Genomic DNA, 70,646 nt, shown 5'->3' with positions numbered 1-70,646 from the left:
TTGGTGAAGAATGGATTTATCTGACGGTTGGAGAGGCCGTAGGCGCGTGCAACTTCATGCTCCACACTTGTAAACAAAATCACGCCGGGGCCGCATTCGGTGCGCAAGACTGTAACGTATGATCTACACAATAGGGATCGATAATTCGCCGTAGAGGGTGCAAACTGCAACCACAAATGCAAATGGGGCCACTTAGTGCTGTACCCAAATTGAGTTTGATTGAAAAGAAGAATGTGAGGAAGAGGAACAGGGCTCCCACCATTTCCTTTGAAAGGAAAAGCTTGAAGAAACCAGTCCCAGTCTAGTACTATGTTGTATTATGTGCCAAATTCGAATCCAAGATCTGATTGCAGCTTTTTTCTGACTTGTATTCTCGTCTTTTCTTGATGGGATCTTAGTGGATTCCATAACCCTGTGAAATGTCTCCGTCCAAGATCTATGCTTTAGTACTAGCCACAATTTCCTCCTTTTTTCTATGTTCAATTTTGCTCTTATGGTCCCAGCAAAATGAAAGAACTGGGAACACCAACTTGTTAAATGATGACTTGGGTACAACCGCGGAAGTCATTCTTCTCCCGCAAATAGTGGGGGAATAACCTTTTTCCTGGATATATGATGTATCATTTTCCGACGAGACATGATTCCTTAAAGAGATGGCATCAATCGCAAATGACGCGCCCAACAGATCTCAATTGTCCAACGTCATAGGATTCGTCATGCACAGAGAATTGGCTCCTACCAATCGAGGATTGTCGCTCACATAGCTGAGCATTGCCATGGTTCTCATTCACTGGGAGGACAGGGAGAGTGGGGATATAGTGCAGAAGGAAGAATAGAGCAGAAAACTGGCCAACTAATGAAAGCAAACTCAACAAAAACGAAGCTAACCAAAAGCAAGTGATTGAGACATCTACTAAGATAAGAGTCGAATCTACCCTGGGAAGAAAGTTTATCATAACCTCAGACAGCGGCTCTGTTTTACTTCTCTTCCCCGCTATGAACATGGGAATTATGAGAATTAGGCAAAGTACCTGAGAGTCCATGCAAGAATTTTCTGAGTCACCCCTTGTTCACATGTTCCTCTGGTAGAGAAACAACATGACAATTGAATCTCAAAGCAGCAACTTCAGATGGAAAAAAGGAACCTCTGCATATTCTTATCCTTTAACCTTCCAATCTATATGCCAATGTCATCAGATACATTACGAATAAGTGCATAGCATTGATCAAATCCTATGAATAGGTGAATTATGTGGAAAAATTATGTTACAGATCAATATATTACGAAGATAACCGCCTCAAAAGTTGATTTCCCCGTAAGCAGAAAACCATAGAACTAATAAAAGAAGCAAGACTGTCAACAATAGTACATGTGACATTAATGCTCTTTAGACGACTCGGAAAAGTGAAATTCCTTGCAAAGTCAGCAGAAAAAGAACAATCTAGTACTTGAGATATTCTTCCTCGCGGTCATGAACAACTCCAGAAACCAACTTCCAACATCATATGTATTGTCATAAATACATGGCAAACTTACAAAAACCAAGTAATAACTGGAGTATCAAAAACCAAATGAGAACCCTAGATTTAAAAAGGTTTTTAGCTTTTCTACAAAAATTGTGGAAATTAGCAGCTTCAAGGTGACCTCAAGACCACTTGCAGCTATGAAGAAAGTCCTCACACTGCCCATCACCATCGTAAGCGAGCTTAAAATCAAAGGGCTTAACATGAAAAGCAATCATGAGAGTGACAATGAAATGCAGCCTCAGAAAAAATCAAGCAAAACCCACAAGACAACAGAAGGAGGTGCATGGGCTTAGCACAGTATCACAGGCATTCACCAAATCCGAAACTGGGTCACATCATATCAAGGCTCACTGTTCATGGCTCATTCTTCCAATCAGCCGATGTGTTCCTTAGATAAAGCCCAAGCAGCTACACTTGGCACTACTTCTCAGAACTGGATTGTTTCCCTCTGAACAGACGTGGAATAAGTTCATGTGCACTGATGTCCAATTCCACAGGATCCCTGCAAGATTTCATGTAAATTGAGGCTTGAGAGATAAAGACACGATTTCTATACACGGGATCCAGAAACATAAGAAGAAGAGGTCTATTCTACCCAATTTGGTTTGCAATGTACCACTTGAGCTTCATAAAACAAGCCTTTCGAGAAAAGCAACAAGTAATTAATATGCAAAAATGTTTTAGTAGAAAATTGAATGGGTGGTCATTATTCAAGTAACAATATAAAGAGCAAGTCATGGTCCAAGAAAAGGGGAAAAAAGGTTGACTTCGGAGAAGCAGGTGAAAGTGCTACAAGATTAAATACTTAAGCTTTGAAAAGAGGCATACTTCACCACAAGTAATCTGAAGAAAGTGAAAGCACGGAAAGGCTTCAACAACTTCTCAAGCAAAAAGATCAACAATCCAACCATACCACATAATGGTATCACACTGACACAAATCATTCCACTTCAAGTATGATAAGCCCTGTTTGTCCGGACTCATCAAAAGTCAAAAAAACTTTTTTACTTTCCCGCTAAAATATTTTATATTATTCAAGCAGGAGATACTATATTTCATTTTCCACAACTTCAAATCATGAAAAAATCATGTGAATTTACGTGTCAATAATAATATGTAGGGGTAATCCGTTTCAAAGTGGGTTAGTTCCGAGACCAGAACTTGGAATCCACCCCATAGGTTGTAAAACAGTTATACTTGGAACCAAACCAGCCAGTCTCGGGAATCGGGTTTTTTTGTAAAAATCGCACACCTGATATCATATATCATTTTTTTTAGCCTATGACTAGCAAAGTCTAGTTAGTTAAGTGGCTTTGTGCGCCTACTTCAAGCTGGAGGTTGTGGATTCTGTTCTCCCTAGTTGCATCTAACCATTATTTTTTTTTCAAATAAGGTGTATAAGATCGATTCTTAACCAATTCGACCATGGAATTGGCCTACTTGGTCAATTCCCGAGTCGGACTAGCAATTCTGACATAAGATCTGGGAACTGAACCGGCGAAAGACCGGTACTAGGGTTCGGAACCAGACTGGAACCGATGAGGAAAGGCAAGTTTAGTCCGGTTCCCGAGTTGAACCGGCCCGATTGCTCACCCCTAATTATACTTTACTATGCGCAGACTAATGAGCAATCTGAGACAGAATGCTATCTCATAGAAAATGGCCTTCTTCTCGGTCTCAAAAGGGTCTGTCTTTTAGTCTCCACACACCAATAATATATACCATAAGGCATTTAGGCCTCGAAACTATATAATCCATAGGATTTGCAATGTGGCAAGTAGAGAGCATACTAGCGGAACCCAACTTATCTTATCGGACTATCAATAATATTTTAACTCCCAAATGCCATAAGGCCTCGAGGAGAAAGAAAAGTGTTTAGAAGATCATTGAAGAGTGTATATAGACTGAATATTCGGCCAACTCTTACTCCTCAACTCCTCGCATAAGTTGGCTAGGCTAGGGGTAACACAGACTTTTACATAAAACCATATAGGCATTTGCAAACTACTCTTCTAGGATAATAATACAAATTTTTATAGACGGAAGGACAATAAGAAAAACACTTTGGCCAAAAGTAGTGGCAAGTAACATAGTACAATAATACAACAATAATGGATAAATTGCTTTATTTACGCAGATACTTTTTGAAGGGAAGATTCAGGTTTGCATCATCTAAGGTGAATTTTGGATTTACAAAGCTAATACTTAGTCCCAGATGGAGATTTAGATCTATCTATCGGGTGCATGAGCTGGGTCACGAAAGCCATATGCTAGGTTTGGGATCTGGTTGCCACATATTTGACATGTTGGCTTTTAATCTTGGATTGAAACTTGGTTGTGACCAATTATCCAAACTCATAAGTTTGAGGTTAAATTCTCCATAATCTCTAAGGTCCTAGAAAAAAATCCATAAGTTCTGGTAAATTCCTTCTGTATTCTTTCAGAGCTTGGTAGATGGTATCTCTGATCGTCTCAAATGCTTTGGAATAATCCCATGAAACATCCTCTTGGTAAGCATAGGACCATATGGATTATGGGAAGCTATCATTCATTTCGCAGAAAATTCTCTGGATTTTTCAATATTCGACTGGAAGATCTGCACTACAGAGATATGTATACCATTGCGGTGGAATGTGCACAATTATTTTGTTGCGTGGTGACAAAATTATATGGGTGACCACAAAATCTTCTGTCAAAGTTATGAAACATCCATGGCCATGCTGAAAAGAATGATTATATGGATTTCGGGATCTAGATTAAGATTAAGCTCTTTGAGATATAGCTTCTTCCAATAACTCAAGGAATGAAATCACTCGAGGACTTCTGCAAAATGAGTGAAATCATGTTATTAATATCCTTTGTTGATGAAACTATTGATGATCCGTGAACTCTTACGGTGGGAAACTCTATGACTACATAATGGTTGTGGTCCAATACCAATAAATCCATTTTAGCACTTCAGGAAAATTTAATAGATCAATGAGAACGCATGAATGAAATTACTAGAAGTCTCTTTTGAGGAAATTCAAATGCTTTGTGCCTAACCAGTTCTTCCCATACCAGCATTTCCAGTGGATTGTCCTCCCTTTTGGTCTCAAGACTGCACCATCATTGTTCCAAAAAGCCATGCGTAGAATTCTCCAAACAATCATGTCCAATGCACCGGTGCATTGATGACATCCTTCTATTCCATCCTGAAGAAGAGTCTCACTACAAGCTCCTCCAACAATTTGCTGACTTAGCCAAATGATACGGAATCATGCTCTCCCAAAAGAAAATGGTGACCACCCAAGAAGAGATCAAGTTCCTAGAAATGCACTTGAAAGATGGTGCATACTATCCAAGATATCACATTCTAAAAGGATTCCTTAAAGTTCCTAATGAAATCCTTTTACGAGCAGATTTAGTAGTTCCTTGGCATTGTAAACTACCTCAAAAGACTTTGTCCCCAAAATCTCTAAGCTTATGCACTCGTTGCAAAAGCTTCCAAAGAAAGATCCTCCTCCTTGGAAAGAGCAATCAAGACACCGAAGGAAAGATTGTAGCACCTGCCAGCCATTACAAATCCCCTCCAAAGGAAAACGAATTCTCCAAAAAAAAATGCCAGTGACAAGTATTATTGAGTAGTTGTACCCTTTGAAATTAATGGCAAGAGAAGAATATGTCTAACACAAAAGTAGGAGATTCTCCCAAGCAAATATCCATTATCATTCCCCATTTGAAGAAATTAGGGTTGTTAAGTATGAAATTAAGAAGTTTGAGCTCCATCTTATTGGGCATTATTTCCTTTGCAAAAATGGACATGTCCTTCCCACAAATGATGAAATCAAGCAGAAGACAGTTCCACATCCACAGTTGCTTCGATGGACAGAATGGTTTTCAAAGTACTCCTTCAAAGCCAAAAACATTAAAAGGAAAAGGAATGTGCTTCGAGATCTCCTTTCCAGGCCAAAAGAAACTCCTCCATTGTACATGTCCACATCCAAAGAAGCACATCAAAGAGCAGGAGGCTCATCCTCTTATCCTCTAAATCTCAAAGAAGATATTCCCCCTGGAAATCCTCCAGCTTGTTACCACAGGAAGATTCTTCAGTTGGTGTAAAGATCTCATGCGGGAATATCAACTTGACATTTTCAGATAATATGGAAGATTAAACCTACGACCGTGTGAAATGCATCTGGAATAACCATTCATTCATGTGTTCTCATTTGATCTGGTGAATTTCCCTAAAGAATGGCATTACGGGAATTTCTTCGATAATCACATTGTAGCCACTGAGTTTCCCACTGCAAGAGTTCGCACAATCATCGATGATTCCATCCACGAAGAATATCAACAACATGATCTCAGTCATTTTATAGAAGTTCTTGAGTGGTTTAATTCCTTGAGTTATTGAAAGAAGCTATTTCTCAGAGAGTTTGATCTCAATCCGGATTCTAAAATTCAAACGAACATTATTTTCAATAGACCATAAATTTTTATACCTTTGGAAAAGATTCTATGTTCACCTATACAACTTTGGCACCCCACAGCAAATTAATTGTGCATATTCCACTGCAAACGCATACACATCCGTTGAATGTGGTGTTGTAGATCTTAAAGTCGAATATAGAGAAATCCAGAGAATTCTTTGCAAAAAGAATCGCACCATCCCATAGTCCATATGACCCTGAGCTTATGAAGAAAAAGTTCCATAGGATTATTACCAAACATATAAGACGACCGGAAAGGTCATCAACAAGCTTTAGAAGAATCCGGAGGGAATCTATGAAAACTAATGGATTTTTCCCAAAGGCCAAAGGTTTATGGAGATTCTAACCTCAAGCTTATAAATTTGGACAACTAGCCACAACCAATTCTCAACCCAAGATCATAAGCCAACGAGTAAGACAGGTAGCAACTACATCCCAGACCACGCATATGACCTTTGGGACCCAACTACAGCACTCAACACATAGACCTCAAGCTCCATCTAGGACCAAGCACTAGCTTAGTAAATCTATATTCCAATTAGATGATGCAAACTCAAATCTTGACCCATATCACAAGCCCGTAAAAAAGTATCAATTTTAATAAAGCAGTTTGTCCACTAGGATGGTATTATTGCACTGCATGTTACGCCGACCACTACTTTTGGCCGAAGTACTTTTATTATTGTCCCTACATCTGTAAAAGTTTGTATTGTTGTTCTATGAGAACATCTTGCAAATGCCTATGTGGTTGTATGTAAGAGTATAATACCCCTAGCCATTCCTAAATCAAGCCAACTTCTGCGAGAAGTTGAGGAATAAGAGTTGGCTAAAGTATTCGGTCTATATACACTTTCAATTTCTTCCTCCCTTGAGACTTGATGACATTAACGGCTAGAATTATCTTGTTAGTCTGATAAGGTGAGTTTGGTTCCGCTAGTATCCTCTCCACTTGTCCCATTGTGAATCCTATGGATTAGAAAGATTATGAGGCATGAGTGCCTTATGGTATAGATTAATGGCGTTGAAGACTAAAAGGCAATCCCTTTTAAGGCCAAGAGAAGGGCAGTTTGTTATAGGATAGCACACTTGTCTAAGATTGCTCATTAGTCCTTACCATAATACCCTCATAATATCAAAGCCAAGTTCATCAATATTAGATTAAGATAATAATTCTATGCCTGATGATACATCAATGCCGAGAGGAAAGTAGTTGGAGCATCTAACGAAATAGGTGCGGAAATACTAGTTTCCAAATATTCAGCCACAGAGATAAATATGACACAATTGCATAATACCACCTAAAAAATGTATAAGAGATAGCTGCAAGCCAGGACTTGTTCGTTTCAACTTAAATAAAAGCAAAAACTTCATGTTTTTCCATTAAGATTTAAAATATTATTCAAACTTCAGTAAAAAAATTATACGTAACTCTACGAATTGCCATTTGCATTTTGTGAAAATTTCAAGTGTTTCAGATTTAAGAAAAAAATCAAAGTACATGAGCTGTAAGATTTGAATTGTGCAAAAAGTAACAAGTGAAAGTCGATCCAGGACCCTTAGCTCATTCAAAGGTCAAGTTTACTTGAAGAATAAGAAGTAATTTGTTTTACCAAGAGATTTTGTTGAAACCTAGATAGTAGAGGGAAAGTACACTATATAACTGTCGAAGAAAATATTAGGGAAGACACTCTTCCCAAAATGGTACCTTTTTTTTTTGCTTGGCCACCTAAAATATTACCTAACTACAGTCTAAAATACCTAGATTTGATTTCTTTTTTGAAGAGAATATTAATATAGAACAGCTTCTCTAGTTATCTAATTGAAATTTCTAAGTCATCTAAAGTGTCCAACAGCCTTCTTATCCAGGTTTTTCTGTGACAATATCTTGGATTAAACCATACAATACAATCCAATTATTGGTTGAAGAGATTTTCAAGGGGATGTTTCAAGAAGCCACTGGATAATTCATTAAATATTGCGGAAGCAGTGCCATCACTAGAGGAGAAAGAGATTCCAGTATTAGTCATTACCTTATTTAAGACTGCTAATAGAACTGCAAGAATATAATATTGTGGAGGCCAAAAAAATAAAAGAGCTTGATTTCCAAATTCTGAAACACGGGAAACATAGGGAAAAGAACATGCATAGCATTCCGTGACTCCCGAAGTTCACAAAAAACAAACTCAGACGAATCACCAAACCAGTTTGCAGGAGGGTACAATTCTACCAAAAAGGTTTGAGATACACCAGTATACACTCTCACATAATTAGGGATCCCACATGGATGGGGTACACATTAAAGGTGAGAGAAAGGGAACACACACTGGGTGTACATAGTAAGTTCCTTCTACCAAAGCCCAATCGCAAAAACAAATAAAACCTACCATAAACTAAAGATTAAGGATTTTTGAAAGTACGTTGATAATAATATATCAAGCAGAAACGGTACTAGCTGAAAAAAATTCTATACATCTGACATTCTAGCTGAGTGGAAAGAACGCTCCAGTACTCTCTTTTGGCTTTTATCTCTTTGTTTACTTAAAGGGTACAGATGAGAAACAGAAATACTCAGTTTATACTAATAGAAGTATGAATGCAAGAGACCAAAGTGAGGTAGGAGAAGAAGAAACCTGCACAATATCTTTCCTCTTTCGGTAGAACTAGGGATAAACCATAATTTCCGACTGGATGGACATTCAAATTGGACAAAGAACCCATCATTTTGCCCATGTTTCCACTTCCTTGAACCTTGGCCTTTCCAGACCTGTCAGAATATCATTTGACCAACCAGATGAAATTAGAACCATCACTATACCATTGAATGTGTATTTTCAGGAATGTCGACATATGTATATAAGGCGAAAACACCCAACTTGTGAAATGGTTGGAATAGACTACGTGACAACTTATAAATGCCAGATCTAGTCTTAAAGTGAATTTCTTCCAGTAGAAAACTTCCATGCCAGCCAAATCTACAAACATTTGAATGTCGATAACAAGTTCTCATGAAAGCAAAGTATGTAATTGCAGAGTACAAAAGCAAAGTACTTAAGAGGATTAAATAAGCATGCTCTGAAAAATGTGATTATCATTCTAAAAGATTTCAGCTGAAGAACCAAAGCAACTCTCATTTTATGATATCGCAAAAGTTTTTGCCAACTCCAAATGTCGGGATGCTGTTGCCAACTCTATTTTTCTGGTTAACAGCATTGCTATTTGAAAAGTAATTAGGTGTCTGAAAAGAGTTCACATTCCATGCAAATGCATTTCATTATGTACAACGTCCTATTCTATTCTACTCTTCCATACATATTCAAGATTCCTTGTTCTCAATTTTCTTCTACCAAGAGAGACAGATTTGCAGCTGAAAGGAAAAAAAAAAGGAGAATAAATTTGAGTTTCATAGATTGACAAAACTGAGAATAGATAAATAAACAAGCCATCTTCCAGTTGGGTAAACTAATCCATTGTTTTGGTGCATGCCAATGAAACTAAATGTTTCCAGAAACTGAGTATGTATAAGCACAATTCAGAAAGCATATCCAACATTTCATACACCAAAATCAATGCATTAACATTGCAGAAATTAATAGTACCTGAGGGTAAGAAATAATGCTTTTGGGAGCAACTAAGCAAGCTGCTTTGGAGAACGAATCCTCAGAATATTGTCTAAGAAATGGAAAACAACTGCTGTGGGTATGAGGTGATTCAAATGCCTGGCACATTGCAAAAAATTACAGAAAGAAGTCAAACCACAATATGATATCATATCATCATTGGAGTCTAATTCCACAAATGTAGAATGGTGAAGAAACTCAATGTGTATTGTCTCATTAGACATTCAAACAAAAGGTAAAATTTCAAAATTGCCAGGATAGTTACGAAAAGAAACTACGGTGTTAACTTTGTTATATAACTCGCAGAGAAAATATTGAAATAGATCCCAATACCTTATCAATATTAACAACAGGAGCATATTTCTCAGTGTCTGTCTTTTCTTTATCGAGGAGGAAATAAACTCTAGGGTCAACCTTAGAAGTGTCATGCCATGATTTAACTGCTGTTTCCAATGTCTCAACGACAAATGACAGTACATCTTCCCATCCTTCTTTCTGGCCATACTTCCCAGACTGCATAAAAGAGAGATATTCAAATTTATCGTCAAAAGTTTCGAAGGAACTCTGTCCAAGTTCTTAGACCTCATCAGGTGTCTGAAGAACCAGGATACTAAAAATCTTGATAGACTAATACAGGAAACTAAAGGACATCTAAATTTAAATAGCACGTGTAAGAACAGGATAGCAAATAAGACTTATAAACATGTACCCTAGAAAGACAGCCAGTGAAGAATAAGGCCTACCAGTTCGGACTTTAGTGGTTCTAAGTGCTTCGCCATCTGAACATTGGATCTCAAATTCTCAACCTCCCGATCCCGCTTCTTATCTCTGACCAACTGGTTCAACCTCTTAATCTTCTTTGTTACTTCCGAACTTTGTGGATTATATTGCATGGCAGTCTCGAAGGCAGCTAAGGCCTATACATGAAGGCAACAAACTTGTTGAAGCACGAAAGACCTGGTCTAAGGCAAAAAAATAATAAAAGAGGAAAAGGAAATGATGGGTGTTCTCATGTAATACCTCATCATATCGTTCCATTGACTCCAATACACATCCTTTTCTGAAATAGCCCTGGACAAGCATCAGCTTTCCCTGAATAAGAAGAGAAAAGAAACATCCAGCCGCATAGACACAAGAAGCACGTACAATGTACCTTCTCCCACTGGGGATTCAACGTGATTGTTGTCTCAGCATCAGCTAGTGCTTTACCGAGCTTGACCAAATGCAGGAAGGCAGCAGCTCGGTTGCTGGAAAAACAATACTAAAGTTAGAAACTATACTTGTATGCCAATCTGAACAATGGAATCTGCTCAGCCCCAGATGTCTTACAGAAAATTACAACAAGGACTTGAAGATGCCAAGTAAACTACGCGCTATCTAACAAAAGAAGTGTGTTGCCAATTCTAATACAAACGATGAGGGGAAAAAAATTGCAGATTTTACTATGAAACTATTCGCTGGTGCTATTCCACATCTTTTCGCTTCAATGTTGTTACCAGACATGTCAAAGTACCACGACTGATGAATTGAGTGAAGATGACAGTGGCCACTGACTCAACCAACATTTCTAGGCAAGCAACCAGATAACAATTTATGTGGATTCCCACTAATCCTGTTCCTGGTTTTGCCTTCACCCTATTAGGCAACTCTTTGGAATACTCCATATTTAAGTCAACGTTCCTTTTTCCTTCTTAGCAAAGAAATAGAAGCCACATAAATTTCACTAAGTTGAGCATCGCTATTTCTATCACAGACAGGCTTATTATAGATTAATCTACAATATGTAGCTTTTTGATATATGTATTAATATATGTAATGTACATAGAATCCCAATTCTATTTCTTTGCTTCATCTATTTAATTTGTCTTGATTCCAATCAATCTAAAACAATCGAAAGGCAATTCTTAATCATACGCTTCGAATTCCTAAATTTCTAATTATTTTCAATACGAATCCCTGTATCCATCGAAAGAATCAAATCCATGAAGCTTTGAGAGAATGATTTGGAGTTCTTGCAAAGTGGAACCATGCAGTACCAGACATGAGATAGATCTTCCAAAGAACAAGGCTTTTTTCGAATAAGCCAATTCATTTGGGACCCCGCAGATCCATTCTTTTTCCTAGTCAAAGATCAGCCCTGATTACACAACATTATACCTCAAAGGACACTACTTGTTGACACTCCAAGTCTTTTCACCGCAATGGTCAACAAGTAAAACTACAAGGTGCACAGAGATTTCTTAAGATATAGGTACACTAACCACCAAAATCAACAATTCAGGATCATATTCTTCAAAGTTCTCCACACACACCAAACACTAGAATACATTATCACTTTCAAGATTACATATTCCCAAAAGTTACCACCAGGCATCAACTATGGTTGGAAATAATACAATTGTAAAAGTTACCACCAACTATATAACAAGTCAAGCTTACCCATTGGCAGCAAACGTTCAGCTCAAATTTCCCCTACACTTTCTTAAAAACTATATAGGTTAGTTATCATCACCCAAGATATTATCCAACCCCTAGCCTCAAATTTAGTCTTTAGAAATAGGCTAAATTGGTAAAGAAAAGACTCCCAAAACCCACCCTTTTTTCCCACATTCACCAAACATTCTTCAGAAAGAAGCAAAGCCACACTAGTACATTGAGTCAGCGACTGAACCACTTGACCAAAAGAACAAAAGCACCCGACAAACCCCAGGTCTCAATCGTCACCAAAAACCACTTTACCAAACTGCACTGGCAAAAAAACAGCACTAAAAAGACAACTCTTGATCAAACAGAGCGAAGAGACCTGTACAGAGCGGGGTTCTGAGGATCTTGCTTGATGGCCTGAGTGTAGAGCGCAGCTGCCTTGAGGTAGTTCCCCGCTTTGAAGAACTCGTTGCCCTTGTCTTTCAGGGACGTCTCCGTTGCTCCCGCAGATCCGGCTTCCGATTCCGCCATCTTCTGTGTTGTCGGCCAAAAATGAAACGAAATTCGAATAAAGCAACGATTTTTCTCGCGATATCCGCGGGTTCTGCCCGATGGGTGAAAAGGGCTCTCGAAGCGACCCTCGTTTCAGGCTTCTCTTCGCCGGTCGGATTGAGACGAGCGCAAAGGCGAAGGCGGGCGCTTCACTTGCTTAGGAGCGCCGGAGCGAGGAAGAAAGAGGGTTTTACTCTATCACTTCCTCGTCTATTTCAATAGAGTTGTGTTTTTTTCGAAATCATTAAAATCCTCGAACTTGTAATAAAGTAGAATTAATTGCTGATGCAAATAACTACGTATCTATTATAGTTCCGTCCATTTTGAGGGATGAACAAATTCCACATGGCTTTTCTTGAATAATAATAAGGGTGCGCATGAATACCATTCTGTGCCCGGAAACTATTTCTGAACAGAAATGATGTTTTTTATTCTGTGCCCGAAAATAATTTCTGAGTATTTGAAGGAATTTGATAAACTGTCCAAAATTTCAATTCCTAGAGTAAAAAAGAACAGAAATGCGTTTGATAACTACATAAAATTTCTGTTCCCAAATAATATTTTAATAATATTTTGAATTGTTTAATTTTTTTTTTCTTTCTACCCATTTTCTTCTTTGGCCATGGCTGGTCGCCGGCAGCCGGCCACCGGCCACAGCCTAAGGCCGGCGGAGGCGAGGGTCGCCTTCGCCGGCGAGGGCGAGGCGGCCTTGCCCAGAGACGGCGAGGCTCGGCCTCGCCCAGATCTTCGTCGTGGGTCGCGACAGTGAGGCTCGGCCTCGCCAGATCTAGGCGAGACCGAGCCTCGCCGTCTGGCGAGGCCGACCTCGCCGTCGCGGGCCGACGGCGAGGCTCGGCCTCGCCCGGCGGCGAGGGTCCAGCCTCGCCCTCGCCGGTGAGGGCCACCTCGCCTCCGCCGGCGGCCGCGAGGGCGACCCTCGCCTCCGCCGGCGCCCGGCGAGGGCCGTGACGCCATCGCCGGCCCTGGGCTGTGGCCGATCGCCGGCGGCCGGCCCAGCCCAGGGAAGAACAACACAAAAATAAGAAAAGAAAAAAAAGAAAAAGAAGAAAAAAAACTGATTCTCAAAATTGTGCCAGAAACAATAAGCAACTTTTTTTACTTCTTGTTTCTCTTCCAAATCAAAGCTTTCTCGGCACAATTTTTTGCAAAAATGTGCCCGGAACAAAAAGTTTACCAAACGCATTTCTGTTCCCAAACTATTTCTGGGAACAAAAGAACAGAAATTTTCACTGTTTGACACGTTGCCAAACGGGCCCTAAGTCTCATTGTAAGCCACTGACATCGCATAATGCTCATAATAAGGTTATGTCTAGTCCTAAATCCTAAAAAAAATTTAAGCCCTTTCTTAACTTAGATGAAGGGTTTAAATTAATCCTCTTTTTAATAGGCATTGCCGCCACCCCTTTCTTTGTCGGGGTTCTCAATGAGGGCCTAGAGGGAATAGGCTAAGGCATCCTTATTCCTTACCCTTGCCTAGATTTGGACGAGCGCAACCGACCTTAATGGTTGCGCCACAGCATCCCACCATCAAGCCTCTTGAACTCAAGGCCGCTATACATAGGGCCCATTTGATTCAACTTTGAAAATGTATCTTCGGAGAATGTAAATACCTTTAGGTTAAAGTCCATTGGGGAAATGCAAATGACGTTTAATAAAAAATTCTTTGTGTAGCTACTTTGGCCAAAGCAGTGTTTGGCTAATTTTTATTTTGCAAAAGGCTTTGGGACCCTTTTTTATTATAAAAAAAAAAAGTTACCCTTCGCCAGAACTGGGGAAGGGCTACAGCCACCGGCAAACCAAATCTGACTATTGACACCTAAATTTAACTAATCATTTAGGAAAATTGCATAGAAAATTAGGGATCGATCCCGACCCCTAAATAAAAAATATTAGTTAAATTGCATACAGATATTAGGAGCATTTCATTAATAGTTAATTAGGCCCATATAGTTTGCATATCTATCGGATCGACGGCGAATAGTTTGAGCGAATGGTTCCGAGCTCAATGGAATTAATTGGATCAAGCCCGTGTGAATTGAAGATTCAGCCAAACCCTTTATTCCCTAAAGTGGTTAAGATTAACATGTGCGTTGCGCATGTGACAAATCGGATTATGGGATATTGAGACAATATCGTGAAAATCTTTTGGTCACTTGGTTATTTGAAAAAACGAATATAGAAAAAGAGCAAAGTTGATTTGGGTAGATTAACTCAACATGGGCAGAGGAACAAAGGAAGAAAAATAAGAAAGTAAATCGTTTTATCCTTGGCCATATTATTCACGGGAAGATTGCGAAGCCACGCTTAAAAAGGGGTGAGAAGGAAAGAAAATTGATTTTTGCACATGCGAAATTAAAGAAAGGGAAAGAAAATAACAAAAGAGGGAAAGAAGCAAAGGGAATTTGGTCAGCATGGGGGCATATATTTTGAATAATATATTGGACACTATCATGGAGGCCTTCACGTCTTTCGGTGGCGTGGACAGAAAGAAAATTGATCACGTGCAGGGAAGAACATAAGTTTGGCCATATTCTCTAGTCTTAAAAAAGGCAAGTGCAATATATGCTAGGATCAGGAAAGAAAGAAGTCAGAGCACAATATATCTCAAATATCACTAAGAGGTTCTCTTTCTCTGAAAAGCCTCGGCCCTCTCACCTATAAAAAGGACTTCCTACGGACAAGAATGGGGGCTTTTCTTTTAGAGAGTTTGACATACGAGAAAAACACATAGAGAAATTGAGAGAAGAGAGAGAGGGCTCACCTGAGTCCTTCGTGGCCGAACTCCTCTCCCTCACGGCCAGACCTATGGCCAAGCCTTCGAGACTCGCTGCTGCCCCAGTCTGTCGAGCCTGCTGTCTCGACGAGCTCCTTCATTGTGCCGCGGCATCAGCCGCTGTTCTGCGTTGAGCTACTGATCCGACGACGTCCGGCCATTGTTGCGCTGAACGGACAATTGCTCCAACTCACTCCTCCAATCTTAGCACCAGACTAGCGAACCAAGGGTCCAGTGGCTGTCCAGCAGGTTCTAGCGAATCTTCAAGCAATTTGAGCGAGCATCTTCGCCTTGACGACCATCCACCGAGCCATTGCGATTAGCTGCTGTCGGTCCAGCCGTGGAACTTGTCTTCTATTGCATGGTGAGTTGCTTGTGAATTCTTGAGAAAGAAACAAAAAGTCCTAACTGTTGGTGGGGATTATTTGGTCAAACTAAAAGACCAAGAGATCTCCTTTGGTGAGCCGCCACAATCACTGTCCGATCACCAAGACCACGTCGCGAGGCTTCTTGCACCGCGACACTCGCTTGCACCGAGACGCCGCCCGCTGCTTGGCCGAATCACACTGCGAGCCACCATCTGCCGATCCCAAGACATTCAAACTTGGAAAGCAAATATTCGAATTAGGTAAAAAGCTCATATAATTTGACTTTCTAGTATATTATTTCATTGTTTAAAATATTACAATCTTGTGTGAATCTTTGAGCGATGCTGCCGTATCCATGAAATTCCCGAGTAAATTTTAAATTAGGAATTATTTCCTGATTTTATAACGTGCATATGATTGACAGTCCGATTTCATGACCGAAATATGACTCGCGATCGCATGAAAAATCGTCAATCCGATCTCCCGCCCGAGATATGATTCGCGATTGTGCGGAAGATTGATCAATCCGATCCTCGTGCCCGAGCTATGATTTGTCAATTTATTATTTTTAAATTTAAATGGATATGGATAATATTTCTTGTGATTGGGTGTCGTGTTCATTGCTATTATTTTTTTTTTTGAACTTCTTTCCATAAAAAAAAATACAAAAAGATTAGGTAAAATTTGAGTAGATAATATATTGCTTGTTTAGGATAAATTTTGATTATTTTCTTACAATAGATTAGGTTCTTTTCTTATATTTTATTATTACATGTTTAAATTAGGTTAGTTATTTATTCCGAATTTAAATTAAAAAATATAAAAAATACCACGTGCATGTCATATAGATTAATTGCATCATGCTCGCATGTCGTCTTGCCACGTCATTCATACCTTGCCATGTGTCATTGCTCGCGTGTCATTAGAAATCGTACGTGTAGGTTCATTTGCGTGCCATATTAGAATTTGGACATTTACATAAATCGTACGTTTCATGTCATACTAGACGTAGAATGCATTGCATAAAGTTTAGTTTTTGTTAAATCAGAGAAAACCCTAAAAAATGTGAGTGAAATTGCGTGTTAATTAGAAATCATATTAGGGTTGTTGATATGATTTTTCTAACTAACATTACATATGCTTTTGTTGCTCTAAGGTAAGTATTTTCTATCCATCCTTGCAATTTATTTATTGCTTTGCATTATTGAGTGTTATATTATTGATTACGCACCCGCATGATCACCTCACATGTTAGGAGTAATTTAAAATCAATCCAAGCTGCCTGCAAACAATTTTTTAAATAAAAGAGAAAGGTACCGAAAGGGCGCTAGAGTAATCTAGCGTAATCAAGTCCCCGAATCCATAATCTCTGATTTGTAGGAGTAAAGTAATTCTCCTGATACTTTACTTGGATTTCTAATCGACCAACCAAAAATAGATTAGTGGCGACTCCCGATTGAAATGAATTACATGTTAAGAACTTAAACCTTAAGTCGCGAATTGATAAGGGTTAGGGAGAGCTCGAGTTAAGCTTAGACTTAATAATCCATTAGCCGAACCCCTAGGTGGTGCACCTGAGGGTAGGTCGCGACAGCTTGGCAACTCCGCTGGGAACTTGAGTTAAAACTCTTAATGGACTTAGGCCAAATTTTCTCTTTTTGAAAAAAAATAATATATTTTTGTTTAGCAGCGACGATTTCAGGTACGTCCCTAATGTTTAAGGTGTTAAATGTTTTTGCAGAATGGGAGTTATAAGGGGTGGAGTGTTTGTTAACCATTTTCTTGTAGGGTAGTGTTGAGATTGGATGTTTTAATTTTGATATAGAAGCGATGTTTGTTTATAAACTGTTGTGCATGCCTATGCATTTTCACTACACTCTAGCACACACAACCTGTCGCCGGACCTGGGCCGCATAGGATCACCTAAAATGGAATTGAGATGGATACCACTCTGACCATCCGCCCGCGGTACGAGTTGCCCATCTCAATCCCGAAATTTCTTTCTAGATGTCAAAGAGATTACCACCCCGGTCCGCATGCTCGCGACATGGGTCAGCTGTTTGATGATGCCGGAGTCACGAGGACCCGACTTAGTCTGCATGCCCGTGGCTAGTCCGATCATCCTCGTGGCTCCACTTTGTTAAGCCTTCTAGAGTAGAAATCGAGCCACATAGCATGCGTATGTCTATGTGATTGCCACCCGGTTATTGGTAAAGTAAGTCCTTTGAACTTTTTCTCCGCAATTTATTTACTTTATCGTATTGTCTTATCGGTCCACGACACTAGGTTGATCGCAAGTCTTTGTCAATATACAATGGGAAATTCCAACATTCGACTTATTCTTCCTCCCAAGAAGGAACTTAACGTGTGGTGGGACAAGCTAGACCAAGCTAGCCGTGAGTTCGTGGAGTCAAAAATTGGCCGACTCCTCCCTCTGTTGTGTATCAACATCCATGGCGGCCTCATCCAAGCACTTGCCCAATGTTGGTGTCCAGAGACAACTACTTTCATCTTTGGTAAGCCTGAGCTCACTCCGACCTTGGAAGAATATAGCATTGCCATTGGAAACCTTTAGAATTGGAATTAATTAGTCCGCCTATCGGAATAGATCCGGTCTCGATTTTATCTGATTTTCTGAGAATCAAGGAAGAAAAGATAAGAAAAGTTTTGAAAGGTCACCGCAATACTTGCCCGTTTTCATTTCTTGATGAATGTTTTCAAAATTGCACCTCATTTCAAATGAGAAAGATTTTCCTAGTAGCCTTCTTTGGATTTATACTTTTTCCTCACTGTAAGAATGCTATCAATCCTTTGATTGCTAAGTTAGTGGGACAAGTGTGCAGGGGAATGAACTTTGTTAATGCCCTTCTGGCAGAAACTTTTCTTTCCCTTTCTCAATTTAAAGAAAATGGTGACAAAATTTTCCATGCTTCTCCTGAGTTTTTGCAAATTTGGTTCTTATCTCACTTAAAAGGGTTTGGTGGTTTAATGATCATACGTGAAGTTAACAACTCTGATCACCCTATCATGAGATTTGAGAATAAACAAAAACATGCACTGGATTATCATTATTCCAATTGGCTGGCTTTCTTTAAAAATTCAAAGTCCAATTATTTCCTATGGGATGCTAAATGGTTCCAAGTTCGTGAGGTCAGACTCACATGTGGATGTGTTGGCCCAATCCCTTTACTGGGATTCACTGGGGCAATGGAATATTACCCGACTAGGATAACTCGCCGGTATCAAGTGGTGCAAGAGCTTCCCGACGAAGACCTTGACCATGAGGATAGCATTTCTTTAATCAAGTCGTTGTGGGACATGTGCCATCCACAAATGCTCATATGGCCCAAAAAAGAATTAGAGGGTAAAGAAAGAAAGTATTATGCTACAACTGCATACATTTGACAACACAAGATTCCAGATAACTTACTCCCGAAGATACCAAAGGTGCCTGAGAAGATCACCAACTGTGCTGAGAAAAGATGTCTCAAGAGAAAAGCTGAAAAGTTACAAGAGTAAGTTACACACTTAGTCAAGGAGAATAAGCGATTATGTTTGGAAATCACATCCCAATTGTATATTGATCAATCCAAATGAAATGGCTCGTGTCTTTTAAGATATTTTTCTTTCTAGATTCGTTGTTTAGGAAGTTGGGTCATTATTTTAGCATATTTGTTTAGGGGATTTCAAGTCGTTGCTTTCATAGTTTTTGTTCAAGAATTCCTTATGAACAAAGTTTTTTTTTATAAATCAAAGCGGGTAGACCTGTGTCATGGACTGGCGTGTTATTTGTTCTTAATACTTATATATGCTCATTTGCTTGCGAATTAGGTGATTACGGAGTGATCACGCTCGCCTATTCGTACGAGGTCAAGGACAAGAATGGCCGATCAAATTGAATTGCGTGATCGCGTCGCTGGTATTGAGGATCAAATGAAGCAATTTCTCACCGCAATGCAACAAATGTCCTCCAACATCAAAGCCCTTCGATCGACTCCTATTTCTACACCTCTCGAGACACCGGATCCAAAGCAGAAAGGTGGAAAGAATGCCGATAGTGAGGAGGATGATGATCTTCCTGATTTAGTAGATGACCCTGTCCAGATCATCGTCAACAAAGATAAACCTGATGGCGCGACAAGTGCAGAGCATGACAAACGGGTCAATAAGCTTGAAGAAAGAGTGAAACAGCCTGAAGGCTCACATGATTCGCCCTCAATCGACTTGTCTCTTTACACCTAGATCAAAATTCCGAAAAAATTCAAGATGCCGGATTTTGACAAGTGCAATGGCACCTCTTGCCCAAAAGGTCACCTGTAGCTGTATCACGTGCAGATGACTCCGTATGTTGGTAATGAACTCCTGATGATCCGTACATTTCAAGCAAGTTTAACAGGTCCTGCCTTGAACTAGTATCTCGTGAAGAAAATAAATAGCCTCAAAACCTGAAAGGAAGTTAGTAAAGTATTTCTAAAGCATTACAGGTTCATAACGGACATCATTCCTACCCGTGAGGATCTCGAACGTGCTCAAATGAAAAAGACCGAGTCGTTCAAAGACTACGCTATTAGATAGAGAAATATAGCCACTCAGGTTGTCTCAGAACCTATAGACAGTGAGTTGAAGAGGATGTTCATCAAAACCCTCTCATATGAGTACCGTAATCGAATGGTAGCCATCCCGGCTGATAACTTCAATCAACTTATCCCCATAGGCGAGCAGATCGAGATAGGGCTGAGAGACGGGTGGTTCGTAGAGCCATCTTCCTCGACCAAAAGATTTAGTGCAAGAAAGGAGAAGGAACCGGCAGCTAAAGTGAATGTAACTTATACCCAATAGGGCCGGCGGAATGTTAATCCTGCTTCGGCAATTCAAGTAGCAGAAGCTCAACAACAAAGCACGGGTCATCAACCCTTTCAGAAGAAGAACAACAAGAGGCAATTCACCCCCCTCCTCGGGTCGTTGTCTCAAGTGCTGGCAGTTCTCCGGAAGAAAGGTTTGCTTACCACTAAGCTAAAGCAGCCCAACCCCGAGCAGTTATATAACTATGATCCATCCAAGAAATGTGATTATCATATGGGTGAAGTGAGGCATTCAACTGACGACTGTATCACTCTCAAGCATTGGGTCCAGAACTTGCTTGACACGAAGGCATTTTCCTTCCAACCCGCTAAGCCGAATGGTCAGAGCTACCTGCTCTCTGATCATGCGGGCAATGTGAATGTCATATTCAGTTTCGATGCTGGTCGGATCAAGAATATAAAGGTGCGTACTACCGATGTTTATAATGAGTTAGTGAAGCCGGTTATTACCCGAATAATGAGATCCTTCCCTTAGCTATCATGAGAGAAAGAATTTCCAGAATGGTAGAAGCCGGGATGATCGTTTATGCTGATCACACTGGCATCGTTTCCACTATCTTCAAAGTGGTTATTGATTGGGAGGAGGAGTTTGCTGCATTAAACACCGGAGAAGACAAGATCGACCCTCTACTTGAGGACATGCCTCCGCTCGAGGACGCGTCCGATGATGAAAGGATCGTAGTAAGCACGCCTACAGCTGATGAAGGAATAGTAATCGAGATACCTCAACCATATGAGTACAGTAATAATAAGGCCGTCCATTGGTCTTACGGTCTCAATGTCGACTTGAATACAAGATCTGGGCGTACCTATGGCCAAGCTAATGTCCAACCTATAAAACCTATTACCGATGAAGAAGCCAAGGAGTTTCTGGCTGTGATTAAGGCTAGCGAATACAATATAGTTGAACAACTGTGCAAGATGCCCGTGCAAATCTCTCTGCTTGAACTCCTCCAAACGTCTGTCAAACATCAAAAGACCCTAATGAAGATGTTAAGTGAAGTCCACGTGCCCGAGACAATCGATCATGACAAATTGGAGGAATGTGTGGGTTCTATACTCCTCAAAGACCTCATAGCCTTTTCGGACGAAGAGTTCCCTCTTAAAGGGAGAGGGCATACCAAGGCACTCTACATTTCTGTCAAATACAAGGCCTCACATGTAGCTCGAGTACTCATTGACAACGGATCATCCTTGAACATTTGTCCTCTGGCGACTTTGCACCGCCTCAAGATATATCCTTCTAGGATAAATTCTGCCAAGACCTCCGTGCGAGCCTTTGACGGAACGAAGAAAGAAGTGATGGGAGAAATCCACCTTGACATACAGATAGGACCAATAATGTTCAACATCCTATTTCAAGTTATGGACATTCTCACTGCATTCAATTTTCTGTTGGGTCGTCCATGGATTCATACTACCGGAGCTGTGCCATCCGATTTACATCAAAAGGTGAAGTTCGTTGTGGAGAGAAAGTTAGTCACGGTCCACGGTGAAGAAGAGCACTCAATTTATCATGCAACAGCTATCCCCTATGTTAAGCCAGATTACAAAATAGAATCGAGCTATCAATCGCTTGAGCTCGTATCGACCATACATACGTCTCAGGGTTCAGCGCTGCCCGTTCCTGAGATGTCAAATGCTGCAGTCATGGTTGGAAGAGTGATGGTGTCCCATGATTTTAACCCGAGTGAAGGACTTGATAGGAATGGTCAAGGTATCCGCCGACCGGTGGAAATCTCTCAAAGGCCCCACACTACTGGGTTAGGGTAAAAGGGTAAGCGAGCCGAATAATGAGGGACGAGGACATGGACGTGGAAGTAGACAACGTGACAGAGGATGTGGATGTGGTCGAGGAGACGGGCAAAATAGACAAGGATTAGAGGAAGAGTTGAATGGTGAAGAACGTGGGCGTGAAAGTACACAAAATAATGAAGAGCTTGGGCGTGATAGGTTGCCTCCACACACCCACGCCAATTCTCAGGCCCTGCAAGAATAATGTACGAAAAGAAGGAGGTGATCGATACATTGGGGCAACCGAGTGGCAATTTCGACTACTATGTAAAATACTCGACGCCCTTGAGCTTCTATATTGACCCGCGTGATATTGTCTCCAATGGATGGGGAGGTATGGATAATCCAACACCACTAGTGATGGAAGACCCCGATGATGCAATGGAAGGAATCACTGCCATGTTCGATGACATGTTTATTGGAGTTATCGAGGAAGGACCGTTGAAGGGAATGGGTACTGACCCGCAAGAGTAACACCTTTACTTTTTTTTTGCACACTCCCCTGCGTGGGAATTTTCACTGCTTTTTAGGACTTGCCCCGTCTTGGGAGCTGCTTCTCATGACTTTTCATTTCTAGGACTTGATTGTTGCAATTTTCATTCCAATAAATGTAATTCATTTGGTGATAATCAATGAAATTACATGTTATTTTCATTTTTGAGGGCATATTAAGGTACATCAAACTAACCCGGTGATGATATCCAACCGATAAAAGAAAAATATAGTCCAAGGAGAATTCTGAGGCCTGGGCTTCTTCATGCTCCCTTGTGTTAAAACCTTTTTGAAAAGAATTTCAAAAAATCCAAAAAAAAATTCAATGTTTAGCTTTGTTTGTCCTTCTGAATCCCTTACTTTATATTTCAGGGGCAATCTTGTGATACGTGAGGGTATGGGATCGGTCCAATTTGATGAATTATGCGCCATCAAGCCTGACCCCGATGACACTGACGAACTCGACAACTCTTCAGATATTCAGCGTGATTTAGAGCATCATGAAAGGCCCAAAGTCCTCACATCAGACCAAACTATCACTCTTAACCTGAGTGATTCAGGGGAGCCCAAAGAAGTAAAGATAGGAGCAACCCTTCCCGAAGGTGAAGCAAAATGCCTGGTCCAACTGCTGAAGATTACCGGGATGTCTTTGCCTGGTCGTACACCGATATGTCGGGATTAGACCCTTCTATTGTGGAGCACAGTCTGCCTACTAATCCGGGCATACCGCCCAAGAAACAGAGGTTACGGAGAACCAAGCCTGAGCTTTCGAAGAAAATAGAGGAGGAGGTCATGAAGTTCTTGAAAGTGGGATTCATCGAAGTCACCCGATACCTCAGCTGGGTGGCCAACATTGTGCCGGTCATGAAGAAGGATGGCCAAGTTTGGGTTTGCATCGATTATCATGACCTGAACAAGGCCAACCTTAAAGACGACTTCCCATTGCCATATATAGACGTTATGGTAGACAGTACTGCTAGATTCGAGCTATTTTCCTTCATGGATGGTTTCTCGAATTATAATCAGATAAAAATGAAAGACGACGATAAGGAGAAAACGGCGTTCATCATTCCTTGGGGGACATTCCATTACAAGGTCATGCCCTTCGGCCTTAAAAATGCCAGGACAACATATCAACGGGCAATGGTGACGCTTTTCCATGACACAATGCATAAGAAGATCGAGGTCTATGTCGATGACATGATTGCTAAGTCTCGACCCAGGAAGAGTCACGTCGATACCTTGAAGAAATTATTTGAGAGATTCCGTGAGTTTAAGCTCCGTCTCAACCCAGCGAAGTGCATATTCGGAGCAACCCCGGGCAAATTACTCTGGTTCATAGTAAGCAGTAAAGGCAATGAAGTCGACCCCTCCAAAGTGAAGGCTATATGTGAGTTACAACCCCCATTGACTGTGAAAGAAGTGCAAAGCCTCCTGGGTAGATTGAACTACATAGCCCGCTTTATTTCCCAGCTCTTCGAAACTGCTAAGCTATTCTTCAAACTTCTAAAGAAGAATGCTCAAGTGGAATGGAATGATGATTGTCGAGAAGCGTTTAATGAACTAAAGCGGTACCTGATGAAACCACCAGTGCTAGTCCCACCAATACTAGGGCAGCCCTTGATCCTTTACCTCATGATTCATAGTGAGTCTGTGGGTGCGATGCTAGCCTAGAAAAGACCTAAAGATGGAAAAGAGCGAGTCATTTATTACCTAAGTAAGAAGTTCACCATCTCAGAGTTGAACTATCCTGAAGTCGAGAAGACTTGCGCTGCACTGGTATGGGTGCTCCATAGGTTGCGACAATATACATTGTATTACTAGACGTTTCTTGTAACTGAGAACGATCCTATCAAGTATTTACTTGATCAACCGGCTTTGGTAGGGAAGTTAGCCAAGAGGCAGATTTTAATTTCAGAGTTTGATGTCCAAACGATGCCACAGAAGTCAATTAAAGGCCGAGTAATTGCTGATGTGTTAGCCGAAAATCCTGGAATCCCCGATGATGATAGATATTCTCGAGAAGATCGCATTTTGGTGATAAAGAAAGACGCATGGACCATGTTTTAAGATGGAGCCGTAAACTTGGCTGGTTCTGGCACTGGGGCAGTTTTAACATCCTAGATGGACAACATTATCCAGTAGCAACAAAGTTGGTGTTCCCCTGTACCAACAACATAGCCGAGTACGAAGCTTGCATCCTTGGACTCCAAGCGGCAGTTGAAATGGGGATAACTAAATTGAAGGTATATGGTGATTCTGCTCTAATCATCCTCCAAACGGTGAGAGAATGGAAAACGAGAGATGCTAAGCTTGTGCCATACCACGAATACCTTGAAGAAATCATGGAGGAATTCGAGGACATCTCCTTTGAGAATTTGTCGAGGTCCCATAATCAGTTCGTTGATACGCTAGCTACGTTATCATTCATGCTGCAAGTGACTGGTAGAACCCTTGAAGATCGAAGTCCTGACAAAATCGGCCTACTGTATGGTTGTGACTGAAGAGCCTGACGGATAGCCGTGGTATTACGATATCATGAGTTATATCCAGAGACAAGAATTTCCTGAAGGAAGCACCTCGGCCGACAGGAAGTACATAATGAGAATGGCTTCAAAATTCTTTGTCAGTGGTGAAAAGCTATACAAAAGATCCTATAATTCGATCCTACTGAGGTGTGTGGACGTGGTTGAAGCTACCAGAATCATGCAAGAAGTACACGAGGGGGTATGTGGTTCACACATGAATGGCCACATGTTAGCTAAGAAGATCATGAGGTTGGGCTATTATTGGCTCAGTCTTGAAAGCGACTACATCCAACATGTCCGAAGATGTCATCGCTGTCAGGTTCACGGGGATAAAATAAATGTTCCCCTGACGGAACTACATTAGTTGTTCGAGCCATGGCCCTTTTCAATGTGGGGCATCGACGTGATTGGCCCAATTAATCCAAAAGCATCAAATTGACACCGATTTATCTTGGTCGCAATTGATTATTTCTCCAAGTGGATTGAGGCGGTGTCTTATGCAAACGTCACTGCAAGGAACATTGTAAGATTCATTAGGCAAGACATAGTCGCTCGTTATGGTGTCCCTGAGGCTATTGTCACCGATAATGGAACAAATTTGAACAACAAGTTCATAGATCAGTTGTTCAACAAGTTCAAGATTCGGCACCTGAATTCGTCTTCCTATCGTCCACAGATAAATGGAGCGGTTGAAGCCGCTAACAAGAACATCAAGAAGATCCTGGCCAAAACAGCTAAAAACTATCGTGACTGGCATGAAAGGTTGCCATTTACATTAATGGCGTATCGGACTTTGATCTGAACCTCTGTCCTGGTAACCCCTTTTTCCTTGGTGTATGGCACGGAAGCAGGCCCGCCCGTCGAAGTAGAGATCTCTTCTCTGCGAGTCTTGTCCCAGGTGGAGTTGTCTAAGGCGGAATGGATGCGACAAAGGCATGAGCAGTTGACCTAATTGATGAGAAGCGATTGAAGGCCATTTTCCACGGTCAAACCTATCAGCAGAGGATAGCTAGATCCTTCAACCAAAAGGTGCGTCCAAGACACTTCGAGGTAAATGATATAGTCCTAAGGAAGGTAGTGCCAGTCTTTCCTGTTCCTGGGGGTAAATTCGCCCCAAACTACATCGGTCCATATGTGGTTAAAAAGGTGCTTTCCGAAGGTGCCCTGATTCTCGCAGAAATGGACGATCGTGAGTTCTCCACTCCTGTTAATTTTAATGCTGTGAAGATGTATTACCCCTAATAGAATCTAACATTTTGCAGCAAAAGTTTTCAAGCGTTTGGTTTTCGTATTTTGAGTTGCAAACATTTCACCGATGAATAAATGGTTTCAATCAATTTCAAGTTAAGATGTTTGCATTGGCTTTAAATTCTGCATGGTTATTTTGTCAGTCTGCATCATCGATTTCGAAAGAGAAATCTACTTAGACAATCTAATAATTCATGTGAAGTAAATTGAATGTGTTAAATGAGGTGCATCGGGATGAAGAAAGGCAAAACACACCCCATACACAGTTCATACACTAATCCCCAAGTAAGTTGAGTGGAAAAATTCCATGTCGATAAGGTAAAGAGTTATCTCGCAAAAAGTACGGCAACCAAAATGACGAGAGGCATTTCATTTCTCTATCTCAAACACTACACTTTATCTATTGTTCCGCCACTTTTCGCCACTTTGAACCTAAACACTTGGAGAAGCTCTTTCAAAATTGCCCCTGTCAAGAACCACTCCACGTTGGGGCAAACTAGAGGTAAGTCGGTATAAGGAGGTGATAAAATGGATAGAAATTTCCTTACTCTCACTTGCATAAATCTTCGAGTATTGCTTTTTTAGATGAATGTCTACGAAACTCAAGTGCCTTAGGATGACGAAGAGTATTTCTTTCTCTATCATACACACACTTTATCCTTTGTTAAGCCCAATTGAGCCTGCAAATTAATTTCTTTAAACCCGGTTGGTGATCATCCCCTATACTGGCGCAAGGTAAGAGCCATCACTGTCTAAGCAGCATATCCGGAGCGTCGATAGAAGACAGAGATCCTTGAGAGTCCAAATGGCGAGTCATTCAGTCAGAGTATGGTTGGCAAATATATGCATTATAAACAGTGTATGTCAAGTGATGTGAGTCAAAAAAAAAAAAGGGTGGGCAAAAAAAGCAGTGTACCTGGTAAAAGCAAAGCCGATGCCCAATTGAGAAAAATAGATGTATCAGAATCGTCCCCAGTGGTATAATCGCAATCCTACAAGTTAAGTGGTGAATTGAAGCCCAATGAAGCATTTACTGAGAGGACAGTTCCCGAAGATGAAGAAGAAGATTGGTGACAATGCCGAGATGATCACCAACTTATTCACCCCAACTATACAAATTTTGAGCCTAATGATTCATTCATTTTTCAACCCATGAGGCTAGCCTACGTTACGTCCCTTACAAAGTCTCTTCAGATTATGGCACTTGAATTAACGTAGGATTCAAATGCTTATAAGCTTAGCTCGAAGAAGTGCGAGCAAGTCCATTTCTATCTCATTTTGCAGGGTTCTTGACTTGTAAACCCGGAGACAATCGCGGAGTATTTTCTTTCATAGCCTCAACTTGAACAATCCCCTTTGTTAAGCCATTGACCAAACTGACACTACGGTCTTGACAAAGACCTATCAGATTGGTAAGGTCATACTGCTTGCGAGAATACTCAGACCCTTGTCCATATGATGAAAGTGAGATGGAGTGATTCTCATAAATTAGCCTCTTTTAATGAGAGTGAGTGAAAGCCTTTCGGACCAGAAGTGCATCATTTGACATTTTCAAGGCACCCACTTGTGAGTTCAAATTGTCTTGTCATGATTCTCTCCGGTGAAATTTAGTAATGCTGATTCGACAAAATTGTCATGCATGAAAACCAGTTGAATTTATAGTGCATGAGTACGTGTGTTCTTGATTGCCCATGAATGCATGTTACATGTTGCCTAAAACCGTGTTTAGCAGGAGACACACCTTCAAGAGTCAGAGATATCACCAGGTAAGTATATCTCTATCCCTTGGATGCCTGTGACTATCCAGGTATCCCTAACATGTTCGAGCAATCGTCAGGCCCCATATTTGATCATTTTGTTGCGATCTCTAGGTGTTTCTAACGATATCCAGGCATCTATTGATCAAGCTTTTTCAGGTACTTCTAATGATATTCAGATGCTTTGTCAAGGAACCTCTGAACATCTGAGCTAGCCGCTGGTTCGCCCAATCGTTAAGTACCCGCAACGATATCCAGATATTTATCGATCAAGTCTTTTCAAATATCCTAGATGATAACTAGATACATTGTTAGGCACACTTTTCACACACTCACGGAATATGTTCCCCCGCATAGCACCTATGACGATAACTAGGTGCAACGACTAAATCTTTACGAGTACCTATGAGGAAAGATGTATTTCGTAAAGGTCAGAATATTCTCTCAATCTTGGAAAGTTTCCCTGTGTCGCACCTATGACGATAACTAGGTGCAGCGGCCAAATCTTTACGAGTACCTATGAGGAAGGTATAGATATCTCGTAAAGGTCGGAACATTTTCCCAACCTATCGAGGGTTCCCCCGTGTCGCGCTTATGATGATAACTAGGTGCAGCGGCCAAATCTTTACGAGTACCTATGAGGAAAGTATGGGTATCTTGTAAAAGTTGAACATTCTCCCAACCTTTCAAGCGTTCCCCGTTAAGTACCTAGGACGATAATTAGGTACAGCGGCCAAACCTTTACGAGTACCTATGATGAGGTATGGGTACTTTGCAAAGGTCGAAACATTTGTACGAATTGGACAAACTCCCCTGTTAAACACCTACGACAATATCTAGGTGTGGCGGCTAAACTTTAACAAATACCTCAGACGATAACTGAGTATTTCATTAAAGTCGAAATGAACTCCATTTCGCTAAATCTTTCTCTCGAGCACCCTAGACGATAACTAGGCGCCTCGAACTTTCTTCGTGTCTTGATTGAATTGCAGGTCACCGAAGTCCATTAGCGTTCATCAAGCAACATCTTTGGAACAAAGCCCAAGTGATTGTCAAATGATACAGAATCAGAGTCATGCCTCGATCTACTTTACCACTCCTACAAGGTAAGTAACTTCAAGTACGTTTTTGTTATTCGCATGCATCATTTCTTATTGCATTTCAAAATGGGACTCATACTCCCACAAAAAATAACATTCATTGCATGGTCAAAATTTAGGTATCATTTAGTTTTTGAATGCAACCTCTTCGAGCTTACCTTCAAAGAGGGGCAGCTGTTGACACCTAAATTTTAACTAATTATTTAGGAACAATTGCATAGAAAATTAGAGATCGACCCCGACCCCTAAACAAAAAATATTAGTTAAATTGAATACAGATATTAGGAGCATTTCATTAATAGTTAATTAGGCCCATATAGTTTGCATATCTATCGGATCGACGGCAAATAGGTTCGAGCGAATGGTTTCGAGCTTAATGGAATTAATTGGATCAAGCCCGTGTGAATTGAAATCAGCCAAACCCTTTATTCCCTAAAGTGGTTAAGATTAACACGTGTGTTGCGCATGTGACAAATCGGATTATGGGATATTGAGACAATATCGTGAAAATCTTTTGGTCACTTGGTTATTTGAAAAAACGAATATAGAAAAAGAGCAAAGTTGATTTGGGTAGATTAACTCAACATGGGCAGAGGAACAAAGGAAGAAAAATAAGAAAGTAAATCGTTTTATCCTTGGCCATATTATTCACAGGAAGATTGCGAAGCCACGCTTAAAAAGGGGTGAGAAGGAAAGAAAATTGATTTTTGCACATGCGAAATTAAAGAAAGGGAAAGAAAATAACAAAAGAGGGAAAGAAGCAAAGGGAATTTGGTCAGCATGGGGGCATATATTTTGAATAATATATTGGACACTATCATGGAGGCCTTCACGTCTTTCGGTGGCGTGGACAGAAAGAAAATTGATCACGTGCAGGGAAGAACATAAGTTTGGCCATATTCTCTAGTCTTAAAAAAGGCAAGTGCAATATATGCTAGGATCAGGAAAGAAAGAAGTCAGAGCACAATATATCTCAAATATCCCTAAGAGGTTCTCTTTCTCTGAAAAGCCTAGGCCCTCTCACCTATAAAAAGGACTTCCTACGGACAAGAATAGGGGCTTTTCTTTTAGGCTGCGCATGATAACGATTCTGTGCCTGGGAACAGATTCTGCTCAAAAATGATTCTTTTTTATTCTGTGCCCGGAATTGATTCTGAGCATTTTAAGGCGTTTGTTAACGGCCCAAAATTCCATCCCTGGAATAGAAAAAGAACAGAAATGCGTTTGGTAACGCCACAAAATTTCTTTTTATTAATAATATTTTTAAATATTTTAATATTTCTTTCTTTTTTTTCTTTTCTTTTTTTCTTTTCCTCCTTCTTGGCCATAGCCTGCTCGCCGGCCATGACCGGTAAAATATTTTTTTTATTAATAATATTTTTTATTAAAATATTTTTATTAAAAATATATATTTTTATTTTTTTTGGCCATGGCCTGGTTGCCGGCCATAGCCGGTAAAATATTTTTTTTATTAATAATATTTTTATTAAAAATATACATTTTTATTTTTTTGGGCCATGGCCTGGTCGCCGGCCATGGTCGGTAAAAATTTTTTTTTATTAATAATATTTTTTATTAAAATATTTTTATTAAAAATATACATTTTTATTTTTTTTGGCCATGGCCTGGTCGCTGACCATGGCTGGTAAAATATTTTTTTTATTAAAATATTTTTATTAAAAATATATTTTTTCTTTTTTATGGCCATGGCCTGGTCGCCGGCCATGGCCGGTAAAATATTTTTTATTAATAATAATTTTTATTAAAATATTTTATTCTCGTCAGATCCGGCGAGGGCGATCCTCGGGCCGGACATTAGAAGCTAAATTAAAAACCAAGAAAAGGAACAAGAAAAAAAAATTGATTCTCAAAATTGTTCTTAGAATCAAGAAGCTACTTTTTTTTTATTCTTGATTCTGCTCCAAAACTGATTCTGGGAACAATTTTTGACAAAATTGTGCCCATAATCAAAAAATTAAACAAACGCATTTCTGTTCCCAAACTGATTCTGGGAACAAAAAAACAGAATCAAACACTGTTTGGCAAGTTGTCATGCGCAGCCTTAGAGAGTTTGACATACGAGAAAAACATAGAGAGAAATTGAGAGAAGAGAGAGAGAGGGCTCACCTGAGTCCTTCGTGGCCGAACTCCCCTCCCTCACGGCCAGACCTGTGGCCAAGCCTTCGAGACTCGCTGCTACCCCAGTCTGTCGAGCCTGCTGTCTCGACGAGCTCCTTCATTGTGCCGCGGCATCAGCCGCTGTTCTGCGTCGAGCTACTGATCCGACGACGTCCGGCCATTGTTGCGCTGAACGGACAATTGCTCCAACTCACTCCTCCAATCTTAGCACCAGACTAGCGAACCAAGGGTCCAGTGGCTGTCCAGCAGGTTCTAGCGAATCTTCAAGCAATTTGAGCGAGCATCTTCGCCTTGACGACCATCCACCGAGCCATTGCGATCAGCTGCTGTCGGTCCAGCCGTGGAACTTGTCTTCTATTGCATGGTGAGTTGCTTGTGAATTCTTGAGAAAGAAACAAAAAGTCCTAACTGTTGGTGGGGATTATTTGGTCAAACTAAAAGACCAAGAGATCTCCTTTGGCGAGCCGCCACAATCAATGTCCGATCACCAAGACCACGTCGTAAGGCTTCCTGCACCGCGACACCCGCTTGCAACGAGATGCCGCCCGCTACTTGGCCGAATCACATCGTGAGCCACCGTCCGCCGATCCCGAGACATTCAAACTTGGAAAGCAAATATTCGAATTAAGTAAAAAAGCTCATATAATTTGACTTTCGAGTATATTGTGTCATTGTTTAAAATATTACAATCTTGTGTGAATCCTTGAGCGATACTGCCGTATTCATAAAATTCCCGAGTAAACTTTAAATTAGGAATTATTTCCTGATTTCACAAAGTGCATATGATTGACAGTTCGATTTCATGCCCGAAATATGGCTTGCGATCGCACGGAAATTCGTTAATCCGATCTCCCGCTCGAGGTATGATTTGCAATTGTGTAGAAGATTGACCAATCCGATCCCCATGCCCGAGATATGATTTGTGAATCTGTTGTTTTTAAATTTAAATGGATATGGATAATATTTCCTGTGATTGGATGTCGTGTTCATTGCTATTATTTTTTTTGTCTTTTGTTTGAACTTCTTTCCACAAAAAAAAATACAAAAAGATTAGGTAAAATTTGAGTAGATAATATATTGCATGTTTGGGATAAATTTTGATTATTTTCTTACAATAGATTAGGTTCTTTTCTTAGATTTTATTATTACATGTTTAAATTAGGTTAGTTATTTATTCCGAATTTAAATTAAAAAATATATAAAATACCACGTGCATGTCATATAGATTAATTGCATCATGCTCGCATGTCGTCTTGCCACGTCATTCATACCTTGCCATGTGTCATTGCTCGCGTGTCATTAGAAATCGTACATCTAGGTTCATTTGCGTGCCATATTAGAATTTGGACATTTACATAAATCGTACGTTGTATGTCATACTAGACGTAGAATGCATTAGGGGTGAGCGGTTCCCAGTCCGGTCCGGTCCAACCCAAGAACCGGAAACCGGACCGGGGGGACCGGTTCCCAATTTCTAGGACCGGGGACCGGACCGGCTAGTCTTGGGACCATGGACCAGACCGGACCATCGGTCCGGTCCAGTTTCAATAGGACTAATATTAAACATTATTTATGAATCGGGAATCGATTGTTCCGTTCTTTCCTTTGTAGTTTTGATTTGATCCCATAAGGCCATAGAAAAAATTGAAAATATATATAATATAGGGTTAATACTACCAAAAATCCCAAACTAGTACGCGTGTGATAATTTTACCCCGAACTTTTTTTTTACCACCAAAAACCCCAAACTGGTACACCTGTGATAATTTTACCCGAAACTTTTTTTTTACCACCAAAAACCCCAAACTAGTACACCTGTGATAATTTTACTCCAAACTGGTAAACACATAACAAATTTACCTTAAACTTTTTTTTTTACTACGAAAAACCTCAAACTGGTACACTTGTGACAATTTTACCCCAAACTAATAATTTTTTATTTTTATTTTTTCAAATTTTTTTATCAAATTTTTTTTTCTTCATCTTCAACCTCTGGCCGGTCACCGGACCGGCGACCGGCCAAAGTCGGAAGCCGGCGAGGGCCGCCCTCGCCTGACTCAGGCAAGGGCTGCCCTTGCCAGATCTGGCGAGGGCGGCCCTCGCAGGCGTCGGGCGAGGGCTGTCTTCGCCCGCCCAAGCGAGGGCTGTCTTCGCCCGCCCAGGCGAGGGCCGACCTCGCCTGGGCGGGCGAAGACAGCCCTCGCCCGACGCCGGCGAGGACAGCCCTTGCCTGACGCCGGCGAGGGCCACCCTCGCTAAATCTGGCGAGGGCGAGAGCTGTCCTCGCCCGCCCAGGCGAAGGCAACCCTCGCCTGAGTCGGGCGAGGGCTGGCCTCGCCCGACACCGGCGAGGGTAGCCCTCGCCCGACGCAGGCGAGGGCAGCTCGACGCAAGCGAGGGCAGCTCGACGCATGCGAGGGTCGCCCTCGCCCAACGCCGGCGAGGGCGGCCCTCGCCAGCAGCCAACGGGGCTAACCTCGCCGGCTTTCGCCTCTGGCCGGTTGCCGGACCAGCGACCGGCCAGAGGTTGAAGATGAAGAAAAAAAAAGAAAAGAAAAAGCAAAAAAAATTAATAAAAATTCGAAAAAATAAAAAATAATATTAAAATTTTAGGTCAGGGTAAAATTGTCACATATGCACCAGTTTAGGGTTTTTTGTGGTATGTTCAGGGTAAAATTATCACAAATGTACCAGTTTGGAGTTTTTTGTGGTATGTCCGGGGTAAAATTATCACAAATATACAAGTTTAGGGTTTTTGGTGATAAAAAAAGAAGTTCAGGGTAAAATTGTCATACGAGTACCAGTTTGGGGTTTTTGGTGGTATTAACCCTATAATATATGAAAAAATTGAACAATCGATTCCAATGGGACCAATATTAAATATTTTTCATATATATATTAAATATTATATATATGAAAAAATTAGAGAAATATATATTATCGGTCCGGTCCGGTTCCCACCCTAGAACTGGGAACCGGACCGCCCGGAAACCGGTTCCACTTTTAGGAACCGGGAACCGGACCGATATTCTCGAGAACCGGACCAAACCGGTCGGTCAGATCCGTTCCGGTCCAGTCCCGGTTTGGGAGGTCCATCTTGCTCACCCCTAGAATGCATTGCATAAAGTTTAGTTTTTGTTAAATCAGAGAAAACCCTAAAAAATGTGAGTGAAATTGCGTGTTAATTAGAAATCACGTTAGGGTTGTTGATGTGATTTTTCTAACTAACATTACATATGCTTTTGTTGCTCTAAGATAAGTATTTTCTATCCATCCTTGCAATTTATTTATTGCTTTGTATTATTGAGTGTTATATTATTGGTTACGCACCCGCATGATCACCTCACATGTTAGGAGTAATTTAAAATCAATCCAAGCTGCCTGCAAACATTTTTTTTAAATAAAAGAGAAAGGTACCGAAAGGGCGCTAGAGTAATCTAGCGTAATCAAGTCCCCGAATCCATAATCTCTAGTTCGTAGAAGTAAAATAATTCTCTCGATACTTTACTTGGGTTTCTAATCGACCCACCAAAAATAGATTAGTGACGACTCTTAATTGAAATGAATTGCATGTTAAGAACTTAAACCTTAAGTCGCAAATTGGTAAGGGCTTGGAAGAGCTCGAGTTATGCTTAGACTTAATAATCCATTAGCCGAACCCTTAGGTGGTGCACCCGAGGGTAGGTCGCAACGCTGATGCCGGCGTCCATCTCCCAAGGTCGGGTGACCGCCGGCGAGCCAGATCTAGCGTCAATAGCAGTCGCCCGACCTTGGGCGACCCCCGACAAGGGTCGCGCGACCTAGGCAGCCGTTACTAGGGGTCGCCCGACCTCAGGCGGGACCTAGGGCGACGTCGCCTGAGGTTGCGCAACCCAGGCGGACGTCGCCCGGGGTCGTGCGACCCAGGCCGACGGCGTCTGAGCGGTCACACGACCTTAGGCGGCCGTCGCCAGGGTCGGGCGACCTCACCAACCCCTCGCCGGCCCTTCGCCGTCCAAATCCGGTGTCGTCGGCCGCCCTCGCCAGCCACGCTTTCGTGAAGAAGATGAACAGTATCAATGGGGCAAAACCGGAATATTAAAGTTTGAATGAGGGTAGTTTGGGAAGGGAAAAAACATTTTCAGCATTTGTTCAATGCCGAAAGCCCAAAGCCGGTCAAATGCTAGCATTTGGCTAATGCTAGGCCGAAAGCTGAATCAAACGGAGCCATAATCTGGCTTTGAGACTTAGCGAACTTAACGTCCTATCAGAAATTTGTGCGCTCTTTGCTTGCTTGTTATTTGGGAGCAAAGCGGGTTTTCAACAAAGGAAGAAAAAAAAAGAACAGCTTATAGTTGTGTTGTAATCCATTTCGAGAGCGATTCATCCCACCAAAACGCTTTCATCTCTCTCTTGTTATCTTGATTGTCGCAATTGGTTGAGTTGTTGAAAATTCCTAGTGCAAAAACTGGAGGTCATCCATCTAAATTAATCATATATTCAAATTCTACTGATTGGAAAAATTGGTATCGATTAAGGCCACCTGCACAGGCCAAATGTCTGAACTTAATCTGTGAAGGGAATTTGAAAAGTGTTTCACGAGTCTCCCGTTAATCAAGTGTACCCCCAAATAATTAAGAAAAAGGCATTAGTAATTATTAAGCACGCACTACACACAAGTTGTTCGATTATGTGTAAAGAGAGGAATAGTTAATGGAAGGCAAAAGAAGTGCGTAATTACATGAGTAGTGGATAGTTATTTAGGACGCGTTTGTTTGAGAAAAACTTCATAATAAAGGAAAATATTATTTGAAAAATCATTTTTCAGGAATATGGTTACTTTTCCTTTATTTGGTGATATGTGATCGAAAACGTTTTCTAGGGTTTGGATCTCATCTGGAAAATGATTTATGACTTTATCTCGGGCAAAAAAAAATTAAAATTTTAAATTATTTTATATTTTTTCTTATATTTTTTTCTTTTTTCTTTTTTTCTTTTCCTTCTTTGCCGGCCCTCAGCGACAGCCGCAACAAGCCAGGGCCAACCTCGAGCGAGGTCGACCGAGGCTCGAGCTTGCTAGCCTTGAGCAAGCTAGAACCTCGCCAGCCTCGCCAGGATCAAGCGAGGTCGAGCTCGCCTGAGGCCGGCCCTCGTCGACCTGTGCCTATTGTTGATCGTCGGCCCTCGCCGAGGCCCAGCGACCAGCAACCATCGATCACTAAGCCTCGGCAACGGCCGCAACAGGCCACTAGCAAGGGCCGGCCTTGAGCGAGGTCAACCGAGGCTAACGAGGCTCAAGCTTGCCGACCTTGAGTGAGCTCGAGCCTCACTAGCCTCGCCGAGATCTGGCAAGCTTGACCTCGCCTGAGGTCGGCCCTCGCCAACTCATGCCTGTCGTCGGTAACCGACCGTCACCGAGGCCCAACGACCAGCGGAGGAGGAAGAAGGAAAAGAAAAAAAGAAAATTAAAAATATTAAAAAATTCAAGAGGAGTAATTCTGGAAAATGTTTTCACCTTTTTAGATTTATGAATTCACTTTCCGAATTTTATGAATAAATATATTCCTTGATCGGAAATTGTTTTCGATTGACTAATTATTTTCGGTGAAAACTAATTCCGGGAAAACACTTTCCCTCAAACAAATGCACCCTAGTAAATGATAAGTTTCTGACATGTCAAATTACATTTTTAACTTATCATTAGTTCTATGCTGAGAGTAAATGTGGGAAGAAATATAAAGTGAGAACAAAAGGACTCTTTCGATCATAAAATTAGAAGACAAGTAAATACTATTACGATGAATCTCATCTGTTAGCCATGAGGAAAACCTAGGAATAATTAGTGTAATTAGGTCACTGCAGTCCCTTACAAATAAAGATAAAGGAGCACATATGGTCTTTGAACTTTAGTCAATGTGCAATGTCGTCCTTGAAGTTATAATTTGTGCAATATAATCCCTGAATTTTGGCCCAATATACAATATTATATCTAGAGTTTTAATTTATTCAATGTGGTCCTTGAACTATTAGTAAATATTCAATGTAGTCTCTAGACTATATGAAAAAGTTTAAAAGTTCGTTGAGCATATTAAACATTGAACCAAAGTTTAGAGATCACATCGAATAAATTAAAAATTTAAGGACCATATTGAACATTAGATAAACGTTCAGATACTACATTGTACAAATTAAAAGTTAAGGACCACATTATATATTGGATCAAAATTCAATAACTATTTATTTCATTTTTCCTAAAAATAAGTATTTCAAGAGTTTCGCCAACGCAGGACTTCTCTAAGTAACGTGAGTGTTCGTATCACTGTGCGTACTTCCACAAATTTCTACCTTTCCTCGCACGTCCATGATGAAATGATTGAAATTCTTCTTTTTCATTTCTTGAAACGAAATCAATTTTAAAAGGGGATAAATGCACCGAAAATCTTAAAACTTATCACGAAAATGCAATTGAGTTCTAAATTTTAAAAAGTGCAATCCAATCCTAAAACTTGTCAAGAAAGTGCAATCGAGTCTTAAAACTTTCGAAGAGTACAATCAAGTCCTAAAACTTATCAAATTGGTCCGATCAAGACCCTCTGTTGATTGCATTTTTCGAAGTTTTAGGACTCGATGACACTTTCATGACAAGTTTTACAATTTAATTGCACTTTTTGAAAATTTTATAATTCAATTACACTTTTGTGATAAATTTTATTACTTCCATTACACTTATCTCTTTTAAAGAAGAATGTGGAGAGTTTGGACAGAAGACTTCCCGGCCGCAACAATACAATTGATCAATTCAATGATGCTTTGCGGAGCTTTCATGCGATAGCTATAGCTGTCAAATCAGATATTTTAACTTTTCACAAGGTGTTTGGGAGATATATTAATATGTAAGACATTCATGTTTTTCCTACATATAAGTTAGTTTTTGAAAACTATCTCTATTATAATAATTAAATATTAAATCACGCATTCATCTAAAAGTTTACGTTTTTAAAACAATCAACAGTGATTCTATAAAATCTCATATGATATCAAAGTAGGAGGTCTTGAGTTCAAATCTTTCCGGACTCTATTTATCTCTCTAATTAAATATGTCCACGCTTAGTACCAGACAAAATAGACCAGACTATGCCTGAGGAGAAGAGTTAGAATAATTAAATATTAAACCACGACTTCATCTAAAAGTTTAAGCTTTTAAAATAGTTGACAATAGTTTCATGAAATATGACAATCCCATCCAACTTTAATGTGCAAAAATTATAAAACATGTGCTTTGAAACGCATAAGTTAGACCACATCATAGCGCAAGAGCTCTCATACATCTCTCTCTCCCTCCCTCTCTCTCTCTCCGTGGCCGACCTTGACGAGGGCTCATCATGACCGTTCCGACCTTAGATCATTGTTGACCATGAACCTTATATCAAAGTCATCCAAACACGTGCTTTGCATGCACCTGAGCCCGCCTCCACACTCGCGTGCGGAAGCGCACACATAGAGAACCCTGTAGTGAGAGAAAGGAGGCTAGGCAATGCCAACAGAGGGGGTGCCTACCGACAACACAGAGAATAATAGTAAAACTCGGCTTGAGGTTTTGGGATCATTTGGCTGGGCTTTGGCAAAAGCCCTTTGGGGCCTAAAAGGCCTACGGCAAATGCAAGTTGGGTTTAGCAAATTTTTTGGAGAGCTTTTCGGATATGCAGTTTGTTCCAAATAACGTTTAAACCAATTTTGCTTTCCAATGCACTTTTAAATTACCCTTTACTAAATTCTGCATTTTGAAAAAAAAAAAATTTTAAACCTGAAATCCTTTGCATTCCCCCATAGACTTTTCCTAAAAGCCATGTGTAGGTGTTTCCAGGATCTTTTTCTATTAAGTGTATTTTAGTTATTTCACTTTTGCATAATAGTGCAACGTTGTAATTTTTAAAAAATAAAGGATGCAAAATGATAATGTTGTGAGCACTCCGACGTGTTTTTGATGTTTTCCGCACTTAATATTGGTAAACATGAAAGGGTACAATTTGACCAAGATACTCACCCATCTTTGGTTCCTGAAAACTTCTCCCTTAGTTTTCATTAACATATTTTTGAAAATCCAAATTGACTTATAATAATGCATGAGACATTGAAAACGGTTTCACCAAGAAAAGAAGGCAAATTGTTGCAAGAAGAAAAGTCATGAACAAAATTAATACCGTTTGTTCCACGGTTTTGATGAATCCTAGCGTGAGTTCCCGGTTTTCATCTCTAAAGAAAACATTCATCTTCACGTACCTAACGTGTTATCAAGAGAACTGAACAGGAAAAGGAATCTGAAAACGGGTTTTGAAAGTTGCATTGAGTTATAAAAGCAACTGTTCACATTAGGATTTTCCTTCCTTGTTCTAAAAACTTTGTAAACGCTATGATAATAGGTTAGAGAGAGAGAGAGAGAGAGAGAGAGAGAGAGAGAGAGAGAGAGTCCCACGTATGATTGACCCTAATCTTTGCCAAATTTTTTGGGTTGGAGACCCCTATCTCAATTTGCCCACCGTATTTATTTTGCCTACTATAAGTCTTTACCTATGACTACATTTCATTTTTCATGTATTATTCTACTCAAATTAAAACATAAATGCATGTTCCTAATGTGGGGAAAATGACACCACAAGTGCTATAACTTTCATACGGCATTCGCTTGAGTATCGTTATTTTTTTTTATCACTTGAGTATCGTGACTTCTAAAAAGCATTCACTTGAGTACTATAACTTTCAATTGATCATCTGAGTATCATAAATTTTACATAATATTCACCCAAGTATTGAAAATCCGACGTGGCATGACACTTGCTGTGAAAAGTTATGACACTTAAAGTAATTGATTGAAAAGTTATGCGACACTCAAGTGATCGAAAAAAAAAAAAGATTATGATACTCAAGTAAGCGTCATATAAAAGTTATGGCACTCAAATGATTGAAAAAAAAGTTATTGTATTCAAGTGAGCGTCGTACGAAAGTTATGACACTTGTGTCTTTATCCCTACTAATGTGGATGGGTTTAGCCTACTCATACCTAAATAAGCTCGCAAGTTTAGGCCTAACTAGCCCAGAAAAAGTCATGTAAAGTTTGAGCCTATAGGTGCAGACCCATCAATTAATTAAATCTATTCCGAAAGAGTTACCACTATCACGACATGAATTTGGTGTCGCTTTTTCAACGACTCTAGTGTCAAGTTTTAATCAACCCAATCAACCGTCAGGTCGAGCGGTTTTCCATGACCAACTCCTCGTGCCCATTTCTTCCCTTAGCCTCTGTCGAAACATTGAACAGTTACACAAAATCTACAACTTGTGTGAATTCAACTTGCCGCAGGACTTTAGACGAAAGTGATGCCTGACTAAACATCCTAAGCCTCTAATATTGCAACTAGCTAGGCGAAGAAATGGATTGGTAACCCACCCTTTTTCTCCCCGCTTTTATTTTCCTGGAAAACGTGAAAGCACCGACGTGATGTTCCAACAAGCAGACCAAACACTTCCGGAGAAAAATCCGCACGAAAACGAGAGAATGGACCATGTACCGAGAAAGGATAAGCCAATGATCTGACAAGTTAGGCATTTTTTAGTTGACTTTTGTGGCTTGGGGTATAGTTGCCGCTGTCTTCCTCGGTTAGTTGCGTGGTCTCTATTTGGTTTTGCCCCATATTGACTACTGTCCGGAATTTTTGATGTTGTTTTTACATGCTACGCATGTTGCACCCAGTCAATTGAATTTGTTGTTACCTAAACTCATTGCATTTAGAACAAATCGATTATACTACATTGAAAAAAATGGTGAAAATTGAATCTGATCGTAACCTGCCGGATTTTGCCCTTGGAGTACCGCTTCTAAAGATCTTTAAAAACATTTAAAGTGGCGTATCGAGAGAGAAAGGCCGAGGTGGCTATCGCATTTTGTCGCGTGTTAAATGGTGATTGGTGTTTGCGGTCTTTTTTTTTTTTTTTTTTCTTCATTTTTTTTTTTCATTTTCCTTTAGACTGTTCTAAGTAAAGATAAGGCCCACTTTTTGTATCACCTTGCTTCTTTTTTTCCCCTCTTTTTTCCTTTTTTTCTTTCAATTTAATTAGATAATTGTTTTTTTTGTGCTTCATCTTGTTTTCAATATGTCGTTTGACAAATAATTGTACTTAGTTATATTGTATTTCCTAATTAATCTACTCACGTGTGTTTCAAGATTTTATATTTTATATGTTTTGTACTTTTTTTGATAGTTAGTCTTCCCAAAAAAATTTTGCAATAACAATTTAAGTTTGAACAAATCATTGTACGCTTCTCATAGCTTGGTTGAAAATGATATTGGTTGGAAATTACTGACTAGCATTGGGTTGAGAGAGAATAGAGACCCAAGACCACCCAACAACTAATATATCTATTAATGTTATATGTTTTTTTTTTTTTATCTTTGTTGACTTTTCTTAGGCCTCTCAATGTTTCCCTTTTCCTTGAATGTTTCCTATTTAAAAATAAAAGGTATAAATGCACCGAAAGTCCTAATGTAATTGAATTATAAAACTTTAAAAAATTACAATCAAGTCCTAATATTTATCATGAAAATGTAATTGAGTCATCAAACTATTAAAAAGTGCAATCAAGTCCTACAACTTCTCACAAATGTGTAATTAAGTTCAAAAACTTTGAAAAAGTACAATCAACGAAATGACTTGATTTGATAAATTTGATAAGTTTTAGGATTTGACTGCACTTTTTGAAAGTTTTAGGACTCAATTGTACTTTCGTAACAAATTTTAGGATTTAATTGCATTTTTTGAAAGTTTTATAACTTAACTGCACTTTCGTAATAAGTTTTAGGGCTTCCATTGCAATTATTCCTTTCGACCAAAAAAAAGAAATGCACTTATCCCTACAAAAAATTCCTACATAGTATTTACTGGTGGATGAACCAAAATGATCCCGTGTGCTATTGCATTTCAAGAAAATATTTACCTATTATTCTCTAGCAGAATCAAATATTATTTACATTGAATATTCTATGAAGAATTACACGTTTTATATATTAATGCTCGTATGTTTTGCAAGTTTTAGGTACTTAGAATTATGTTTTGACTTTTTATAAGGATGAGCTTTCGAGCAAAATTTGAAAAACAAAAGGCATTTTTTAATCTTTAGAAATTTCATAAATTACATGGAGATGCAGATGCCAATATCTATTAATTCAAAAGTTTTAGGTATTCTTACACGAGTCTCACGATTTGCCAAAGACCAAGAAAAACAAAAGTACTCCAAAATGCTCTTGGGACTAAGCTTGATACTTCAATGAACAAAATGGCTCTCTTAACTGGCCATAGCCTTTGACTTATCATTCGTTCACGTAGCCAATCTCAGCATTTACATTGGCGTCATCTTAAATTGAAATTTTATTATCCCACCCTCATCTTTTTCTAATTATTTATCATCATTTATAAATTGATTTTCCATAACTTTGCACCGTCATCTTCAGCTACCCTAATCTGCCCAAGTCAACTACACAAGAATTGTCCAATTAGGGTTTTGATTTCTGGTACCTCCATGATTGTATTTGGTCATGAGCTCCTCCAAGTCAACGAAAACTCTACCTCTTCCTCCCTCCATGTGTAACCAATTTTCTTTCAAATTAATTCATAAGTAATGATTATCCATTTGATTTTTCTTTGGTTTTTTCCCCTTATTTCTCTAATTTGAGCAATATTTTTCTACTCTTACCAAACTCGAGAGTGCTTGACTCGGTTCTTCTTTCGTCCCAGCTCCATCTTTTTTCACACACGCACACGGACAAGGGCACGCAGAGAGAAGCTTCTACTTGTAAGTTGGTGTTAATATATACAAATCTCTAATTGACATCGCGATAAACTAAATGAATTTCTAATGAAGAGAAGAACTTTCAGCAAAGCATTTTTTAATTTTTTCTATTTACTTTGTGTAAAGCATAAGCCTGCATGTTAATTAAATTGATAATGCACTGCTTATTGAGTCTAAGGCCCCTCCAAAAAGTCCTACCTGCTCTGCCGTGTGGTATACATATAATAATTCATTGATTTTTGGGGTGTAGAGCATTGATGGGTAGGGATAGCTTTTGCGCACGGAACTAAGTTGGTGTTTCTGATTCGGTCAGAGGCAGGACATTCATGCAAGAACCAAGGGTTTATATCGAATAAGACTAAAAAATCTCTCACGTTTTGAAGTGCAAGGTCCCAATCGTTTGACTACCTCGAGCAATACCTTGGTTTGTTGGTCTACAAAATCGAAACTTCAATTTCGTCCTTGGGATACTGCACTACCTGTCTTATAAATTGGAGTTGTTAAATTGTTTTGATGATAATGGCATCTTCATTTACGATTTTAAGTTACTATTTGTATCGACAATACACCTGATCATGAGCTTGACGGTTCAAGAGCCACAAGGGTTTAAGGACATTTTTGGACATGCATAGGCAAGGGCATTTAGTGAGAAAACCCGACCCAGATGGGCCGGAGTTAAGTCACGCACGCACCCAATGATTTGTATAAAATACTTTTATGATGGGCGGGATTGTGCAAAATCTTACCCTTGATATTAAGGTACAGCTTGCCTTGAACCCACCCAACGACTACAACTACTTGAAAGTGGTTTCGCATTACTTTTCATGATTAAAATAGAGCAGATTTCCTACTTGAATTTATTTCGCACACATCTTCTAAGGCATAAAGTGATGGATGTAAACCGTTCTTCATAAATTTTCTAGAACTTTAGGGTTCGGACACTGAAGTGGTTAGTTTGTGCGTTCCTCATACCGAGGCCATGGGCCTTGTCGTAGCCATGGATGACCTTGATTGAGGTCACCCATGGCAGCTCTCCACCTTGATTGTGTATGTGTGCGAGCAGGCACCGACGATTGAGAGCAGAATGACGGTTGCCTACAATGCCGACGACTTTGCTCCAACCACGGTGGGTCACGGTGGATGGAGGAGGCTGCGAGCTATATAGGGCAGGCGGTGGCTTGGAGAGTTGGAAATGAATGCTAGAGTTTGTGTTGGGTGAGTTGACGAGGGGGGTGGAGGGAAATTTGGTAATTTCGGCCAAGAGGATGGAAAGCGGTGTTTCTAAAATTAAGGATAAAAAGTGGTGTTAAGGTCAAATGTGAGAAGGGTATTTGGTATTTTTCCAATTCAAATAACCTTTTCTTCTTTCTAAATGAGAATGCACTAGGATTTCTAGAAGTCTTCCTTTTGTTTTCTCTCCTTGTCTTCTTATCGTACGAACGAGTCAAGGCCATGCTGTCCCTAGCAGGCACTGACCATGTTTAATGACCTAATTCCCTAAAAAAATCATTAACTTTATGTCGAGTCTCAAATCTGCCTCAAACTTTTTTTATCTAAGAAAATACCCCAAGCTTTAGGTCTAGTCTCAAATCTGTCCCGAACTTTTATTTTATGTAAAAAAATCACCAAAATTCAATTTATCTTCAAAAATATATCCCAGTGATCCAGTCCTAACTTGACGTGGCACTTTCACGCCGATAATAAATCCACATCAGCAAAGTAATGGGTTTTTTTTAGACAAAGAAAAGTTCTGAGCAAATTTGGACTGAACCTAAAAATTAGGTTTTTATTTTTAAAGTAAAAAAAGGTTTTTGGGGTGGATTTGTTATCATTCCTAACTTTTATATCTTAAAATAGTTTTATTTTGGAGAATTTCAACAATTTTTATTTGGTTTGATTTGTTATCGAAGCGGAAATGCGACACCAGTCTGTACCTATCGCCCAATTACTTTGCTGATGTGGATTTGTTATGACGTGGAAGTGTCACGTCAAGTTAGAACTGGATCACCGGGGTATATTTTTGAAAATAATTGAATTTTGATGATTTTTTTTTACATAAAATAAAATTCGGAGTAGATTTGGAACTGGACCTAAAGTTTGGGGTTTTTTGAGACAAAAAAAAAAAAAAAGTTTGGGGCAGATTTGGGACTTGACCTAAAGTTGGGGGTTTTTTAGGGAATTCACCCTATGTTTAATTAATGGAACTAAGCTGCACACAGGCACACAACAGAAGCACCATTTCATTCACAAACACATCTTCATCGAACCAAACCTAATTCCTTGAGCACGACACTTCTTATATCGAAAACGTTGGGCCGTTTTACCTGTTCAATGCAACAGAACGCGTCCTCTCCACAATAAAATAGAAGTGCTAAATTATGTGACCGATGGTCAGTCCCTTGCAACTAGAGATTGCCGGTGATTTCATTATTGAAACCTCGCAACCACCATGATTTCCCTTGATCAACATTGAAAGTCTTGCAGATCACCAACTATAATTTATTTAACGAAAAAAATTCTACGAAAGCCAAAGTCCGATACTACTCGGAGCCGATGCAACTTGACATGTTTTTATATCGCTTTCTTTTCTTCGTATTTTCGAAAGAAAGTTGTTAATAATGACGTACGAACTTACTGTTGACATGAGCACGAGATGAGGAGCTCTAGAAGTGAGTCACGATCCTAGCTGTTTCAAACTTGTCCATGTTGGAGCAGCCAATGTTGAATTTTAGAAGACATTATAAAACAGGTTAAAGGTGCTAAATTAGCTCTTAATCAAGCATGTCCCACTTTAGGGTAACTCTTGGAATAACATATGTTTATTGTGTGGGGGGGCCAAAAAATGTGAAGAACCGCGTGTTGGGTCGGATCGCCTTTATAAATTCAACACAACCAACGCTACCTGACTTCACCTACGTTTGCCTCCTCAACCATTTGCATGTAAGAATTGCTTAAAAAGGGCCAATCAAATTAAAAATATAATGGTTGATTAGTGAGTGTTTAAGAAGTTTCATCCTGCTTTCTTTCATTCATTGAATAGTCAAGATCACAGCGTTAAACCCCTCTGTACTCCAACAACACATTACATATATAGGCACACATGACCTCACTCTATAGATTTTTTATGCAAAAAAGTGAGAAAAGATTTTAACTGAGATATAGTCAAGGATTGTATGCAGTTTAAATATTCGAAGAAATAATTTCAAAATTGCGCCATCTTACCTTCTTCGAAGATATGTCACTGCCCACGTATTCTATAAATGCCAGCTCACGGTCTCTAAATCCAAATAAACACCAATCAAGCATCTATCTTCATGTGTCAACTATTCAAGCCAATTTGAACCTGATCATTCTCACCAAAATGAAGAGAAACCCTCATGTTCACCTCTCTCTAGCCCTCTTGGCGATAGTCCTTTCCATCGCCTTCTCCTCTGTAACTCGTTCCAATGCCCAACAGCCTCCATACAGTTACCCTCCAAGCTTCCCAAACCCTAGGCTCGACAGGGCTTACATTGCCCTCCAAGCCTGGAAGCACGCCATCACCTCGGACCCGAAGAACTTCACCGGAAACTGGTGCGGCCCTGAGGTGTGCAACTACACTGGGGTCTTTTGCGCCCCGGCCCCTGGCGACCCACACAACCTCACCACAGTGGCCGGCATTGACCTCAACCATGGCAACATCTCAGGATGCCTCCCGGAGGACCTTGGCCTCCTCACCGACCTCGCACTGTTCCACATCAACTCTAACCGCTTTGAAGGAACTCTCCCCCAGAGCTTCCACGACCTCCGCCTTCTCTTCGAGCTCGACGTGAGCAACAACCTCCTCTCTGGCAAGTTCCCCACCGTGATCTTCGACCTCCCTTCCCTCAAGTTCCTTGACATACGCTTCAACATGTACCATGGCAAAGTGCCGGCTAGGGTGTTTGACTTGAAGCTAGATGCCTTGTTCATCAACAACAACAACTTCAGCTTTAGCCTGCCGCCGAACATCGGCAACTCCCCGGTCTCTGTGATCGTCATCGCGAACAACAACCTCAGCAGCTGCCTCCCCTCGAGCATATCAAACATGTCAAAGACCCTCAATCAGATCATCATCACAAACTCAGGGCTGACTGGGTGCTTGCCGCCGGACATCGGGGCACTGAAGAACGTCACGGTCTTTGACGTAAGTGGTAACGACCTGGTCGGGGAGTTGGCAGACACGATCGGGGACATGAGGAGCTTGGAACAATTGAATGTGGCTCGCAACAAGCTATCCGGTGAAATCCCAGAGAGCATATGCTCTTTACCTAAGTTGCAAAACTTCACTTATTCAGATAATTATTTCTGTGGAGAGCCAGAGATCTGTCTCAAGTTGCCAAGTGAGGATGATAGAGAGAATTGCATTCCTGAGAGGCCACTCCAAAGGTCAGCCGAAGCATGTGCGGCTTTCTATTCACACCCTGTTGACTGTGGAGCCTATGGCTGCTGGCCCCGAAGCCTGCCACCGTCGCTGCCTCCGGCGATTGCTCCTTCTCCATCGCCACTGCCTCATTAGTTCCACTAATAGTCTTGATCGCCGGACAGAGACTTATTGAAAAGAAAGAAAGAAAGAAAAAGACTTGTCTTAACAACCTTTTTTAGGTTTAGTTTCTTAGCCAATTGTGTTGCTTGTATAGGAGGGTTTGGTTTTGGACCCCCTTTGTTTGGATTGAGAAAAAAAATGGAAATTTTAATTTACTTTGATTTCTATATTTTATGTATAGGGGGTTTCCCATAATACAAGGTACGTGCTGTTGCTAATTTTTTTAAACGAATAAAGGTAGCTGTAAATTTCTTCTCTTGGTCAATTGATAAAGCCAGATTATAAAAGTCCCATTGCCTGCTTGATCCTATCTGAATTTGCCCCCTTCGAAAACGACTTGTATGTAAGACTCTTGCCATTGCACACACCAACCCCAATTATCATTCAACAAAGGCGAAATTCACCTATTCATATGGTCAATCTATATTCATACTATATTCCTGCAGGTACTAGGAAAATATTTTAATCCGACTTGGTGGGCATATGTTAAGAATTTAATTGACTCGAGGCTTTATCTAGGTATGCTGTCCTATCTGAAGAATGCAAGGCCGCCCTAATTTTGTAATTTTTTGCGAGAATTGATTGGAGGGAAATTCGAAATTTTCTAGGAAAATTCGAGATTTCTCTCTTTCTTTTCCTTTATCACGCCGTAATCGTGCTCGCCAAATCGACAACGGGGATAAAGTAATTCATTCGTCATCACAAACATAAGGTCACTATAATTGAAATAAACTAATCTTCAGTTCCATTCATCGAATGCATGGAACTTACCTTGACTTCCAATTGATGTGCATTGATCATTACCTACCTAATGTTTTGATGAACAATTGATGTGTTCGTTTATGTGGCAAAACACGTGATGAAGACAAACATGTGAAGTCGATGTCTCGTATAGGTGATGCCACATGAACCTAAATAGACATCGAAAAACAGACCTTTTATCTTTTCGAAAGAAACAAACCAATGAAGAGAGGAGAAGGGGGAGGTGGAGGAGTCGCCGCCGGCTGGGGGTCGACGGGATTGTCAGCGACCACAATCTGGCCCTCCACCCGTTCTTTCCCTCCCTACCAAACCCTTCTTCTAGCTCCACCAAGGCTCCATTCGAGAAATCAGTCTGGAAAATGGCGAAAAAAGTTATAGGGCGAAGAAATTAGGGTAAAATTTTTGTGGGTATGAAGAGGAAGGAAAATTTTTAAATTTGAGAGAATTTCTTTGCATTTTCCAGTCTCTCGTTCTTCCAAAAATAGCCTAAAGAAAAATGGAAACAATTTGGAGAAGATGAAAATAAAGTTTATTGTTTGAGGCATGTAGCATTGTTCTTGAGAATAACTCCGCCCTTCGGATAATAAAACTAGGTGCAATGGACAGACCTTCATCATTACTCTGCTCAAAATACAAGAAGGAACAGGAACAACAAAATTACATTTAAAACCCAATAAAAAAAAGGAAAGAAATGGAAGGAGACAAGATAAATTTCTTGTCGAGGTGTGCAAATTTGGAGTGTGGTTTAAAGGTTCTTTTATAGGCAAATGAAATAGAGGGTTGGTGAGAAACAAATTAAATCAGCCGTTTGTCTTTCATCAATTATTGCAAAATCCATTATCCACCATGTGTAAAAATCAAGCCGCTTTTCATCAAATTGATGGTTATCAAAGCCGTTACAAACCAATGACTTTCAATTTTCAAAACCGTAGAAATATTCAACAATTATCCACACATTTGATAAGGTTTTGAAAGAAAGGAAAGCATTATGTTGGGTTAAACTCAATTGAATGTAATGCATCGAAGTTGGTGACTATTGGGCTATGAACCAGACCTACAAAGAATGAAATATAATTCACATAATTAGTGGTGAAGTTTGAAACTTCTATGAATCAAGAATTTCTTTTGTGAGTTATAATTTTCAACAATTACACTACAACCCACGATTTTGTTCTTAAATGTGATTTTGCACTAATAGGCCATATGCATGCTTGGTTTATTCATGAATGTTCTAGAGATTTTGCCAAATATCTCATGGGAGCGACTTCGCTCCACACTTATATAGGTGATTCCATCTAATGTATATTGCAATTTATTATATAACTAATAATGGATATGAAATTCATTTGGAACTTAACTTAACCTCTCTTTCATTGCAATCTTGCTCTATTCTCAATTTAGGAGGGACAATAATTATTAATAGTGTATAACTAGATCACCAAGTGAACTGATATTACTCATATGAACTTAATTTATGGGATCGCCAATCACATGGGTTGGGTTATTGTCGTTATTGACTTTTCTCAACTGGCTTAAGTCCCATTCCCTTTGATGTATCATTAATCAATTTTCTTCCCAAAGGCTTAGTTAGAGGATCGACCAAAATCATTTATAACTTCACATAATCAATGGGCATATCCATCTCTAAGCAACTTCTTTACCACATCATGTCTCAATCGGATGTGTCTATTTTTACCATCAAAAGTTTAATTCTTTGCAATGGCTATTGCTGCTTGACAATTATAATGCATAGATACATAAGGTGTCAGTTTCATTCCCAAAAAAATATTTACTTAGAAGTTTCTAAACCACTCAACCTCATTGCCAGTCAATCTAGAGCTACAAACTCTGACTCCATGGTGGACTTAAGGATTATTGTTTGTTTGGCTAATTTACAAGCTACAGCACCTCCACTAAGGATGGACACATCCACTATTGGATTTTGTCTCATCAAAATCCGAGATTCTATTAACATCACTATATACTTTTAATACAACGGGAAATCTACTATGTAAATTGTCATAGTTTATGGTTCTTCTCATATATTTCATTACTCTGCCCAAGGTAGTCCAATGATCACCATTGGGATTTTGTATATATCTATTTGCTTAGTCTACAAATAACATAAACTATATCAGGTCGAGTATAGTTCATTAATGCATCAAACTCTTCATAATCTAAGCATACTCAGACTGAGCCACGCTATCCCCTCTATTTTTATTAGTTAGGTATTAGCTTAACTCTTAAGTGTGACATCAAAGTGTCCATATTTTTAAAGTAGCATCTCTACATAATGCTCTTGAGTAAGCATTATGCCACTATTACTCCTTATGATTTCAACACTCAAAATAACATAAGTGTCTCCCAAGTCTTACATATCAAATTTCGAAGTCATAAAACATTTTGTTTCGGCACACATTACAAATTTATTGAAATATGTGTTTTTAATCTCAGAAATCAACCTTATTGTCGCATTTTCTTAATATAAGAAAAGCTAACATGTCATAATCTAACACGTCATATGTCAATAGATTCAATCGGGTAGGCAGAGGAAGTAACATCTCCATCGAAACATCAGAAACGTTAAGAACAACAAAGTCCACGATTACGATAATCCTTTCCCACAAAGACATTATTCTTTGTCACGACAATCTTGTCAAAACAAAATTTTGTACATTTTCTATATTGCCCTTGGAAATACTAAGGTTATGGGCCTCTAGAAGTTTCAAGGATTGAGTTTGGGCTTGTTGGGCCATCTTCTTTGGTTTATTGGGCTTTACAATTTTTATGGTCCATGACACATGGAGTATATATAGCTACTTGTAAGTTTGGCAAAGTTAGGGTTTTTGAGCGTCCAAAGAGAGGGTTTGCAAACTTTCAGCCGCCGGAGCCGTCTCTCTGCGCCACCAGGGAGCCCCTCGTCTCCTCCAGCCATGGCCGTCGGGTACCTCCCTCCTCCTCCATCTTCCCTAGCTCGCTTCGTAGCCATTGCCCTGTTCGTTTTCTGGGTGAAGATGGGCTGATGTCTTTGTCCCCTTTCTCTCTCTGTTCCATGCAGGAAGAACAAGCGGATCTCGAAGGGCAAGAAGGGTGGGAAGAAGAAGGCGTGAGTTGCTCGATTCTTCGGTGCTTTTTGCCCTGTTTTGAGCTGCCGATTCTGCTGTTGTTTTGATCTTTTCTCTCGTTCTGGTCTGGCGGTTGTAGGGTTGATCCGTTCGCGAAGAAGGACTGGTACGATATCAAGGCGCCCTCTGTGTTCACCGTCAAGAACGTGGGCAAAACGCTTGTTTCTCGTACGCAGGGTACAAAGGTACCGTTTTTATTGTGTCTTGGCGTAAATCTGACGGCTGGTGTTGGACCCGTCTCGGTGTTCTGGAATGCTTGGATGAGTTCTCGTGTTTGCGTCAGAAAATCGTTTGAAGATAATTGCAAGTGGTACTGTGTGGAGTTCAGCTAAGTCTGGGCTCAACGCCACGAGACATTGTGAAAATAACGTATTAAAAGTTGATGAGTTATGTTCTTTTGTTTGTTTTCATTTGGTGCCTTTTGATAAGTAGGCGATGGACTGATTACATTCTCTTGATATAACACAAAAATTGGTGGAAGGGACAAGTTGTTAATGGAGCGAACTTTTTTTTGGAAAAATTCTGCTCTGGATACGGACTGGGAATTTGTTGGTTCTGTGAACTTATACATTAGATCGTTGTATTCTCATTTGAAGTTTGTTCCTGTGAAGTTTTTTCTCCTTGAACTGGGAACTTGGGTTTAGGTTGTATTCCCCTGACAACTTTCCCACGAAGCATCAAAGTTTTTTCTTGCTGTTTAGTTCAGGACTTGTCAAGGGCTTGATCAAGTGATATTCTATCCTTACCAAAATGGAAGAGTTCTTTGTTTCGATATCCATCGTCCGTCCCTGGCATAACCTATCCCAAAATTGATGTCTGTGGAGCTTCCATGATTGACAAATTGATGTCAAATGGTATTTGCATGAGAACATATGATATCCTGTCAAACCAATGAGCCTTATAGATGTGGATTTGCGGTCAACACTTATATAAGCTGTGGCAAGATGACATGGCTCTTGGAGTAAAAATTACTTGTTAATCAGGATGTGCACATAGGCGTAGGTTAAGTGGCATTGTTTTCTTATGATTGCCCCATTCACTCTGGCTCCTTGTAAATGCCTTTTTATAAATTTGCAAACCCATGTATGTCCATATTGAGTTAAAAAATGGTATCTACATGCAAGACTTATGGGGCCTATTCCGCAGATTGCTTCAGAAGGTCTCAAGCATAGAGTGTTTGAGATATCGCTTGCTGACCTTCAAGGTGATGAGGACCATGCGTACAGGAAAATCCGTTTGAGATCTGAAGATGTCCAGGGTAGAAATGTCCTGACTAATTTCTGGGTAATTTTACGTTTACGATTGCTCAATTCTGTCCTTGTTTATTTGCATGTTGACTCCCTCTTGACTCACTGTTCTCCTGTGGTAAATTAGGGCATGGACTTTACAACTGACAAGCTGAGGTCCCTGGTGAGGAAATGGCAAACTTTGATCGAAGCCCATGTTGATGTCAAGACGACAGATAATTACACATTGAGGATGTTCTGTATTGGCTTCACTAAGAGACGGCCTAACCAAGTCAAGAGGACCTGCTATGCTCAGTCTAGCCAGATTAGACAGGTTATTTTCTAATGTTGAGCCATAATTGACTAGTTTAATTGCATAGCTAAAGTAGTAATTCATGCAGCTTTGGGATTTTTCATGACTTCTTTGACATGATCTTCTATCTTGGGATCATATAATGTTCTTGTTAAAATTTTGAAGAATTACAACGTGGGTGATCTATATGTGACGTCCCATAGATAGTATATCTTCAACTTGGCAACAGTTATTTTAGTCCTGTTGTGTAAATTTTTTATTTGCAAAGTTCCTGCATCAGAATGCATACATTCACAGGTGATTAACTAAACAGTATTACTTTGTTTCTCCTTTTCAGATACGTAGAAAGATGAGGGAAATCATGGTAAACCAGGCAACATCTTGTGATTTGAAAGAGTTGGTCCGCAAGTTCATTCCAGAATCAATTGGAAAGGAGATTGAGAAGGCAACATCAAGCATCTATCCCCTACAGAACGTGTTCATCCGGAAAGTGAAGATCTTGAAGGCTCCTAAGTTTGACCTTGGGAAGTTGATGGAGGTATATTCCTTGTTGGAGCACCTATAAAAATTGTTAAATGTTGAAGTATGCCTGAATCTGGATTGACAGACAAATCTTTTTACTTTTGCCATCTTCGATATGTGCAGCATGAAAAAGTTTGTGATGTTCCATTTTCAGCATTTGGGAATCTAAATCTTTCTCTAAAATAAGAGGAAAATCGTTGATAATTTGCCCCTGCCAATTAGAACAGAGATGATTTTGTAGCCTAGTTTGCTTAAAGGATCTTTGCTTGGCCCTAACATCTTCCACAATGTCGGAGCCATGCTAATGATCATTCTGTTGGTCTTTCTATAGGTCCATGGAGATTATTCGGAAGATGTTGGTGTGAAGCTGGACAGGCCAGCTGATGAAACAGTGGCAGAGGTGACTACCGAGGTTGTTGGAGCTTGAATGTAGAGTTAATGAGATGCTGAGAATGTGTCTTATTTGTGAGAGTTACCTTGATCATTTCCATTTGAAGGGAGGTTTTATTTGTGAACCTGCCGAAAATTTTCTTTTAAGCACCTTATGACTGTTGTTTCATCAAGGAAGAGAAGACAATTTTGTTCTTTAATTTTGTAGACACCCTTAGATTTTTGTTCTCAGCCATCTAAATTATGGCTGTTTATCAAGCCGTTTTTCTACGAGTCTAAGATGTGCCAAATTTTGTGCAACCTTTTTCATGGGACACTTCAACAGGTCCTCTGTCAGACATTTGGTTTAAATTGTATGCAACCCTGCATCCATATATCGACCAATTTGTGATCCCTTAACAAGTCCCTTGTTCCCTTTGTTTTCTCCAAGAACTAAGAGTATAATGGTCCTGTCCTACAGCCATCTGAATATGTTGACGGATAAGCTCCTTGTATTGGTGCTTTCGGTGCTTTAGGCATTTGATCGAGGATGTTAAGCATTCTTGGTCGGACGATCAAATGTCCCTCATTGTCATCTGTTTTATATTTAGGTGAATTTCTGTCCAGTTCACGGCAATTCTTTTGTACCGAGAAAAACTACAAAACTATTATTACATTAATAGGGAGAAATGCCATTGAGCATCTTGAAATTTTTTACTACAGGAAGGTACATGTCCATGGAAACATTCCCATATGAATAAAACTCGGTTCGGTTACCTTGTAACGTTATAGATGGATTTTGTTCTGCCGCTTCTGTGGTGGGATGACGCTGCCATAGTTGGAATCCAAGTAGCTACTTGATATCAAGGAGTCAAAAACATAAAGACATCAAGAACAGGAAATCACATCACACAAGCTGCACAATGACCATCTTCTGGCCTTAGTTACGAGCTTAAGTAGCGTACATGGATTCCAGATATCATAAATTCTTCATCGCAACTAAAAAGGGAAAAACGAAAAGGACACCGTTAATCGAGTAGCCTGAGCTGAGAGTCTTCCTGGGTGACGCCGTTCGAATCTGCTGATCACCATCTACTAGCAAATGGTCTACTGCAAGGATGTACATTACACGACTAAACAGAATCGCAAACATAAACTTTCTCATGATAGCGCCCATCGCTCCTAATTATTCTGGTCCCAGTGAACACAAAGGACCAACTGTTTCATACCTAACAAGAACATATTATTAGTGCATGAGAAGGGAAGGCAAAATGCAGCCATAAAAACGGGCACTTTTGCGACTCTTGCATCAGCAACTCTGCTTGCTTCAGTCACTCATCAGCATTAAGCCTCCCACAGCCGCAAAAGCAGGCCTTCTTCTTTTGCCTTTCCCCATTCCTCGATCCGCTGTAAATGAAATCCCTCAGAACGATGCCCGTCCTGCTCCTTGAGAACCTGCTCTTCCCTTTGCCTTTTTTCTCCTCCTCCATCTTCAGCAAGGCGTAGTTGATATTCTGCACCTCGAACTGCAAGCGCCCAATCTTCTCGCTCTCTTTCCTTGCCTGTTCCTTCACTTTCTGCTCCCGGACACTTTCAATGTCCTCCATCTCGACTTCATCCTTCTGATCCAATGAGGATAAGTTCACGTTGATATCTTTCACCAGATGATCGTTCATAACCATTAGATGCATGACTGCCTCCTCCGCTTCTTCTAGCTCCCTCTTCACTGTCTCATACTTGACCTTGTGTGACCTCTTGCTCCTCTTCTTCAGTTCCGCTTTCCTTCTCATGTCTTGCATGCTCGCCTGGAGACCAGTCAACTTCTGAGCGTCAGAAGCGAGTCTGTCCAAGATCTTTTTCTTGCTCCTCTCTTTACCAAGTTCTCTACTGGTCGAGACCTTGTCAATGCCCAGTTCTTTCTCAATCTCTAGTTCTGACGAAGGGTTTAGACTCTTCTTCCATGCATCTTCAAGCATCTGATTGTTTGTCCTTTCTTCATCTCTACTGCTTATTTCATTACACACAGAATCTGAAGCTTGATCAAGTGGAATATCCTTCATCAATTGCCCTGTCTGAGAAGGAGTTTCGTATTTGGACTTGGTTGGCTTCTGATCATTACTGAGGTCATTTCCAAGTCCTATTCCCTCTTCGTGGAAATCCTTTCTCTCTAGCGAGTCACTTTCGAGATTCATAAGCGCGTTTTCTCTTTTCTCCATCCCGATCCTTCCCATTTCTTCCCTGACAGCCTTTTCAACAGCTTCAATCCTATCTTGCATCTTCTGCAAATCTGAGACTGCTGGTACTGTAAAGCTTTGTTCATCTTGGAACTTGGCATGTCCGTTTTCATGAAATTGATATGGCTCTTTCGCATCCTGGAGAGAATTATAACAGAACAAGTTATCATCTTCAGCTGAACTAAGCTCATTGCTCAAATGGCACTATACTATATGATGCAGCTATAGGGAATGGAAAAGTCAATGATTTGCATGCCTTTACTCTTTACCTTTACTCTCTGATTTTTCATATAATTCAATATTTGATTGTAGCAGAAAAAGAAGAGACTTTCTCATTTAGTTATTACTTTTCGGTTTATCTACTCAGTTGTTTTGAAATGCAAACTTATTCTCGATGATGAACAATACCTTGTGCTTCCAGTCATTGGATTGTGGCTTGAGAGATGTCATCCCATCTCTAAGAGATGATAGGATGGGAACATATGCAGATAGCTCACTCTTTAGTCCACCAATTTCACTCTCTAAGAACCCAAGTTTTTCTTTCATCTGTTCAATATCCCCATTCTTCATGGCACTTTCACCCCTCAAGCTTTGACAGACTTCACTTAGCTCCTGAACCTTATTTTCAAGAAGAACTTCTCGAACGGAAGAAATTTGGAGATCGAAGTAAAAAGTTGCAGCCTCAGCCTCCCAAAGTTCAAACTCATTGCTCCTCTCTAGCAGCTCTGAACTCAAATTCTCTTCTCGAATCCTGTGTTCCTCGATTTCATTCTGCAATGTGTTCACTTTGAGCTCCAAATTCTGTTTTATTTCCAGAAGACTTTCAATTTGCTCCTCCTGTCTTTTCCTTATTTCAGATAACTCATGAATCTGCTTTTCTACAATTTCTCTACCCAGTCTCGACTCTTTGTGCTCCCTTTTTAGTTCCTCAACAGTTCTCGACAATTCAATGGCCGAGAACCGTGAAAGCTCCAGTTTTTGGTCTACTTCTGAAAGTTCCTTTGCCTTCTCTCTCAGAAAATCGTTGCCAATCAAAATTTGGTGGTTTAGTTGATCGTTGAAGTCTCTCACTTCATTGAACTCTCTGGCCAACTTCTCGATCGAGTCAACCAGGAGTGACTTTTCTGCCCTTTCTGTCCCTAGTTTCCTCCTCAGCATTTGAATCTCCTCCCTTAGATCATTGTTAATCACTTGGAGGCCACAAAGATCAGCAGCAAGAGCTTTTAGTTCTTCAGCTTTCTCCATTCCAAAGCTCTGGAAAACTAGAGATTGGTTACCAAGAGAATTCAGTTCTTGGATTATCGCAGAGTTTTCCTCTTCAAGGACACGCTTTTGTTCTTCCGAATCTGTAATGTTCTCCAACAAAGCTTGGTTTTCAACTAGTCTGTTGGAGTTATCTTCCTGCAAAAGCTGGTAAGCCATCTGCACATCAACCAATTTCTCACGCATCACTTTCATATCAGTCTCTAGCGCCTCCTGCTGTTGCTCTGCCTTGCCTAGATCCGATTTTAAGAGGTTTTTTATCTCTAGAAGCTCATGCTTATCTTTTTCCAGCATCATACATTGCTCGGTCAAGATTCTGAGCTCCTGCTGGAGGAAGTCTTTACTTGACTCAAGCTCGTTACACTCTAATCCGAGTCCTCTGAGAAAAGCAATCAGCACGGTGTTCTCAAACAGCAACTTTTGCTCTTCATCCCTGCTCCTTGTCAGTGATTTCTTTAATTGCCCTATTCTGTCCAAGATATGCACAAAAGGCGGTCGGTCAAGTTGGGAAGCTATTTGCTGTTTCGTGATCTCACCTACACGCCCTACTTCTGCATCAATTTGGAGAGCCCTGAACACCTGATAAATTTCTGTTTTCAGCCTTCCAATTTCATCGGCCAGCATTTCCCCTTCTACCTGCTGCTCGAGGTTTTCGCTCTCCAGTTCATCAATCAACTTATTGGATAATTTTGAGGCTTCAACGTGTTTCTGACATTCTAACAAGAGGGACAAATTCTTTGCTTCTAGATCTTCTACAAACTTCTGCAAGATGAATATCTCAACTTGTGAATTTACGGCTTTCTCCACTTCTTCCTCAAATTCCTTCTTCCTCAGTCGAATTTCTTCTTGCAAAAAGCTTACATGGTTTTCCAAACCTGCCAAACGTGCCTCGCTTGATTGTACGTAAGTTGCACGTTCTTGTTTCTCTACACCAAGGTAGCCCTTTAAGTCTTCAACTTGACAAAGAGTGGTCTCTTTCTCCTTCTCCAGTCTATCACATTTTTCTTCCAAGTTGGCAAACCTCCTTTCAAGACTTCCAAGCCTCTGCTCCACATTATCCAAGTGCAAGGCAAGGTTGCCTCTTTCACTTATGAGGCTGGATTTCTCATTAATGAGCAACTGGCAGAATTCGTCTAACCTCTTTGATTTTTCTCTCAAGCTCTCAGCCTCAGATCTTGCAGCGGACATCGAACTCTCCAAGGATGAGTTTTTCTCCAAAAGCTTCTGCATGTTCTCAGTGATAATCTGTAGCTGAGAAAGCAAAGCAGCTTTATCAGCCACAAGACTGCATTTTTCTCCCTGCAATGATTGGCAATTTTCCTGCAATAGCTTGATCTTCTCTTTGGATTCTTCTAATGCACTGCTTAACTGGGACAAGGATCTTTCAAGCATCTCATTCTTCTCTGAAATTGTGTCCATGTTCTTTAACTTTTCATAAAGAACTTCTCTCTCATCTCTATCCCTTTTCTGGATCTCTTTCAACTCAGAGTTCTTGCTTTGCAACTCCTTCACTGTTTGTCCGAAACATAGAGGATCGAGACCTGCCAACTCAACTTGCGAGAGAAGCGCTTTATAGCACCCATTTAAGGCCTCAATTTCTTCTCGCAATTGAGTAATCTCTTGCTGGAGAGCAGTACTGTGTGCTAATTGTGTTGCAAAATCCTGCCCAAGCTTCTCTTTCATCTCCCTCAAGCTATATAGATCATTCTTCAAATTCTTCTCCGAGATGGCGCAGGATGTGTTGAGTTCAGTAAGGCTTCGGTTTTCTTCCTTGACCTTTGTGATCTCTTCCTCCAAACCATGTTTGCACGTCTCCAAATCCTTCAACATTTGAAGCCCACTTTTAATTTCCAAAGCCAGATCTCTCTGCTCTTTCTGAGACTCATAGTGCATCTTCTGTAAAGTCTCCAGACTCGCTTGAACGTGGACAAATTGAAGGCGATCACCTTGCATTTGTTCTTGAAGCTTCCGCAACTCTTCATGCTTCCTAGACAGTTCTTGGTCCTTCATTGCAATCTTCTGTGATAGGTTCTCTGCATCGGACTGCAGAGACTGGTTTGACTTCTCCAATAAAAGACGCCGCTCTTCAGCATTCTTCAACTTCTCGGCACCTATTGCAACTTCATTATTTAGCCTTGTGGCATCATCTTGAGCGCGAGAAAGCTCACTTTCCATCCTAGCCAAAGTCTCGAGACACTGCTTGTACAGGAATGCGATTGCTTCTTTCTCTTCATTTGATTTAACAACAGCCTGCTCCAGCTTTTGAATTTCTGCATCTGCCTTCACAGCTTGCTCAGATAGCTTATCAGCATCCATCTCTGCGAGTGAAATTTTACTTTCTAGAACAGATATTGTCTCCAGGCATTGTCGATACTGAAGTAGACCAGCTTCTCTTTCAGCCTCTAGTCTGGAAAGTTCATGCTTGAGATTCTGCATTTCAGTTTCTGCAGCAATAGCCTGCTCACTAAGACCTTTCGCATCCTCCTCAACTTGAGAGAGCTGCATCTCGAGGCTGGATATCTTTCTTAGACTCTGATTGTACTGAGCAAGGCTAGCATCCCTTTCAGCCTCAAGTTTCTCTAGCGCTTCCTTCAATATTTTTATCTCAATGTCTGCTTTGCTCGCTCGATCGTCGAGACCTCTCGCATTCTCCTGAGCATGGTCTAGATCACTCTTCAGGTTAGATATCTGTTCCAGAATTTGCTGGTATTGTGAGAGCATAGAATCCTTTTCAGCTTGGATCTCAGCCAAGATCTTCTTCAAGGTTTGAACCTCGATTTCTGCCCTGCTTGCACGTTTGGACTCTGAAGCGACTTGGTTTTTGAGATTTTGATTCTCACTAGATAACTGCGACAAACCATTTTGCAAAATTTCAGGTAGGTTCGAGCCTTTGCTAGTTTTTCCATCAGCAGCCCTATATTGAGAAGTCACTTCGTCTGACTCAAATATCTCATGCACCTGTTTCAGACCTTTCTTACTTATACAAGAGGTGGAACCTGAGATTTCCGAATATCCTCCATGTCTTTTTACACCAGATGCATTGTTTGAAGAGAGAGATGAAGCATCTCTATTTGAATCATTCATATCAAATGATGCACGGCGAGGCTGAGAAATTTCTGGTGCATGAGGATCAACCTCACCTCCTGAGGAAGAGGAGGCTGAATCTTCGGCTAGTACGTCAGGTACTTGATCGGGAAATGCTTCTGCCATAGTTCGATGGGCTTGGCGAAGCTCCACTGTGGCATGGTTGTACCTCTCTGCTAGCGCACGATAAGCGCGGTAGAACTCCTCAACCAATTTCATCAGCTCCGGGCGTCTCTTGTAGTACATTTCAGCCCTCCTTGCAAAAGAGTCCGCATCTTCTTCGATGAGTTTGATCATTGCTTTGACTTTGGCATCCATATCTGGTTGCAGAAAAAAAAAGAAAAGCTAAGTTAAAGTAGTGCGGTTGTGAATGTAGTGAAATGTGCATATCGCACATGTATGCAAGAAAATGCATTTTTAAGCTGCTCTGGCATTGAGGGTATAGTAATAGCAAGGTCTGAATTTTATGTTGGGTATGCTGGAACTGATACTCAAAACAGTAATACTTGGACGCGACGACAGTTGAGAAAAAACAATTGAATTTCCAATACTTGCAGATGAAGCATGAAGAAGACCTCCAATCCAATGTCCAATAACCAATACATATACTCTAGGATCAGAAAATAATGAACAATCTATGGTGATAAGCTCAGCAAAGTCATTTCACAACCTTTTTTGCCGGCAAAAAATCAATGCACAACTTAAGTAGTAGACATAGTAACTCAGCTAGCAAGCAAGACTCTAGTGAATACAAAATCTACAGATCTGTATAGGGGCACATGATTGAGAAGTTATTAGACATAGCCCATTTTTTTGCTCTTCAAGTCGGGATGCTTTCAAAAAAAACTGTTCTTCCTTCGAGAATAGTTCTTCCGGACATTCGGTCAATGAGAGTGCAATAGCAGCAAAGGTAATTCCATGACTCAATTATTATTGACCCAAGAACAAGCTAGCATCTTGTAGATTGAAAAGCCATTTGAAGAGGATCCTCTTCATGAAAGCAAAAGTCCAAACCATTTTGAATCAAGACGCTTGTATCTATGTGCAGTTGGGAAGACTTTTCATGAAAGCAGAACATTACCGGTGAGATTTTCCTGAAGCCATTTTGAATTCTTTGGACTAATGTGGCTACTCCACCACCAAGAATACAAGCGTCTTGATTCGCAATGTAACAGAGTCGCCATCATCACAGCAAAAAACAGTGCTGCAATTGGTTTCGACTTAGCAAAAGCCTCGTCCTTGGACCAGTGACAAAGGCCAAGGTTGTAGATCCAGGCCAGAGTAATAATACCCGAGTCTCCAACTTAGCAGCTTTTTTCAGATAGTCTTTCTCTGTGAACTGAAACATAAAAGGTAAGCAAATGTGAGCGTAGCAAAGATAATGTATGGAATTTTGACTGTCAACCAAAAGGAAACACTGAGGATCTCTGATAAACTGGAGATTTTCAAATTAATTTGCGTTTGTCACTCCAGACTCCTTCCTACCATCAAAGCAAATATGCAAAGAAGAGGAAAGAGAAATGGTAATGCCTAATCCAAAACTGCGGGTTGCTTAATCTGGGACTAAGAGTGAAGGGCCATAAATTGTCAGTACCAAGGATATGCTCAAATTCCTACAAAAGAAATGTTCCTAAAGCAGCCAACACAAATCCAGAAAATAAAAAGTAAATAACCCGGTAGGTGAAAAAATTAGTGAATGGATTGATTTGTTCAAAACAAAACATTTTTTACTAGTCTAAAATAGTTCTAAACTTTATGCACATAGATCAATCAGTAAACACATAGCAAAAGAAATCCACAATGAGAAAATAACTCCAGGATGCTCCATGATGTAGCAGGAGGAGTTTACTCCAAACATCAAGCAATAAAAATTTACCAAGTAAAGTAAAAGAAACAAAAAGCTTTGAATTTTCCTGCAAGAGAGCCAGAGCACAAACAAGAACTCTATTACAGTCAGTTTTCCCAATTCAGAAGATCAAAAGCTACCAAGTCCAGATCAGCTCATTTCTTTTAGGATCAGCAAGCCAAACCCAAGTCAAGGAAGAGAAGATTGAGCCCAAAAGCAAACTTTTCACCTAAACCCACTATATCTTTCTTGTTCTTTTGGCTTCGTCCAGATGAGATCAAGAACTCACCAAATGAACCGGCTTTAACTTGCAGATCAGGAAGCATTGCAATCACCGTGGAAAGAGATTTTTCTGACGACCCTGAAGCTCCGAGATCAAGCACAAACCGAAAGAGTGAAAATGTATGATCAGGAGATGCGCTAGTCACTGGACTCAGCAGCTGTGATGGTAGACTTCCAGCTGCTACAGCTCTATCTTACCCCATTTTCTCTCTCTTCTTTCTCTCACTGGAATAATTTCTCTGTTTCTCTCATTGATGGGTCACTTTGGCATTGCATTTCAAGATTCAGGATTGGGTAGTGGGTACTGTCCGTTGTGAAGGGGAGAGAGAGAAACTGAAACAGGCAAAGAATGGCCAGGGGTAACAACAGTCCAGTGTGAGCATGAAGAAACACTATGAAAATGTTCAGATATTTCTTTCTCTTTTTTTCTCTTGGCAGTTTGACTTTTTGGTAAGAAATTAATGAGGGTGAATTGTAGAATCTGACGCAAGAGGATTTGACAGGCTAACATTGTATATAATAAATCTATTAAATCTAACTCAATCACATTTCAAAAATTTATAAAACTCATGCTGATTTTTTTTTTAAAAACACGAGTTTCTTTACAGCTAGCTATAGAATACATATGAAGTATATTTTTTGACACAGTGTACACATGACTACTCATAAAAATAATTTTATGGTCGAGTGGTCTGACTACTAAGTAATTTTATTTTATTTTTTGGTCGGAGACTACTAAGTAATTCAAAAACCCAAAATTTACTCGCTTACATATTTTTTTCACTGCGTTTTCTCTCGATTTTTAAAGGTGGGAATTGGACTTTCTTGGGTGGGGAGTGATCAATGGGGGTGAAGCCTGAGGTTTTTGCACTTTCGCATTAAGACCCAAATGATTTTGCTCTGTGAAAATGTGGTAATGATTCAGCTTTTCATTGTGTTTCGAAAAAAGAACCATAGATCTCCAGACTTTGCTGTCCTTTGTCGCCTCTCTTGTCGTGACAGAATTAGTGACTAATCTGCCCTTGCTTCAGATCTCGACAACGTGCTTTTCCTTGTGCTGAGGATGGTTCACATTGCACATATGCAACAGCTTACCTTTCCCGCTTTGCTTTTCTTTTTCCCTCCTTTTTCTTGGGCAGTGAAGATACAAAGGATCACTTCACCTATAAGGCTATGAGCTACTAAGGGATGGGATTAGTGACTAATTACTGATTTGCATAGGCTAACCACAACTTGTTCTAGAGGAGCTACCACTTGAGAGGTTGAGGATGGGATTTTTTCAACAATGTGGACCTTTCTGAGGTGCATCTAAACTGGCTAGACACTCCTATATGTGCACAAAAAAAAGGAAAAGGAAAAATTTGGATACCATCTTTAAGAAAAAAGGGTTTTGTCCGTTTAGAGTAACTTTTGATTACCCTTTCAATTTATTCTTATAGATAGAAAGTTTTCTGTTTTTCATATTTGAGATGTTGACTTTTGCGTGATACGAAATCTTACGGATCTTTAGAAACCTACACATATGGCACTTAGGGTTCATATGTGTAAGACTATGATGGCTTTTTAGCACTAATTAGTAGTCCTGTGATACTCGATAATGGGTGTTGGTTATACTTTAGAAATTCTTAAAATGCTATGAAATATATGTTGTCAATATTCATTGTTTTCACTGTGCATAGAAAAGCTTTCCTACTGTTTTTAAGGGCCTTATGAACTTAATAATATATTTTCTCAGCAATGGTCATGCTGTATAGATTTCAGCAAAGTAATGTACTTCAATGGATCGATTGATTGACATCCAAATTCCAAAGTTCCTCCAGCCAAAAACTATATTTCAATTTAAGGAAAAAACAAACAAAATACAGCTCTCTAATTAGTTTTTATAGTATTCCACCAAAAAAAAATTAGTTTTTATAGTCAGTTGGTGACTCCTAAGTGTCAATGGGTGCACTTATTCACCATAATTCAAATGAAGCAAGTTGCGGTTGACATTTTGACTTCCTCCCCCACTAGAGAGTAGCCAAATCACTTAAATGTCACATAATTCAACATAATTAATGGTATAGATAAAGGATCTATGTAATTAGAAGCATAAACGGTAGGTCCATCAAGGCAATTAAACATGGATTCCCTTCCCCAAAATGTTTTATCATACAAGTCATTCTATACCATAGATGTATATAATCACATATAAGTAATTCATATTAAGCGAGAGATGCACATGCAACTTTAGCCACGTTGCATAAAATATGAAACTGCCATAAATATAACAATCAAAACCCGAGGGGTGCACACATTAGGTTTTTCATCTATTTGAGATATCTCGAGTAGATGATGAATTGCTTGTCATTGACTCTCTCGAGAGATTGATCGGGAAAATTACTAAAAAAATCATAAACCTATTTTAATTGAGTCAATCAATTATAATTTTTTTTTTTGCTTTTTGAGTCTTAAACATTTTGTATTTGTGCCAATTCAGTCCATCCGGTCTATTTTGGCAAGAAATAGCTAACACTGACACCGACAGCCGACATGGCGCGATTGGCGTTGACGTGAATAATTTATAATAATATTTTAATATTTCGTAGATTTTTTTTATTTTTTCTTTTCTTTCTCTTTCTTTTTTCTTTCTTCCCTTCTTCCTCTAGCCTGTCGCCGGGTGTTGGCGAGGTCGAGCCTCGCCTAACCACTAGCGAGGCTTGCCAGTGGCCGGTAAGGTCAACCTCGCCTAGCCACTAGCTAGGCTCGCTAGTGACCAGTAAGGTCAACCTCGCCGACCCTGGCCAGCGACCGGCTAGAGGAAGAAGGGAAGAAAAAAAAAAGAAAAGAGAAAGAAAAATAATAAAAAAATCGAAAAAATTATTTAAAAATATCCACGTCAATGCCAGCGACACTACGCAGGACGCCAGGCGTCCATGTCAATGATTTCCGGCCAAACTTGACCGGATTGACTGAATTGGCACAAATGCAAAATGTTTAAGACTCAATTGGCATGCGATTCTACTGATAAATGGATTAGAGGGTGGAGACGTTAGTATCACAGGTGCAGGGTTCAACTCCCGCACTTTGCAAGAGATAGAGTAAAGGTCAAAGAGTGAAGAGAGTTAGAAATATAACAGACAAAAAAAATTGAAAAAAAAAAGATTTAAGAATGAATTGACACAATTATAGTAGACTTATAACCGTTTAGGTAATTCTCCCGGGATTGTTCGGTAGATGCTTCTTTCTAAAGCCATTTCAATCTTGTTTCCTATGGGCACGGAGGATTTAGAATTTTAGATTCTGGCTGATAATCGTGGCCTTCTCTTGAGGTGGGGGCGTCACCCTTTTCAAAGGTGGGGTGGGGGGGGACTTCTAGGGACCGGCGGTGGCTCCACACCCTTTTTGTCATCTCTCTCCCAAAAAGTCTCCAATCGGAGATTCATACCTTTATGGCGACGGCTCTCATTTCGTGGAGGTGGGGGGTGGTATGGTTGGCAACCTAAAAACAAATTGTAGTTGAAAACTCTGACTCCCCTTTTGAAGGCCATTGTGGAGTTATTTACCTTTCAGCAGGGAGAATTGGTAATTGTGTCAATTCAGTTTTGAACTTTCTTTTTTTTTTGATCAATTGAGTTCTAAATATTTTGCATTTGTGTTTGGCGAGGGTCGAGCTCCCCAGTTTCAGGCGAGGCTAGACAGAAGCTGCCCTCGTCCAGCACCGTCGTCATTGACTTCAATCTTGTGATGGAGCAGGAGCCCACCTTCATTGTGGACAATAATCCCCACTAGGACATCAATCTCCCCGAAGTTGGCGAGGCCGACCCTCGCCGCCGGCAAGGTGACCTTAGGCGACCTCGCCCCTGCCAGGTGAGCCTCGCTCGACTGGCGAGGTCGACCCTCGCCATATTTCGATGAGGGCTAGCCTCGCCAGATCCGGCAAGAGTAAGCCTCGCAAGTGGCTAGTCCATCAAGGAGGTCGGCGATTGCGGATGAAGAAGGAAAACAAAAAGAAAAAAGAAGAAAAGAAACTAATAAAATAACTCGAAAAATATTAAACTATTGTTAAAATTGTCCACATCAGCGCCGACCGTGCCACATAGGTGAGCACTTTTTTCGGTAATTTTCTTCCTTTTAGCAACCAAATATCGTTTTCAGGTGCAATATTCAAGTGTTTTATCGTTTGAAGCTCCTTTTGATGCTCAAATTTGCGCAAAGAGCAGCAACCTCAGGTCCTCAAGGGAAGAATAACAAAGAAAAACTCGAGGGCAAAAAGAAACAAAAGAAAGAAGAGAGTCATCCAATAGCGACGGCCTAACCACCTTGAGCATGATATTTTTGCTTGGAGTAGCAGTAAAATAGTGACATCTCACGTTGCCTTTACTTCAATATAAAGTCAGATCTTATTATATTAGCAGTATGGATAATTACACAAACAGTCTATGAACTTTAATTTAATATGCAATGTGCTCTCTGAATTTTTAATTTGTTCAATGTAGTCCCTAAATTTTGGTCCAACGTTCAACGTGGTCCCTAAACTTTTAATTTGTTCAATGTGATCCCTAAACTTTTGATACATATTTAATGTAGTTCGTGAACTGTATAAAAATGTCAAATTCGTCATCCTCAAAAGTCAAGATGAAGTGAACGTGCGTTACGTACTCCAGTGAAATTATAGGAATACTAGGCATATGATCGAACACTACCGACATTATCATCTAATTGACATTCTCAACATGTTAAAAGTAATGCACTTCAACAGACACAGTCCTTATGTTCTTGGAGCAGAAGGCAAAGATCGTTTCATCGGTCTATTCAGGTGAGAAGTGTACAAAGGAGAGAGAACGAGGGCTCCCCTCCTGCATAGGTTTTTACAAGACAACATGACGTTGGGATGTCACAATGAAAATGCTAACTTGTCTTATCAGGAAATGTAGCTGAAACGTTTAGACGAACAATACCAGGAAAACGATGCTCCGTGCATGAAGCGACAATCATCTCGATATGTTTTGTTCACGCTCACGAAAGACGTTATCGTGTGCAATTCGACTATCGCTGTCGTTACCCACCGGCATAGAATATGTTGATACTCATCGATACGACAATCATCCTCATCCAGTTGTTTTCCGTTCATCCGACTGAACTGCACCCGGAACTTCCATATTGAAGAACACCAAAACACAGAACTCGCCGACACTCTCGCATCCCTTACTGACCACCTAACGCTGCAATGAATTGCTGCAATACACGACGTACGATGGTCAGGGCCGGTGGCCAGTACAGACCACGACAGCGCCATTTGAGTTACGATCAGCACGTGATGACTCAACGCAGGAATTCAGACCATCATCGTTCGGGAAACATGGTGGGTCCTGTGACCACATGGGTTGATTGGAGGACGCATGGAGAGCCTCAGAACATGATGGAGTCAATGGTCTTTGGTGCTTGATTTTTCTCAATTCAAGGCAACGGTTGTCTGGTGGAACAAGATAACGTTGGACGATAAGGACATCGATCCACCCACAGGAATATAACCTGTTCAGAGTGAAGTACAATTAGCCTAATTCTTTATGTTTTCTTCCCTGTTTCTTTTATAAAGTAAAAAGCTCGGGAAAGGGGATCGATGTTGGTAACCCCCTGAAATCATATGACTTCAAATTCTGATTTGTTTCGGTCAGAATCGTTCAATTCACATGCACCTACTATTCACACAGTTGATTATTCCCAAATGAGATTGGCCATATGGGAAACATTTCAACATCCACATTATCATTGCCCAATACATTTATGGTTCCTAAACTATTCCTAAATTTTTTTTCAATAGAACAATTGTGTGAACTTGATTTTGATGTCCACTTCTCTTCTTGTGGTTGTCATGTGCAGAATTCACGGACGGGACAAGTTATTGAGACAGGCCGTAGAGTGGAATGCCTATTTGAGCTTGTTTCCTTAAATATTCCCATTTCTTTTGCTGGTTGTGCAGCCACTGTGTCATTTGAAACTTGGCATTCTCGGTTAGGTCATACTTCTTCCTCTAGATTAAGATCTTTGATTTGAAATGGTCATTTAGGTTCCGTTGATAATAAATATTTTGATTGTCTGCCTTGTCAATTGGAAAAACGTCATGCCTTATCGTTTGATCTTAGTGAATCTGTCTCTCATGCTCCTTTTGATCTTATACACTCTTATATTTGGGGACCATCTCCAACTTCCAACATGGGAGGCTCTCGATATTTTGTAATCTTTATGGATGATCATTCTCGTTATACATGACTTTATCTTATGAAAAATCGATCTGAATTTACTCATATCTACTGTGATTTTATTGCTATGATAAAAACACAATTTCTCAAGATCGACGATTTCAGCTAAATATGGACACCGGCAAGCTGTCGTAATGTTGCTATGACCACCACCATATAAAAACTCAAATGACCGCTTCCTCATATCATAATGACTCTAATACCAAGTTGAGAATTATAATGACAGAAAAATATAATATTCTGTACATACCTGATGAAGAGTAAATGAACCTATTTATAGGCTATACAAGAAGACTATCTAAAGTAACAAAATATCAATTACATTTAATCAGAATCAATCAAGAGAAATCTCCTAAATATATATATATATATATATATATATATATATATCTCGTAAATACATCTATATCTCTAACAATAGTAGTTCTACATTTGCGGCAAGCCATGATTACCATTTGTTAGAGTGAGCTTCAAGCTTCTCACCGTTGCCCCACCACACGTGCTAGTAGAAGCAAGGCCATGGTGAACCCGAGTCTGCTACAGGCGAAACCAACGCCGCACCTGCGGATGAACCACTATTTTATGAGACCGAGGAGCAATTGGAGGATTCGAATATGCGATGATGAGGCTCAAACCATATGGGAGCGAGCCCTGCATCACTAAGCCAATCGCCATCGGTACCTTACTCCTTGCTTTAATTAGCGGCAAACAAAGTATCCTTGTCATTAATCTCATTCGGTTAGTTTAGCGGTTAAGGAACGAATGTGTTTGTAAAAAGTGGATTAGGTACACGGCACGGTTTTAGTTCCCGATAATATAATCACAAGTAATTCCATATTTGAGCCACTCATCCGATTTTGATCTTACCCACTCCATAAGATTAGTGGGGCACTTCGTAGGTCTAGAGCATAACTATCTAAGGTCAGAATTAAACAACGAAAAAGAGAATGAAATGCAAGGAAAAATAAACAACAACAATCTCTTCAAAAAAAACAATACTCATGTATAAGTGGTCACGAGCACGTCTTGCGAAAAGGCACGATCTTTTACCAATATAAGAATAATAAACACGATTTTATATTCGTTCTCGTAAAATACGACGACAATCTTCCTCGTTATAAAAGGATTCGAGTTCACATTCCCGAAACTAATCAATCTATGTCAAAAACTCGATCTGGAATCGAGTTACCTTGGAACTCATCAAAGGGCATAAAGATCGACATTCCCGAGCGAGACAATTCGTGGGTGTTTCTTATCACTATAGTACTCAATTCTGTGCAATGCACAAGAGTGTTTCTCTATCAATCCACAACATAGAT

At 40.1% G+C, this 70,646-nt stretch overlaps 6 protein-coding genes and 1 pseudogene across 8 annotated transcripts in view; 5 read left to right on the top strand and 2 right to left on the bottom strand.

The window, feature by feature from the left end:
• Positions 1 to 357, top strand: part of LOC115677611 (sulfate transporter 3.1-like) — a 5,425-nt gene extending 5,068 nt beyond the window's left edge. The window contains exon 12 of the mRNA XM_030600795.2: positions 1 to 357. This exon is cut by the window's left edge and continues 67 nt beyond it. Within this exon, the coding sequence (XP_030456655.1) occupies positions 1 to 122 (122 nt within the window). The 3' untranslated portion in view covers positions 123 to 357.
• A 1,072-nt stretch (positions 358 to 1,429) lies between these two features.
• LOC115677648 (uncharacterized) lies at positions 1,430 to 12,795 on the bottom strand. The gene is made up of 8 exons (XM_056313403.1): positions 12,420 to 12,795; positions 10,770 to 10,863; positions 10,637 to 10,687; positions 10,360 to 10,533; positions 9,950 to 10,129; positions 9,596 to 9,715; positions 8,630 to 8,763; positions 1,430 to 2,029 (listed from the first exon to the last, which is right to left on the bottom strand). Exons 1-8 carry the CDS (start codon positions 12,569 to 12,571, stop codon positions 1,948 to 1,950), a joined length of 987 nt encoding a protein of 328 aa, XP_056169378.1. The 5' UTR covers positions 12,572 to 12,795; the 3' UTR covers positions 1,430 to 1,947.
• A 5,273-nt stretch (positions 12,796 to 18,068) lies between these two features.
• On the top strand, positions 18,069 to 19,159 carry LOC115677729 (uncharacterized; annotated as a pseudogene).
• A 1,958-nt stretch (positions 19,160 to 21,117) lies between these two features.
• LOC130138977 (uncharacterized) lies at positions 21,118 to 24,576 on the top strand. Its single transcript, XM_056314822.1, has 7 exons — positions 21,118 to 21,421; positions 21,521 to 21,978; positions 22,225 to 22,333; positions 22,601 to 22,880; positions 23,275 to 23,504; positions 23,585 to 23,865; positions 23,929 to 24,576. Exons 1-7 carry the CDS (start codon positions 21,118 to 21,120, stop codon positions 24,574 to 24,576), a joined length of 2,310 nt encoding a protein of 769 aa, XP_056170797.1.
• Positions 24,577 to 46,731: 22,155 nt separating this feature from the next.
• On the top strand, positions 46,732 to 48,234 carry LOC115677614 (leucine-rich repeat extensin-like protein 6). The gene has a single exon (XM_030600798.2). It carries the CDS (start codon positions 46,857 to 46,859, stop codon positions 48,030 to 48,032), a length of 1,176 nt encoding a protein of 391 aa, XP_030456658.1. The 5' UTR covers positions 46,732 to 46,856; the 3' UTR covers positions 48,033 to 48,234.
• Positions 48,235 to 51,683: 3,449 nt separating this feature from the next.
• LOC115677678 (40S ribosomal protein S3a-like) lies at positions 51,684 to 54,653 on the top strand. The gene is made up of 8 exons (XM_056316792.1): positions 51,684 to 51,698; positions 51,749 to 51,765; positions 51,880 to 51,927; positions 52,026 to 52,131; positions 53,093 to 53,230; positions 53,321 to 53,506; positions 53,823 to 54,023; positions 54,339 to 54,653. Exons 2-8 carry the CDS (start codon positions 51,755 to 51,757, stop codon positions 54,432 to 54,434), a joined length of 786 nt encoding a protein of 261 aa, XP_056172767.1. The 5' UTR covers positions 51,684 to 51,698; positions 51,749 to 51,754; the 3' UTR covers positions 54,435 to 54,653.
• A 790-nt stretch (positions 54,654 to 55,443) lies between these two features.
• Positions 55,444 to 63,461, bottom strand: LOC115677677 (protein NETWORKED 1A). Of its 3 annotated transcripts, none has more exons than XM_030600862.2 (4): positions 63,093 to 63,461; positions 62,039 to 62,296; positions 57,019 to 61,277; positions 55,444 to 56,748 (listed from the first exon to the last, which is right to left on the bottom strand). In XM_030600862.2, the coding sequence occupies exons 2-4, from the start codon at positions 62,142 to 62,144 to the stop codon at positions 55,708 to 55,710; spliced, it is 5,406 nt and encodes a 1,801-aa protein (XP_030456722.1). In that variant the 5' UTR covers positions 62,145 to 62,296; positions 63,093 to 63,461; the 3' UTR covers positions 55,444 to 55,707. The 3 variants fall into 3 exon arrangements, with proteins under 3 accessions (XP_030456722.1, XP_056172764.1, XP_056172761.1); XM_056316789.1 differs by having other exon boundaries at positions 63,139 to 63,461; XM_056316786.1 differs by lacking the exon at positions 63,093 to 63,461 and adding an exon at positions 63,033 to 63,049.
• Between the last annotated feature and the right edge of the window lie 7,185 nt (positions 63,462 to 70,646).

Source organism: Syzygium oleosum, unplaced genomic scaffold (assembly GCF_021117445.2).
Source record: "Syzygium oleosum isolate NSW1041296 unplaced genomic scaffold, Sole_v2.1 Sole_v2.01, whole genome shotgun sequence".
NCBI lineage: Eukaryota > Viridiplantae > Streptophyta > Magnoliopsida > Myrtales > Myrtaceae > Syzygium > Syzygium oleosum.
Note: the sequence above shows the minus strand (reverse complement) of the source record. Positions and strands in the feature narration are given on the sequence as shown.

Coding starts and splice junctions, on each gene's coding strand:
- LOC115677648 (XM_056313403.1), bottom strand. CDS start 12,571: ATGGCGGAATCGGAAGCCGGATCTGCGGGAGCAACGGAGACGTCCCTG. Junction 10,534..10,636: donor CAATGGAACGATATGATGAG/GTATTACATGAG, acceptor CTTCATGTATAG/GCCTTAGCTGCCTTCGAGAC. Junction 2,030..8,629: donor AGAGGAAAGATATTGTGCAG/GTTTCTTCTTCT, acceptor GAAATCTTGCAG/GGATCCTGTGGAATTGGACA.
- LOC130138977 (XM_056314822.1), top strand. CDS start 21,118: ATGGTAGAAGCCGGGATGATCGTTTATGCTGATCACACTGGCATCGTT. Junction 21,422..21,520: donor CTTGAATACAAGATCTGGGC/GTACCTATGGCC, acceptor AATACAATATAG/TTGAACAACTGTGCAAGATG. Junction 22,881..23,274: donor ATGGGTACTGACCCGCAAGA/GTAACACCTTTA, acceptor TTTATATTTCAG/GGGCAATCTTGTGATACGTG.
- LOC115677614 (XM_030600798.2), top strand. CDS start 46,857: ATGAAGAGAAACCCTCATGTTCACCTCTCTCTAGCCCTCTTGGCGATA.
- LOC115677678 (XM_056316792.1), top strand. Junction 52,132..53,092: donor CTCGTACGCAGGGTACAAAG/GTACCGTTTTTA, acceptor CCTATTCCGCAG/ATTGCTTCAGAAGGTCTCAA. Junction 53,507..53,822: donor AGTCTAGCCAGATTAGACAG/GTTATTTTCTAA, acceptor TCTCCTTTTCAG/ATACGTAGAAAGATGAGGGA.
- LOC115677677 (XM_030600862.2), bottom strand. CDS start 62,144: ATGATGGCGACTCTGTTACATTGCGAATCAAGACGCTTGTATTCTTGG. Junction 61,278..62,038: donor GCTTCAGGAAAATCTCACCG/GTAATGTTCTGC, acceptor TTCTGCAACCAG/ATATGGATGCCAAAGTCAAA. Junction 56,749..57,018: donor CCAATGACTGGAAGCACAAG/GTATTGTTCATC, acceptor AATTCTCTCCAG/GATGCGAAAGAGCCATATCA.